Below are 72089 nucleotides of genomic sequence, written 5' to 3' on the forward strand. Positions count from 1 at the left end.
TGTGTATCATGCTTTGGCATAATTAATTAATTAATTAATTAAGGGTTTCTAGCGCGCTAGAATCGACTCCAGAAGGAGTATCTCTGCGCAATAGACCGCTGGGGAACCCGTCCTGGCTTTCCCTGTGAGATGGTCCCTACTGGATATCTCCAAGGTGAAACCAGGCATCCCCGGCGTATCTGGGTGCCGTTGTGGAGATGAGGCAAGCTAATGCCCAGAGTTGTTGTGTGTGATCCCTGGTTAGAGTACGATTCAGAAAAGGGGGTGGTGATGAACAGAGTGTCTGCTCATTGCACCATCAGGATTCAAGCAAGCCGGGCCGAAGACGGCTGAAATGCCAGAAACCGGTCCCCGGAAGCTTGTTTCTTTCCCAGTAAAAGAATTGGCTTGGTAGTTTGGTCTGCCCAGTTCCCATGATGCACTGGGCCAGGGTCAGACTAATTTGCATATAGCCAAGTTCTGAGCTGGGATGGTGCAGTGAGCTAAAAAACGGTGATGGATCAAGCCCTGATCTTTGGACTGGGTAAGAGTGGTCTGCTTAATTCAGACACTCTGTTCATCACCACCCCCTTTTCTGAATCCTTTTTGTCCACCCTAAGCGCGTGTCCACCCTAAGCGTGGAAGAGTAGGGTATACTCAGATGTGAGTCCCTTGCTCATTGCACCATCAGGATTCAAGCAAGCCGGGCCGAAGACGGCTGAAATGCCAGAAACCGGTCCCCGGAAGCTTGTTTCCTTCCCAGTAAAAGAATTGGCTTGGTAGTTTGGTCTGCCCTGTTCCCATGATGCACTGGGCCAGGGTCAGACTAATTTGCATATAGCCAAGTTCTGAGCTGGGATGGTGCAGTGAGCTAAAAAACGGTGATGGATCAAGCCCTGATCTTTGGACTGGGTAAGAGTGGTCTGCTTAATTCAGACACTCTGTTCATCACCATCCCCTTTTCTGAATCATTTTTGTCCACCCTAAGCGTGGAAGGGTATACTCAGATGTGAGTCCCTTGCTCATTGCACCATCAGGATTCAAGCAAGCCGGGCTGAAGACGGCTGAAATGCCAGAAACCGGTCCCCGGAAGCTTGTTTCCTTCCCAGTAAAAGAATTGGCTTGGTAGTTTGGTCTGCCCTGTTCCCATGATGCACTGGGCCAGGGTCAGACTAATTTGCATATAGCCAAGTTCTGAGCTGGGATGGCGCAGTGAGCTAAAAAACTTTGATGGATCAAGCCCTGATCTTTGGACTGGGTAAGAGTGGTCTGCTTAATTCAGACACTCTGTTCATCACCAACCCCTTTTCTGAATCATTTTTGTCCACCCTAAGCGTGGAAGGGTAGACTCAGATGTGAGTCCCTTGCTCATTGCACCATCAGGATTCAAGCAAGCTGGGCCGAAGACGGCTGAAATGCCAGAAACCGGTCCCCGGAAGCTTGTTTCCTTCCCAGTAAAAGAATTGGCTTGGTAGTTTGGTCTGCCCTGTTCCCATGATGCACTGGGCCAGGGTCAGACTAATTTGCATATAGCCAAGTTCTGAGCTGGGATGGTGCAGTGAGCTAAAAAACGATGATGGATCAAGCCCTGCTCTTTGGACTGGGTAAGAGTGGTCTGCTTAATTCAGACACTCTGTTCATCACCACCCCCTTTTCTGAATCAGTTTTGTCCACCCTAAGCGTGGAAGGGTATACTCAGATGTGAGTCCCTTGCTCATTGCACCATCAGGATTCAAGCAAGCCGGGCCGAAGACGGCTGAAATGCCAGAAACCGGTCCCCGGAAGCTTGTTTCCTTCCCAGTAAAAGAATTGGCTTGGTAGTTTGGTCCGCCCTGTTCCCATGATGCACTGGGCCAGGGTCAGACTAATTTGCATATAGCCAATTTCTGAGCTGGGATGGTGCAGTGAGCTAAAAAACGGTGATGGATCAAGCCCTGATCTTTGGACTGGGTAAGAGTGGTCTGCTTAATTCAGACACTCTGTTCATCACCACCCCCTTTTCTGAATCACCCTGGTTAGAGTAGGCACCGAGGTGAGAATTATCGAGTCCGCTGACCCTGGTCCACGAGCCTGCCGCGTCGGGAATTGAACCCTGGTCCCGGGCTGTCCTCTGCTCCCGGGTCTGCCGCCTATAAACAGTGAGCCACACCACTCCACATAGACCCTGGATTTTATTTTGTTTCTTCAGGATTGGCAAAGAAAATCTACCCAAGTATTTGTGAATCTATATACCTGAATATAAATCTACTAATGCAAAAGAAAGTTGTTTTTTTGCTTTGTTGTGAGAAAAATCTCTATTTTTGGAACCCCCATTCCCAACAACCTCCCTGGGGACACAGAATGCTCACCAAGCCAATATTATCTTCTCTATTAATTTTTTCAAGCTTCCTTGGTTTCTTCATCAAGTCTAATTTTTGGGAACTAGGATTACATAATAGGGAACATGGAATGTAATAGTCCCACTCAAGATGGACGCCCTTAAGATCATATGTTAGTATTCCATAGACTACATTCATGCATGGACGGACCGCGAAATGTAGTGCCCATTGGTTTGTTCAGATACCAAGGGAGTAGGTTAAAGTAGATTGAATAAAAATGGCACCAGATTGATTACAAACGAATCCAGTTTAGAGAAACTTCAATGGCATGACTTTGATGGGATCAGATGACAAAAATATGTTTATGGTGATACCTCCTTAAAAAATCACGCCTTGAAGAAATAAAAAATACATTTTGGAAGATAATAAGAAAAATAAGTGAAAAGTGATGCAAGTGATAGATAAAGGATATCAAAACAAGATCTGCCCAATGAACCATGCAGCTTTCTGTGCAACAGGAGAAAGAGGGTGCAATGGAGGGGGGGGGGTGAGGGAATGAGAGAATGTGAATATGCTTTCGGTTGAAGAAAATATGTTGTTTAATGAAAGCATTGAAGAAGTGGATGTATTCACTTTTGTTTGTGATGGCATACACACTCTGCTTTTCCTGTACTTCGTTGTAAATTGCATCATTTTCCTACTTTCAGAATCAAATACCCCTGAAGAAAGGCTTTTGCCCGAAATGCATTGGGCAGAATAATGTGGAGTGAAACAAATTATTACGTACTATGAACGCAATAGTATGAAACTCAAACATAATAAAATCAACATATTGACAAAATCATCTACAAGACTTCTATGAAACTTTATTGAAATTTCAATTAAGGTGTGCCGACTTGGGGACGTTACTCCCACTGGAAATAACGCTTGTTGTCACATACTCTACTCAATATCACATGAATACACCCCACATGAAACCCCTCTATGCCATATAGCAACAATCCACATATATACACTCTACACCATGCCACATAATTCCTATCAACATAATTTCACTTAACGCCACACAGTTTCACACCACACAATTCAACTACAGACATTTCCATTCCACAACACATAATTCAACAACAAACCACATAATTCAATTTAACAAAACAATTACACAACACACATCACACATTCAATCCACACCATAGAATTCCACATGCCACAAAATTCAACAGCACACCACATAATTAAACTCTATTACATCCCACTCCACAGCACATAATATTAATCCACATGAGTGCACTTCATGACACACAGTCCAACTCTGCATCACTTAAGTGGACTTACTACCACATGATTACTATCTACATAATTCCACTGCACATTATGTGACCATGGTCACCAGTAGGTAGTTATAGAACCATGTTTCCATAGGAAAAGTGTTTTTTGACTTTCCTATTTCTCTGACCTATAACGTAACGTTACATCTATAGGAAACAACTGAATTCTAAACGTTCATTCAGACCAAAAGGTCTGAATGAACATTTAGAATTCTGTTGTTTCCTATAGAGGTAACATCACTTTATTTGCATGACAGTGAGCCACATGGACATTTTGTTAATGAGTGCCATTTTTCGCTATTTTTTGGAATGTATACACCATTGCTTAGATACGTCTTCTAATCATCTCGTATATAGGTCACAGTGAATTGTTGCCTTTTTGTTAATGCTTTTGATGATTTAGTCAGTACTATTTTTCATTTTTTTTATTGTGTTTTGCGAAAGCATCCCGCTTTTTTATTGTCCGAATTATCGTTTGAAATATGTCCACCAGGTTACATGAACCCAAAAACAACTTCATTTAGCATTTCCAGATTGTGTTTTGGGAAAGTACTTGATTCATCATTGTTAAGAATCATTGTTTTAAATATGTATTTTCAGTCACACAATTTTTGAACACAACTTTATTGCACATTGGGTACTTTAAACACGGGTTTTCTACATTAGTCTTTTTTCCACTTTTCGTCTTCCCTCTTTTCTTCCACTTTTTTCCTGTTGATAACGGCCGCTACATACTGCAGTGTTTTTTCATTGTAATGATCACATGCCCGAAACTTTTGTAAGATTTTCCACATTGCGCGATATGGAATGCTAATGCATGAACACGGCCACCAATATTCGTGTTTAATTATCTGATGACGGTAAGCGAGCATGCAGTCATCCGCTCTTTTATCTCACACCACGCATTTGACATTACGGCAATGACCTTGTTTTTATTTGTAGGTGATCCTGTCAGTTTTTGACCCCGCACTTCACTTTGGTGAAGTCCGTAACTTTGCGCAACCTACAAGTCTTTATCAAAGGTCAGATATTTATTTTACTAACCTGCACGTATCGATTATTCCCTTTTTTCGTGATTTGAGCGCGTCACATTTGTGCACTTTTTTATTACAATTCACGGGCCAGTATCAAACGCAATGTTACCAAACCGCTGCATGTACCACATGAAGTAGCCGTTTCGGCACTGTTAGCATGTTACACTGATAATTCAACCGACCGTTTAATGGGCACAATACCAGCATATTACACATCCACGTGTGCACCAACTTCAGTGCATGTTCTGAGCTATGTAGAGTTACTTCAATTCACTCATGTCGTTGAACGTACAACCAACAAACATTAGTATCTGAGAAACTTTTTTCGTCGCATAACACAAGCAATCCATTTAGCATGATCTATGAAGGTCTCACCCGGATCTTTGTCCATTCACTTTGCTTTGTTTTGCTTTATTCACTTTTGTTTGTGATGGCATACACACGCTGTTGTTCCTGTACTTTGTTGTAAATTGCATCATTTTCATACTTTCAGAATCAAATAACCCTGAAGAAGGGCTTTTGCCCAAAATGCATTGGGCAGAATAATGTGGAGTGAAACTAATTATTACGTACTATGAACGCAATAGTATGAAACTCAAACAGAGTAAAATCAACATATTGACAAAATCATATACAAGCCTTCAATGAAACTTTATTGAAATTTCAATTAAGACGTGCCGACCCGGGGACGTTACTCCCATGGTAAATAACGCTTGTTGTTACGTACTGTACTCAATACCACATGAATGCACCCCACATAAAACCACTCTATGCCATATAGCAAGAATCCACATATATACACTCTATACCATGCCACATAATTCCAATCAACATATTTTCACTTAACGCAACACAGTTTCACACCACACAGTTCAACTACACACATTTCCATTCCACACCACATAATTCAAAACCAAACCACATAATTCAATTCAACAAAACAATTACACAACACACAACATACATCCAATCCACACCATAGAATTCCATATGCCACAAAATTCAACAGCACATCACATAACTAAACTCCATTACATACCACTCCACAGCACAAATTATTAATCCACATGAGTAAACTTCATGACACACAGTCCAACTCCACGTCACATAAGTGGACTTACTACCACATAATTACTATCCACTTAATTCCTCTGCACATTACGTGACCACAGTCACCAGTAGGTAGTTATAGTTAGGATCATGTTTCGATAGGAAATGTGTTTTTTTACTTTCCTATATCTTTGATGCCGGATAACAAATCTTCATAAAACTATACAAAATAAGTGCCCCTGTGATTCTTGCTGTACACAGAATGTTTCGGGATCATCCATCAAGAGGGAACCAAGAAAAAGGGGAGTAAAAAAAGTGTATTTCCAAAGCTAATTCCCAAAGAAATTTTAGTTTTGACTACAGCCGAAATTGATGGACAGAATTACACCAAATTTAGCAGAAAGCTCTTGGTTCAGAATGAACCCTTTTTGTTATTTGGTGTAAAGTCATTCAGTAGTTTTTGAGATATAAAAAAATTTTGTATGTATAGCGACACTGATCATTTGAGGATCCGACAGTCCCAAGTGCTGAAATCTGATTGGCTGCCAACACTTCAAACAGACATGCGGGCAGGGAAAGAGGTGAAACGGATTTCTCCTGCAGAGAGGGAGCTGCTTCTCCAGCAGCTCCCACCATGCAGCAAAAATGCCATCTCCGGCAGAGGTGAAAGAGCCGGCTAGGACCTCGGGAGCCTTGAGGCTTCCTCCATGATTTGTGGGGAATTGAGAAGAGGCAAAAAAAAGTCAGAAACAAGTAGATAGAGGCAGAATAAAGATCATAAATGAGCAGAAAGAGGCAGATTAGAGGTCAGCAAAGAGCAGAAATAGACAAGATAAAGGTGAGATACAAGCAGAAAGAGGCAATATAAGGGTCAGAAACAAGCAGAAAAGGGCAGAATAAAGCTCTGCAACGAGCAGAAAGAGACAAAATTAATGGTCAACAACAAGAAAACAGAGGCAAAACAAATGTCAGCAAGGAGCCAAATAAATGTGAGAAACGAGCAGAAAGAAGCAACATAACGATCAGCAATGAGCAGAGAGAGGCAGAATAAAGGTGAGAACAAGCAGGAAGAGGCAGATTAAACATCAGAAAGAAGCAGAAAGGGGCATCATGGTGGTCAGAAATGAGCAGAAAGAGGCAAAATAAAGGTAAAAATGAGAAGACAGAACCAGAGTAAAGATCAACAATGAGCAGAAAGAGGCAGAATAAAGGTCAGAAACTAACTGCCTGATCAGAGTAGCAATGCTTGAATAGCAATTACAATTACATGAGAACAGTTTTTTTTATTCAATAATTATAAAAATACAGTAATGGCTTTGAGGTCAAAAGTTTATAACACAAGTACAAGAATTCCCACTAAGGGGGCATGGCCAACTGCCGGGAGAAAGGGCTGCACACAAGCGCAGCTCCAGCATTGACTGGACTCATCCGCTACCTACCTTGCCACATATCCGGCATGCTGGATCACCCATCATGAGGGGAAGATGGCATGCACCGGGATACTGCATCCTGACGTTTTTGGGCAGCTCTGAACTGCTGATCAAGGGCGGAAAAGTTGGTGGCCGCCTACGCTTGGAAAGCAGCGGTGTTGCTTGTGCTGGTAACCCCGCCCGAGAGAGGCTGCGACGGGGGCAGCAGTAACGGAGAACCCAGATGTGTGGTTCTCCAGAAGAAGTTTGGCCTGGGGCAAACTTGAGACCCTGTAAAACAGTGTCATTGCAGGAGGTGGCTCACCCGAAGAGAATAGAGCTGTTCCATAGGGTTGAGCCATGGAAGGGTATGTGCTGTAAGCACAAACAGTGGAGAAGTGCAGTGACGCACTAACTTAATCCTAAGGTGGAGCACTGTGACATTTTGTCCTGCACCCCATAATCTCTTGCAGGCAGCATTGGTATTATTTTTGTGAACCAGCCTGCAGGGGAACTTTAAACACGCTGGGATTTTGCTGGTGGTGGAGGGAGCACAGACTCAGACTTTGGATGGCCGGGTCCGAGAGGCTTCAGCATTTGACCATTATGTAATGGTGGAGAGACACCGGTGTCGGGGTCCCCAGCCACTCTAGGCCCTACAATGAAGTAATGAATGCTGGCAAGGTGTCCCAGAGGGCAGTAGTGGTACGGAGCATGCACCAATTTCCCATGCGAGGGCCCAGCTGAATGTGTATTTCACCAGTGTCAAGTGTAAAAATTATTCTGCAGGACACGTGTGTTCCGGCGGACAGGTGAGACCAGCTGGGCCGCGCTTTCTTGCCACTTATCTGTGTCCTCCCATGTGCCGCCATAGGGACCCAATTCATGGTACTGGCTCTCTTTTGCGCCTGTTAAGTCTTTACTCGCTGATCTGTACAGACAGACACAGTGGAGTAAACCACCTTGGAGTCACAACCCATGCTTTGCGCCCTCAGAAATCCACATTGTTGGGGCATCAAACAGCAGCACATGGAGGCATGTCGCTTACTTGGCAAAGGGGGAAAACCGACAGGACAAGTGCAACAAATTGGGTGGGGAGCCGAGGAGCACCCTTCCACATTAAATTAAGTGGCCCCACCGAACAATGGCAGCTAATAAAGGGGGTCGTGGCTCACAGCAGCCGAAGATAGACAAGTATACCTGCCTCAAGTCACAAGAGGGTGAATCCTTGGGCACAAAAATTGATCAGAACAGCCGAGTGGGTCTGAAAGACTTGGAGCCCCCTACTTTGCAAGATATAATGGCAGCAATTAATGGAGTCTGCATCTCATTGGAAGACCTTATAGACTTGTAACCACTGATATCTCCCTTCTCCAAGCAGACCTGCGCAAAATGGACTCTAGAGCACAAGAGGTGGAAGACTGCACCAAAGGCCTGATGGCTGACACATCTGAGCTGAAAAAAAAACAAGTCTCAGACCTACAAAGCCGCACTCAATCACTTTCATTGCAACTTAATGATTATGAGGGGCGCTCAAGAACGAACATCATAATTGTCTGCAGACTTGCTACAGTGATCAAGGCCGCAATTTCAGAAACACGTTGGTGGAAGAGAAATGCTGATTAAATGTACTTTCAGCCTCGGATACCATGAGAGTGCAGCGTTATTTATTCTTGTGCAACTATGATTATGGGAACTTTGGTGACATTCTAACATTGGCAACAGCAGCTGAGCATGCCACGCTTTGACCATTTTTTCTGATATATATATTCATTTTATTTAATTTCCGTAAGGAGTGCATCTGTTCTTACCTGCACAATTGCGGTTGTTGGAGTCAGTGGGGATATATATATCTTGTTGTAATGTGGTCAAAAGGAGCAGCATGCTCAACAGCTGGTGCCATCGTGGGAGTCCGACTGAGTCCCCAATCTCCAATAGTATACAAATGTATGCTGCACTCCAGGAACTTCAGTTTCGAAAGTCTTTATTGCCAATGACAATTGCACCAACGCATTTCAACCCAACTTGTCTTTGTCACAGTTAGTGAATCTCTCATCAGTTTCAGCTTGTATAGTACAATCCCATGTTGCCCTAATGAGGCATTATGAGATGCATTGTTCCAAATCAATCATAATCAAAATATTCAATTAAAATGAAAACTTCTGAAGCAATGTACAATGCATGTGCTACATGATCAAATGTTTTGTCTGATAATTGATACATGCGTTGTTAAATGTAATCTACATTGTTGGTTGTATTATTAACATTCTGACTGATATGTCCATAGTACACAAAAATTTCTCTCTGCGAGGAATAACAGTGACGAGACATGCTATGATATTGGATATATGCATGACTGTTATTGTACAATGTTGTTGTTAACATCTAGTGTTACTAGTGTTAATTGAGGGTGTCATGGTGTAGTGGTAAAGTATTTAAACAATCTCACATGCACATCATTCCCTACATGGTGCCAAAGTGTGGTGGTGAGATATTTAGCAATCTATGTCTGATACATGCCCATCATTTCTTCATGGTAAGGCATATAAAGGACAAGTTTAGTATGTTGTGAGCAGTTCAATGTTGTGTTCATCATATTATATTCAGTTGTAAACTTTCACCAAAAAACACGATAAGGCATTATCTGAGGTCCAGTACTTGAATTATCCATATCAAGAGCACACCAGTCCCAATGTAGTTTATAAATGCACAAATAGTTCCTCATCATTATTGAGTCCGTAGGGAAATTTGGATTTCAGCCGGATAATATATTTAAATTCCAGTTGTCGCAAGGCTTATGTCAGGTTGCCACCTCACTCGTGAGAGGGTATCATGTCAATGCCATAGTATCATAGTGTCTTCCAATTATTGTCGTGGCACTGATCCAGATGTTTTACAATGGCATATGTCATGTCCTTGTTCTTTAATGTAGGAGAGACCTGGACACTCAGAGTAGCAACAGTGATGGGAGCAATTATGAGTTTCTACAAGGGAGGAGATGGGGAGGCCGAGGAGCACAAAGAGGCCCGCCCATTTTTTCCAGTTCCCTTTCAGGGCTAACCGAACAGGTGTGTGGCTGGCCAGGCATGGAATATCCTCATCAACAGGGATATCAGAATCCCCATTTTTCTACAATCCCAATTCCAACAGTCACACCCCCTTTTTTAGGCAGAGGCAAGGGAAAGGGCAGAGGAAAACAAAGAGATCAACAGAGGGTCACATGGGAGGACCTGGATCAATGCATAACGAGGAGTATGGCACAGCATCTAACACCAGGGATAAGCAGGGATATTCCCTAGTAGTTAACCTTTCTAAAGTCCCTCTGACACGCTCACAAGAAAATGTCTTGACTAGAGGGCTGGGTTTTGTCCAAACAAACTAACTTTCAAGTCTAGCAGGAACTAGATGCTTTGTTTAGGAACATTAGACTGAGGGTCTTCTTTGGAGGCAATGAAGAAAGAAATGATCAAGCAGGTGAAACATCTCTATGCCCAAAATATTATTTTAAATCTCTAACTGCAGCATTACCACTTAAAGTGGCTACCTTTGAACAGGCGGTCATCCATTATTTTGAAACTTTGCAAATACCAGAAACATGACCTTTCATGACCCTTAATAACACCCATAAAGAAGCATTACAACAACTGAAAGATAACAATTCTGTGGTTATCAAACCAGCGGACAAAGGGGGCTATATTGTCCTTCTAGACAAAAAAAATACACATATGAATGCCTACACCTCCTTTCTGACAAAAGGAACTATGGAGTCTTGAACAGAGACCCCACCACGGAAATTGCCAAGGACATAGCGTAGTTAATAATTGGATCTTGAAACAAGAAGCTGACTTTCTTATCAAAGACCTAGCCATCAAACCCTACTTCTACATACTTCCTAAAATTCAGAAGCATACACGTGCGCCCCCAGGGAGGCCTATCGTTCCAGGGATTGATTCCATTTTGGAATCCTTATCACAATTTGGTGATTTCTTTTTTGAACCCCTTCTACATAAGTTAAGGGCCTATCTAGACGACACACGTGATATTTTGAACCTTATCAAAGATGTTGAGTTTGACCACAACAATGAGTTCTTGCTGGGACTGGACATCGAGGCTCTATATGTAAATATTCCTCAACCCGAGACCCTGAGGGTTTTAGAAGACATCTTGTTTGAAGAAGAATGGCCATATCAAAGTCCAAGAGCCTTAATCTTCAGCCTGGCAGAGAATGTCCTCACCAGAAACGTCTTTGAATTTGAGGGCACCCTGTACCTAAAGACCCATCGTTCATCTATGGTGAGTACTTTCGCCCCCAGCCTGGTGGGTTTGTATGTAGGAGCATTCGAAAATATCAACATCTACAAAAAGGGAAACCCATTGTCTAGCAGCATAAAACAATGACGAAGATTTTTCGATCATGCTCTAGTGATTTGAAGAGACGATGAGGATTCGTTCTAGAGGTCCTTAGAGTGGTTTAACAGCAGCAATTCTCTACTACATTTTACATCTACAGCAACTAGAAAGGACCTGCCATTCCTGGACCTCCTAAAAGAACAAAAAGAAGGAACATTTCCTCAAGGGTCTACCATAAACCAAAAAACAACAATTCCCTCCTCTCTTTTGAGAGCTTTCACCCAGGCTCCGGCGCAAGTGCACGGACATAACCACCTTCAATCAAGAAGCTGACCTTCTGACAGAAAAATTACAGAATAGAGGTTTCCCTAAATGAGTAGTAAAGAAAGCCAAGAAGAGAGCTGTCAACACCAACAAAACAACCTATTGGAAAAAGTGGAAAAACAGACCATGAACAATTTGGTTGGTGTAACCACCTCTAGTACAGCCTCGCACCATGTTAAATGGCTCATAATAAGAAACTGGTGCATATTAAACTCTAACAGATTAGATATTGAAAAAAGTATTTTCTCATTCAAAAGAAGCGCACATTAACGAGATATCCTAGTCCATACCAGACCCCATGTCAAAAAACCGACCAATACTCAGCATCCGGCTGCACTACTCCCGGTCACGGGACATACGAGATGTGGCTCATGCGATGTATGTCACAAACACAAAAAGTATAGATGTGGGCCTACACTCCCCACGGGAACAGAGGATACATACAAACTGTAACTTGGAGCACGTCATATACTTAATCACATGCCCCTACAGGTAACAATAGATAGGCATGCAGAAGTTAAAAATACGCATGATGGAGCATAGAAGCACCATTAAATGTCAGAAAACAAATACTAAACTAACAAAACACTACTCCGAGAAACACCACACTGAAAATCACATAGCTTGGACCATATTGCATAAACCAAGATTTTATTTGAACGCAGGTGACAAAAACAGATCACTCATACTAAGAGAACAGAAATGGGTATATAGACTCAAAAGTCTATGTACAGAGAAAAAACAAATCACTGAGATCTGAAAGTTCCTGAGGAATTTCGGTGTGACTCAATATTGTTCGCACCAGATATACGGCAGAAACATGTCGACTATCATCACCATCCTTCAGATTTTTAAGCTCTAGCTGGTGGGTCCAGGAATAAATTGTTTAGCGGAGACACCACCGTACTAGTCTTAAACTTCACTGCACTTTTTCTTTCGGTGATCTCAGAAATATATAGGTATATTATTCTTTTCATGTTTGTATGTTCTTCCCCTCCCTTTTACTCCACCCCAGGCTTTCGCTGCGTGGGGGTGCACGAAAGCCCAATGATGAAGCATGTCACAATATTGTGAGTGAGGGCAGTATTTTTACACTGAGCACGTGCCACCATCCTAGATTCTACTCGCTACTACTCTTTTGTGTGTTACAATTCTTTTTTTGAGCATAATAATTGTAATTCCTATATAGTTTAGCCCACATGCACATTCAATTGCATATACAATGTATTGAGAGTTGCAAGTAATCCTGTGCTTTATCTTAATAGGCTGATTGCGTCGGCCTAGAACACTTTGTCAAAGGCAAAAATGACAAAAGATTTTGCAACTTTCTAGATTGGTGTAAAATCTGTGCCTAAAAAGTTTGCTAGGAAAACCGACATTTGAGGTGATCAGATTCAGAGAGTTGCTGGTGTTGTAGAGTGCTTTATATAGGAGCTGCTCCCCACCTCATCTTGGAAATTACTCAGAGTTCCTATGGTATTTGAAAAAAATCCTACGGTGCCAAAATCTCTGCATCTCGTATTGTATCTTCCCTTGTGCTTTCTTTTTTCATTTCCATTAAATCAAGCATCAGATTCATATCATCCACTGCCAGTTCACCTTGTTGTGCCGTGTTAATGAATGAATTAATGAAAAATGGTTTTGTATAGCACAACGTTCACTCCAAGGAGCATCTTGGCACTTATGCGGACAGGAAGAGAATGTTTTAACGGAGGGAAAGGAGACTAAGAAGGGAAATTAGTTTATATTAGTGACAGTGCTAGGTGGTCTACGGTGGCGAAAATCCATGTTTTGAGGGGCTTTCTGAAGGTGAGTTCATTGTGAGTATGCCTTAATTGAGTGGGCAGGGCGATAGTTGCTGTTTCAGGTTGTGTTGGTTTTTAGTATAGAAGAAAATGTTTTTTCAACTTTATCATTCTAGTAAATTTGAAGATATCAATTCTGGTTTGAACATAACGGACCCTCTCTCTTGTGGTTCATGAAGGCGATGCGCCCTTTGGTCAAGAGGCAGCGGGTTTCTAACGAGAGAAATACAGAGAAAGTTGTCAAACCGCCACCCCCCCCCTGAGTGCCGTTTGGACGTTGGAGTGGAGAAACAGATATCAGAGGGGCAACAGAGACAAGAAACTGAGAAAGTCTTGCTACATTATCGAGTTAGATTCAAAGACCTCGGGTGGCCTGAAGATGAAAGAAGATTTCCACACTCACTTGTAAATTTCTAATTGTCTGAGATTAGCTTCCTGTACCGCAAACAATAGATTTAATTTTTTATTTTAATCACATTTATTGCATTTTGCACCAGACAGACTCAGAAGATGTATAATATTAGGTAGAGTACTGAATGCCCGCTGGGGCTTAATTACAAAGAGGCACATGCGTGAATGAGTTTACAAAGCGTCCAAGTGTATAATGCATTAACCAGGTCCACTTCCCGATTAGGAACTTTAATGAATTATTTTGTTCCAAATTTGTGTTGCGAATAGATAAGAAATATAGATTATAAAATATTGGATGTCGCAATTACAATCATGACACAAAATATTCTGTCATTGAAAAAATTATTTTACTGAAAGGAATGCTTAAGTGTAAAATCAATTCTACAGTATGTATTTCTTATTGAAAAATGCATTCATGATGAACTAATCATTATAGCATTGTGCGTGTATATTACCTACTGGCGGTCGCCAGTAGGTAGTTATAGTTAGGACCTAGTTACCATAGGAAAATCGCAACATTCTATTCCCAATAACTTTGGCGCTGGTTGACGAATCTTCGCATAATTTTCAAAACTTGTGGTGCGCTCCGGTCTGCTCCTATCTTGAAAGTTTTGGGGTGATTTGGCAAGATGGGACCGAGAAAAAAGGGGGGTCCCAAAATGTGCTTTCTCGATGTTATTTTCCATAGGAAACTTTATACACGGCTACAGCTCGAACTGCTGAACGGAATTACACCAAATTTGGCAAAGAGGTAGCCCTTGTTTCAGAAAGAGTCCTTTTTGTTAAATGGTGTAAATCCGTTCAGTAGTTGCTGAGAAAAACAAAATTAAACAATATCGATATAAAGAGGCGTGCAGGATCTGCACCCTCACGATCACGAGCTTCATGCTAATTGGCTGTCAACACTCCAAACCGGGAAGTGTTGGCAGCCATCTTGTGCCTCGGTAGAACCGAGGCACAAGAAAACAGAAAAACTAAGGCGCAATACAAGAAAAGGGGGCAGGATAGAAACACCCTGACTCCCTAGGCCTGCTTAGGCGGTCCCACAAGGACACCCAGGGTCCCCCCAATTGTATTTTTTTTCTAAATCGCGGGATGCTCGGAGGATCCGCGGATCCTGCCGTGAGAATTAAAAAAAACAAAGCGCTGGCTCCCGCGCTTCGTTATTAATTAGCCCCCAAGTGGGCCAAGTCCCGGGGGCATCACCAAAAATATTTGCGGGGTCCCAGGGCTACCCCCACAGCCCTGGAGACCGCAACCCCGGGGATTCAAAGAAATATTTGCTGGGGCACACAGCCCCCCTGCAGCCCCGGGGACCATCAACCCCGGGGACTTCTTTCAAAAATATTTGTGGGGCCTCAAAAGCTCCTCGCTGCCCTGGGGACTGCACCCCTGGGGCTTCTTTTAAAATAAATAAATACCTGTGTGAGGGACTGGTGACCCCCCACACGCCCCAGGGACCACCACTTCCCCGTGGCACTAACTATAAACATTTGGAGGTCCATTACGGACTCCCATGCCCCGGGGACCACCACCTCCCTGGGGCTTTAACAATGTTGGGAGGGGGGCCGCGTGGCCCCCTCCTGGAGCCCTGTGATGGCCCTGGGGACCGCCACCACCCACAGCTGGCTCTTACAGTGTCCTGAGGTGCTCACCCCGGGACACTGCTGTTTGCTATGGCAGGGCAGGAGCCTACCGGCTCCCGCCCTGCCATAGGAAACTCTGCTTTGGTTTTTGGAAGAGAGAGCAGGTAAACCTACTTTCTTTTCCAAGAACCAAAGCAGATTGTTTTTCCACACGGTGAGCTGCATCTTAGAAGCTCCCCGTGTGGAAAGGCAATGGCGGCTCCTGCAGGACGCTGGGAGCCTGCAAGACAGTGGGGAGATTGAGGGCCCCCCCACGGTTCCCAAAGGATAGGGCCAGCCCCGGGGGATGGGGTCCCTGGGGCCATAAGTGGCCAGGGAGGGGGGCCACGCAGTCCTTCACCTCAATAATTAAAAAAACAAAAACAAAGGCCGGCCCCAGGTGATGGGGTCCCCGGGCCATAAATGGCCTGAGGAGGGGGTCAACGCAGCCCCCTCCAGATAAAAAAACAAAAAACAGACCATGCCCCGGGGGATGGAGTCCCGTGGGCCGATTATAGCCTTGGGAGGGGGGTCAGTGGGCCCCCTTCCAGTTTAAAAAAAAAATAATCTAGAGGTCAGGCCCTGGGGGATGGGGTCCCCAGTGCCAATAAAATCCCAAAAGAAGGGGTGCCACACAGTCCCCTTCTTCAAATTTGTTTTTTTTTAAAAGACCGGCATAGCGCATGAGGCCCGCCCCCTCCATGCAGCACTATGCAAACACACCCCTTGGCGGGCCTGAGGTGACGTGTGCACCAGTGCAAACGCGCCCTGTGGCGCGTTTTAAGAGGTAGTTTTAATCCCCCTGCCCTATTATGTACTAGGGTCTTACAGAGGAGGCCATGGTAATCACAGGGATACCCCAACGCATAGTGTTCCCTAGAGTATGTAGGTGTTTTCACTGTATTCTAAATGTCTTTTAGCATAGGACTGGTTAGCCAGAGTCAGTTACCACCAGTACCCATCTGAAAAAGTTGAGTGTACAGGATGATTTTGCAACAAGGCCTCTTTCTGCTCCTCTGTTTGTTCTTTCTGCACTTCTTGTTTTCTTCTAGCACTTTTCTTCGTCTTTTAGGACTTCTGTTGCTTCTTTCTGCATTTATTTTTCTTCTTTCTGTGCGTTTTTTCTTCTTTCTTCACATTCCTACCTCTGTAGGCATAGTTAGAAACTAGCATTTAACCACTAGGTTTGATGTGGGGGACATAAAAGGGCCCCGGCACTGGAAAAAAAAAATCGATTTTCGCGGGGGGAGCGACCGGTACGTACCCCAGTACGCGTACCGGGCAGCGTACCGTGGAGAAAAAAAGCATGACAGAGTTTCCAAAAAAAGTTGCTTTTTTTTATACATTAGAGGTAGTTCTCAAAAGAACTGTTGTTTTTATTCTTTTTGTTTTTTTATATTTTTTTATTGTTTTTTTGAACATTTTTTACTTTTTTTGACTTTTCTGAACAGTTTTATATTTTTTTGTATCTTTTAAGGGGAGAAACAAAAAACCGGGAATTCTAAAGGGCTCAACAGGAGCAAAAAAAAAGCGGAAAAAATTAATGTTTCCTTGCGCACTTGTGGTTATCCCAAGCACGGTTAATAAGTGTGATGCATTTCTCTCCATAGCATATTGTTTGTCCACAAAAAATACAAACCATTTTAAAATTGAAAAACTTTGTTTGTATGGTGGAGCACATCTCCCTAACTTCCGGTCCCGATGGGGTGGAAACATTAGTTTGGGAGGTGCTGGCAGAAGATTGGACAGGGTTTCTGGCCAGTTCCCTGACCTCTGCCCTAGCATAGTTATTTGGATGCTTCCATTGCATATGCCTGATCATGGTGTGGTTGCCAAAGGAGTATTTTTTGTTGGGATTCCCCCTTGACAGCTCCTGATGACATATTAAGCAGGTTGCCTTAGGCGCATTTACTTTTTTTTTGTCGTTGGGGATTGAAAAAACTGCCAGATGATGTGCTCTTTAGGTTTGTAGGTAATATTGTCCTCTGGGACGAATCTCCTCTCCTCCTCCTCCTCATCACCCTCCTCTTCTTGATCTTTACCACTGTGAAGTTGTGGTGGTCCTTGTGGTGGTGGTGGTGGTCCAGAAGATCCAGCAGCTGCAGCTAATATAGCCATTTTCTACTGAAATAACTGCAGGTCTACCTCTCTCAAAGCACAAAGGTAGAATGTGGAAAAAAGGTGGGGTCTTTCATCATTTGGAAAAAAAACTGTTCTGAACCAATGAAAAGTGTTATTTTTAGGTCACATGACCTGGCCTTACATCATTAGGAAACCAAAAGTGAAATGAACCAATAAAAAGTTTTATTTTCAGGTCACATGACCCGACGCGCTTACGCTACGCGCCGCGCCGTGGGTCGCGCCTGTAGTCGCGCCCGGGGGCGCGTAGCATAAGCACGTCAGGACGTTGCGCGATCGTATGCGCTCGCGTGCTCCCAGGTGCGCTTACGCAGTGCGTCACATGATGCATCACGCGGTTACGCAAAACGTCACAATGTTGTTTTCGTACGCGAGAATAGCGCTAACTGGACGCTCACCGGTACGCGCCACGGGGCGCGCCAAAGCACTGCGCTTACCCGTGCGTTCACCGGTACGCACTCCGGGAGCGCTCCGGGGAAAAAAAAATAAATAAAAAAAAATATATATTACATAATTATACAATATAAAATTCGTTATAATTTTTTTTACTTTTTATATCTATAGAGAAATGCTATTAAAAAAACATTGAAATTAACTGAAAAAACCATAGGTTTCACACTAGTTATAGTTAGGAATTAGCATTTAAAAAAACCTATTAAATTCACTGAAAAAAACATAGGTTTGACACCAGTTATAGTTAGCTGGAAATTTTACTGAGATAAAACCATTGAAATTCCCACGTTATAGTTAGTTGGACTCACTATAACTTGCGCGTGTAATGCACTGCTGATGACATCACATATTACATCACTCATGACATGGTCAGTGACATCACTGATGGCATCACTGATGACACCATCCTTGTGACAGAGTGACAGACCTCCTTTCACTGTAAAGTAACTCTTGAAACACATATTCAAAAATAAAAACTAACATTTTCAAAAAAGTGGAGATACCCATACCAGTTACAACAACCAATTCAGTAATTCCACCATTTATATACACATCCACTCATTCACCAACAGTTCTATATAGTCACTCATACATATACTCACTCATCATATGTAGTGATACACCTATACATCCTGTGACACACCGACAGTCTTCCAAAAGTTGCTCACACACATACTCACACATGCAAATAAACTATTGAACATCCATTTATTTGCATATACAGCTATACACACACTACCACCTTACTTCTAAGGAAACTTACATATACTTACTCTCTTAAACAATCACTTATAGAAACACATACTTATTTAAACAAGAACTCTTTCAATCTCTCACTCTCACATATACTCACTTATATACATCAATACTCACATATACTAGATTAAAACATATGTAGTTACTTATAAAGACACCAGTGAGACAGTCATTCACTTACTAACAAACACATATACACACCCATCCATCCATACAGTCCTGCACATATGCCGTCTTCCAAACACATACAAACAGTGAGTCAGTCATTGATGCATCTATGTACTAAGTAATACCCCCACCAAACCATACAGACACTTATACTGATACTAAAAAAATCTAATAACCCATATACACACACATGTAGCTACTCACCAACCCATGCAGCCACTTAGACATAAAGTGAAACACTGATACAAACATTTATATATTTAAACAATACTCGCTAATATATGTATTCACTAAAAAAGACTTAATAAGCCAGTTAACCAATCAATTTAAAAAAAAACATCCATTAAGACACTTATTTAAACATTTATTCTTCCATCGACCTTTACATATACATATATAAAACATATTTATTTTTCAGAAAGACACACATTCACTGGATGGTGTCATCAGTGATGTCATGAGTGATGTCACTGACCATGTCATGAGTGATGTAATATGTGATGTCATCAGCAGTGCATTACACGCGCAAGTTATAGTGAGTCCAACTAACTATAATGTGGGAATTTCAATGGTTTTATGTCAGTAAAATTTCCAGCTAACTATAACTGGTGTCAAACCTATGTTTTTTTCAGTGAATATATATATATAAATATATCTCTATCTATCTATCTATCTATCTATCTATCTATCTATCTATCTATCTATCTATCTATATATATATATATATATATATATATATATATATATATATATATATATATATATATATATAATCTCTGGAGTACTCCACCTGCCGAAGGCGCTTCTATCTGCTTGAAGAAAATGGAGCACGGACCACCAAGTGAGTGCTTGTCTTTATTCTGTAAAGAACATCACAGCTATTACGTGTTTCAGCTCTAGAGGGCCTTCATCACATGACGCGCATAACCAGTTAACACGTCATTTTATCTCATTTATTTCGCCCTCATTTAAGGTGATAAGTGATATGTACAAGTATATTGCATTTATAGACACCATTGTACGATTTCAACCATATCCTTTTATATTATTCAGGAGTGATTACTTTTGGCTTTGTCATTGTATTACCATCATGACTACATATATGTTGCACCATAATTACAATCAAGCATGTTCTCTCATTGCCAGATTTCCATTTTTTTTACAATAAAACTAATTTCATGGCAAATAAATATATACAGAATCGGTAATTAAAAATGTCTCTTGGTCATTATCTTATGTGCAAATGTAAGCTAAATTACAGTACTGGCTTTCATATATATAGTCACTGAAAAAACCATAGGTTCTTGGGACATTATAGTTAGTTGGACATTTCACTCGTACCAAACCAGAGAAATTCAGCTGTTATAGTTAGTAAAGCTAACTATAATTCACGCACACACAATGAACTGCTGATGATGTCACATAGTACATCACTCATGACATGCTCAGTGACATCACTGATGACATAATTGTTGTCATCTCAAAATACATCTCTAATGACATCATCCACGTGACTGAGTGTTTCTCGAAATGCCAAGAATGTTACATCTATATATGCCAAGGTATAGTGAAGAATGATTGGTTGTCTGAGAACCTGTATGGGTGCCTGAGTGTCTGTGTGGGTGGGGAGGGGTGTGACTCCGTGCATTGAAGTGTGAGTGAGTGATTCACTGGGTGTTTGTGTTTATGAGTACATGTTTTAGGGAGTGTATGGGCGAGTGAGTGAACATATAGCTGTGTTGGTGAGTGAATGGATGTGTTAGTGGTATATGTGTAAGTATCTACATATGTGAAAGGTAGTATTTGTGAGTGTTGGAGTATATAAGTGAGTATATGTGACAGTGAGTGATTGTGACAGTGGCTGCAGGAGTAAGTGTGTGCTTATGTCAGTAATTGTTGAAAACAGTAAGTATCTGTATGAATAAGTGACGTGTTGTATGTATAACTGTATAGGTGAGTAAATGGCAGTGTAATTAATTATTTGGGTGACTGACTAGGTTTTTGAGTAACTCTTAGGGTGAGTGGCAGTGTGTGAGTGTCTATATGGGTGTATGAGTAGATATATCAGTGGCTGTATTGATGAATGACTGCATGTATGAGTGACTGTATGGGTTAGTAGATGGATGTGTTGTAGAAAATAAGAAGTATTGATGTACATAAGCAACGTTCATTTCCCTTTTCCCACTCCCCTCCCTGCACGCACCATGAATATTGTAAAGCATTGACTGCATCCCTCCGCCCACAAAGGCCTGTACCCATGTGTACATGACAGCCATTTTAGGCACCTTGGCCTCTTGCCCACTCATTAGAATCACTGGCTTCCCTCCTGCGCGCATTTGAGCACCCCCTCCCCCTCTCACATGCATAGACCATGAAACCCAGCACTCTGCGCGACCCTGCTATGAAAGGCAACCATCCTGCTTGACCCAGGCACCCCCCCCATTTCCCTCTTGAAGAAGCATCCTTCGCCTCAGCTGACATAGCCCCCCCCCAGCTGTATCTGACTGCCCCTGTTCTCTCATGTACGGGTCATAAGACCTCTCTCTCTCTCTGTGCGACTCTGACCCTGCGCGCACCCTGACCCCCTCCTTCTCCCTCACATGGACAAGTCATAAACCTTCTCCTGCAAAACCCTGTCCTTGGGAGTCACGGCCGCGCCTGACCAGCACCTCCTTTCCTTCCATGAATGCCCCTCTGTTGACAAGCCTTCCCTCCACGCTCGATTGTCCACACTGCATGAATACCACCTCTTTGATGACCCCTTCCCCCGAGTCCGACTGACCACACATGTCCGAGGCCATCGCCTAAGCCAGGAGATACCATTTACTGACCCTTATTGTATGAAGTCACTCCTTTTCAAAGAACCCACTATTGATCCTGGCCACCCCACCCCCTGGGCTATGATCAGGCGCACACATTCTAAACAGTTGACGGAACACACAGCTGCGTGATTGCCCTCCCCTCTTATCAGCATGTCAAGGGTCCTTATTGTGAACACATGTGGGGTAGGATTTACACGAGGATTATGAGGATGTCTTTTCTTTGTTTTACAATGCTGTGACTGTAATGCCAAGTGTTCTGTAAAGTATAAAAGACAGAGACTCAGCTCACTTGTTAGAGCACCTCCCGATGGCACCTTGTTTCGTGTCTGACATGACAGGCTCTCCTCATGAGAATTAAACTCTGTTCTTGATTCCTGCTTCCAGCGCCCGTCTCTTTATTTGGTAATTATTCAACATGGGAACTAAGAGGCGGTTTGCGCCAGCGGCCTGGGCATCGATAGCAATGCGGGCTCATTTTCCACAATTGGCGTCCCAACGCGGGGTCCATCAGTGACATACGGTCCAGTAAGAGAGATCCAGACGATGAGGTGAACATCTAAAACGATCGGAGTATACCTGCCTTGAGAGGGCCCTCGTCCGGCTGCCGATTGAATGAACTTCACCTATTCTGAACGGACCTCTCTTGAGTGACCTACTGTCCTGACTGGAATCCCACAGGACTGCTGCGGTAAAATCATGGAGTAAGAGAACGATCGGGCGCTGGAAGGAGGAAGGCGAAGAACTGCCCACACGGTCCGGTCCGGGTAAGGTCGCGTAAATGCGACAAATTGTGAAATGATTGTTTATTGGATAATACTAGTATTACGCTTTGTTGAAACCCTCTGGAGATTCACCGTCTGCAAACGGAGAAAACAACAGGCTCTCTCTTTGCAAGCAGTGAAGGATAGGTAACGCAGACTTTTGTCCCCATTGTAATCCGTCGTGCCTATCTTCCTCCCCCACTGTTTCCCGAACTGTCGTTCGTGGATTATTGTCTGGAGATTCTTTGTCTGCAAACAGGGAAGAACAAGGTCTCGCTTTGCAGGTAGAGAAAGAGTGGGTAGCGATAACTTTTCGTGCCCACTTATTCTCCCCACTGAATTGTTTGATTGGCCGATTATTCGGTATTGGTTCGTTTGAGGTATTCACCGCCGCCAAACAACGGAGAATAGAAATATTCTGCCTAGTCTTTGCCCGCTGTGATAAGATAGGTAATGCAGACTTTTGTCCCCGTTGTAATCCGTCATGCCTATCTTCTCCCCACTGGTTGGTAGCCTGTTTTAGCCCGGACAGCTTATTAGAGTTGAACTATCCAGCTCCACTGGAGGGCACACCTAATAAGGACCTGTTCATTAAGTGTGGACTAGTCGCTATGGCTCATAATAGGTTATGGCATAAAAATACAAGAAAAGGAGTTGGGCGAAATCAGTAGGCCACTGAGGAGTTATCAACTTCGTTAAAAATAAAATAAAAAACGTTAGAAATAACTAGCAATAAGAAACATAAAAATGGCGAGGGAAGACAAGCCTGACACCAAGGCAGCCACGAGGTAGCTAGGTTCCGTCGCCTATTTCTGCCCTAAACATGTCTGCCTCATTGCCCACCACGCCCAAATAACGGTCACATGAAATAGAAACAATTCAATAGGTACCTACCCCCATTCCGGAAGCTCCCGAAGTGCAACAGGTTCGCGGTTACGCCCATCCGGAAGGCGAGGCCTCGAGGCACGAGGGGCTCGCCTGGCCACGGTCAGGAGGAGATGATGTTGGGCAGGCGGTCCAAAGAATGACAGAGACCTCTCCTTCTCTCCTCTTCTGCTGCCCTGCAGGCCACAGGGGGGGGGCTGTCTTGCCTCAGCCACCGACCCCCCCCTTCTGTCTCTCGCCTGGTCCGACCCACGAAGAAGGCCGAAGCCAAAAGCGAGAATGGCGGCGCTTGCAAGTAGTCCCGCCACATGTCAAATTCCTGGATAGTTACAGGTAGTGCCGCCACATGCCATCGCCTGCATAGTGACAAGTAGTCCCGCCACATGTCGACGCCTGGACAGTTCCAGGTAGTCCCGCCACACGTCAAGAGAAAAGGGGGGGCTGTCTTGCCTCAGCCGCCGACCACCCCCCCCATCTTCAATGGCTGGCACGGCCAATATCGAAGCGACGGAGCCGAGGAACGGCGCGGGGTCGCTGGAAGGTGGAGGCGGCGCGAACGAGCCTCCCCCACCTCCCTCCAGGTGGAGGCTTCCAGCGACACCCCAATGCTCTTACTTAAAGAGGGTCAACATCAAAAAGCGGTCTTCTGCCCAGGACGGGCACACGCTCCATGCCTTCTCTCCTCAACCTTGAAGATTCTATGAGAGCCGGGGGGGCACCCCGATCCCTCCTCATGGGTGCCCCCGCCCCCTCACTGGGAACCACGACATCGGTGCAACTCCTGCCGGCGCCAGCCTCGGATTAGAAATGGCTAAAATGCAGCCACGGCACAGACTTGTTCAGTTCCGGAGGAACACCAGGGTGACCCGGTAGGAAAATTGTTGCCGCCCTCCCCACTCTTTGACTAATGGTCCATATTGTTAGACTGTTACCACATTGCACAAAAACTTTTTGAACTGCCAACGGAAGGTTCTGGTCTAACCATGAGTCATTGGAGACATTCTGACTATACCGGAACCTGCCTAACCTCGCCCAAAATGGCGCCGATACACAAACGAAACTTTCGAACTCCCTGTTCACCCGGATTGCTCGAATATTGATGCTCTGAGATATGTATGCATTTTTGGACAATGAAAGTCGATAAGATGGATAGTGATTATGTGCTTAGAGAAGAAAAGCAATACCGATATTGATCATGTGTTTGGACAATGAACTGATTTAGGGTGGGTACCAATTATGAATGGGAACAATGAATTGGTGTAATTTAAACAGTGAACGAGCATCTGGATAATGAATTAATGAATTAATTGAAAAACTGAATTCTTGATATGCATCATGCCTGCTCTGTAGTAAAGTTCGATACGATTTTATTGCACTGCCGCACTTTATGCAATGAACTGCCATCAACTTCTTTTTCCTATGTACAGTTCCAATCTGCTCCGTGGCTGGTCCACTGGGTTGTAGGCCTGTATTTTATACATCAACACTTTTTATTAAAAGTATTTTGAAAAAGAAAGCATGGTTGTAGCAGTTGCATTAATGAGTTTTGGATGTTTTGCTACGATGAGCGAAGAATAAGTATGATGAAAGCTGAAGGTTAAAAAGGACCAGATATTTAGCAAACTGCATTATGTGTCACAGGCAGCTGGAAAAATGTTTTAGACGCACTTAAATCGACACCACAGAAATGCCACCTGACCGCCACCCTTGCACCCAACAAAAGGGGTTGCGACCAAGTAACTCATGTAGATACGCAGATCGTAAATGATTATATATCTGACATTACTGGTACCTCTGGGCTTAAACGCCGAGATGGTAAAGAAATGCACTACGTGGAAATAGGTCGAGTATGTGGTAGGTAAAAACATTTTCGGATTTATGCGCGCTGATGTGTTTTGAATGCTGCACCCCCCCCCCCTTTTTTCTTCTCCTCCCTCCTGCAGGTCCCGTCGGAACGTCGGCTGAAGTATGGAAAAGCGACGATCAAGCGACTGACAAAAGGAGAAAAAGGGGATCTGAGCATAGTACTTGTGCTAACAAACTTTGACAGACATAGACGTAGATATGACTGTTCCGCCGTTAGAGCCTGACGACTGGGAGGATGGACTGACATAGAAACTTGACGGGTACTGTATGACGGAAATTGACTCGAAATTAGCACGCTAGATAATGCGATTATGACGTTTTATTAGATAGGGAAGGACTAGGGAAAGTCCTGAGGTAAGGGTACCCAGGCACCACCCGTCTGGGAAGTTAAGAAATGTTGCTGATGTTCAAGATGCACTGCCCCCCTTTCTCACACTCTCATAGATATAGCCAAGCTGTCCGACTGTTCTCCCGATCAATACTTGCCGTTGCCTCAGCCTGGAGAACTTCCCACCAAAGGAAGAAACTGAAAAATGATTTAAGATCCAACCATGGGTAAATAGCGCGACCAGGTTAATTTCTGATCAACTAATCGAGGTGTAAGTATTGGCAAATGAGAAGGCTCGAAGAAATAACAAACGAAAAGGAAAATGAGAGGAAAAGGAGGAAAAGGTAAAAAGAGCTCAGCACGTAGATAAATAGGATACTAAAGATGCGCAGCATGCAGAAGTTCTGTTTGGCCAATAACTGTTTTATGTTTTGTCGTGAACTCTTTTGTATGTAACACATGTACTGTCTTCCCTTGTCTGAGTTTGTGTGTATGTAATGTACGGGTTTATGTCTTCCCTCTGTCTGCGTTTGCGTGTTACCTGACCTCTGTCGTTCTGCGTTGTGAGCACACTAAATGACCTATTTTTGTACACGTCTCTCTCTCTCTCTCTCTCTCACTCTCTCTCTCTCTCTCTCTCTCCCTCTCTCTACATGTCATACGTGTACCGAATGGCTCGTTTAGGTTGCAGACGACTCTCACTCCCTACGAGAGTCCCCCTGTCCCATCCTTTTTGTATGGTAATATTGTGCCTCGTCGGCACCAGTCTGATTGGATAACTTATTGAACGCGAAGGTGTTCAGCGAAATTGACCGAAACAAAAATGATTGTATCTCGCCATATTACTACCTCTCCTTTCTACAAAATGAATGAACCTGAAATTGGCTGAGAAGGAAAGGACAGGTAAGACGACTAAGGTCCCCCAATTTGGCCTTTTATAGGGGAACTATATGTCAATGGCATCCTAATTTTTATTGTTAGAGACAAGCGCCAAGGTCCAGATTGACCCCTAATGCCCAGATTGCCCCACCCCCTTTGCACCCAAGCGCGAATGCCCGAAGCGTCCCCGCCCCACTTGATCGACCCCAGCTACTGTCCCCGATATATATATATGATGACCATGAGTAACTGCCGCCCCTCGAGAAAAACCTGTTTGACCCTGTCTTTCAATGATTGCACCCCCGCTCTGTTTGAAAGAGTTAGCCAGCTCTAAAGGGAAATGTAAGACTGTTAAGGCTCGAATTAGAAGGACGAGTCTCCCCTGAATGTTGTCAATCTTGGGGTTTTTGTTGAAATACGCAGGTGATAAGAGTCCGACCTCTGTCCATATATGTCATGAACGAACGCCGATTAGACTTGGTGCGAACGCAGTAGAAATACCCACCTACTTACTTCATGGTAATAGACTTCTGACTATGACCAATGAGCATAACGCCAGGTGCTAGGATTGCGAGTGGAATTCAAATGTAAAAATCTCTTCTCCTGCCAGTTCTCTAAAATTTGTTTTTACCCATTTAAAGATACTCAATCACCGGAGGAGAAGGGCCGGACGTGACGCACAGCGTGGCTGCAGATCATGAGACACATGCGACCTCAACCAAAGGTCGAGCCGCAGCACAACAAGAAACGGGACGAGGCAGCACTCTCAAAGGCGGTAAAGGAAAGAATGAAGGGCTGTCCTGAAGCTCTCTGTCCGCCAACCCACGTGTGCCTGGAGCCTCCGTCCCTCTTTTCAAGCCTGATTGATGGGCCTGCTTGCTTGTTATCCATTGCTCCCTTGGTCCCTTTGGTGTGTCCCGGGAAATCTGCCCCCACTCCGCCCTCTCACTCCCATCGACTAACGAAACCGCACACCCTCTTTTCCATGCGACTCTCTGCTGAAAGGAAGAACAGCATCTAGATGGAAATGGGGTTACGCCACGGAAATATAGGTGCCAAGCTTAAGGCGCCACTCAAAGGATTGGTTAGGGAACAGGACTGTGGTCTAACAGCAGAGGACTGACCGCACCCTGCAACGCGTAAGGATAGAACCGAGCTGGACCTATAGCTCCACCGCCGGTGCTCAACAGCGCCAACGAAAGGACACGGACTAGAGCCTACCAGTGATGGCTCACTGATAAAAAGACACTGTGACGAAGAGATCTTGCGTATTGAACTGAATTCCTCCCTTAACTACTTGGTCAAAATGTTCATTGGTCACATTTTTAAGTCAGAAACATTTATGCTATGTAGTGATTTGAAATGATAGGAACTCGACAAATGCCATCCCCTATGTGCTGCGTTCTGCCAAACACATCAACTGTCCATGATTATATGCCATATGTTAGTATTGACAAATGCAAATTCTTCGATCGCACCTGTTTATATGTACCTTCATCGACTGCAAAAATGAACTTTGCTATGTAAAAAGGGGCGACTGTAGAAAATAAGAAGTATTGATGTACATAAGCAACGTTCATTTCCCTTTTCCCACTCCCCTCCCTGCACGCACCATGAATATTGTAAAGCATTGACTGCATCCCTCCGCCCGCAAAGGCCTGTACCCATGTGTACATGACAGCCATTTTAGGCACCTTGGCCTCTTGCCCACTTATTAGAATCACTGGCTTCCCTCCTGCGCGCATTTGAGCACCCCCCTCCCCCTCTCACATGCATAGACCATGAAACCCAGCACTCTGCGCGACCCTGCTATGAAAGGCAACCATCCTGCTTGACCCAGGCACCCCCCCATTTCCCTCTTGAAGAAACATCCTTCGCCTCAGCTGACATAGCCCCCCCCCAGCTGTATCTGACTGCCCCTGTTCTCTCATGTACGGGTCATAAGACCTCTCTCTCTCTCTGTGCGACTCTGACCCTGCGCGCACCCTGACCCCCTCCTTCTCCCTCACATGGACAAGTCATAAACCTTCTCCTTCTGCAAAACCCTGTCCTTGGGAGTCACGGCCGCGCCTGACCAGCACCTCCTTTCCTTCCATGAATGCCCCTCTGTTGACAAGCCTTCCCTCCACGCTCGATTGTCCACACTGCATGAATACCACCTCTTTGATGACCCCTTCCCCCGAGTCCGACTGACCACACATGTCCGAGGCCATCGCCTAAGCCAGGAGATACTATTTACTGACCCTTATTGTATGAAGTCACTCCTTTTCAAAGAACCCACTATTGATCCTGGCCACCCCACCCCCTGGGCTATGATCAGGCGCACACATTCTAAACAGTTGACGGAACACACAGCTGCGTGATTGCCCTCCCCTCTTATCAGCAGGTCAAGGGTCCTTATTGTGAACACATGTGGGGTAGGATTTACACGAGGATTATGAGGATGTCTTTTCTTTGTTTTACAATGCTGTGACTGTAATGCCAAGTGTTCTGTAAAGTATAAAAGACAGAGACTCAGCTCACTTGTTAGAGCACCTCCCGATGGCACCTTGTTTCGTGTCTGACATGACAGGCTCTCCTCATGAGAATTAAACTCTGTTCTTGATTCCTGCTTCCAGCGCCCGTCTCTTTATTTGGTAATTATTCAACATGGGAACTAAGAGGCGGTTTGCGCCAGCGGCCTGGGCATCGATAGCAATGCGGGCTCATTTTCCACAGTGTGAGTAGACGTATGAATCACTGAGCGGGTATATACTAACTGCTATTGGTGTGTCTATGATTTTGATATTGATAGTCTATATTTTAGAGTGGGTGTATGAAAGGTTTTATTAGGGTGTGAGGAGGTGCTTCACGTGGATGATGTCATCAGTGATGTCATCAGTGATGAAATTTGAGATGTCATCAGTGATGTCACTGAGCATGTCATGAGTGACGTAATATGTGATGTCACCAGTAGCGCATTGCGGGGGCGCAAGTTATAGTTAGTTCTACAAACTATAACAGCCGAATTTCTCTGGCTTTGTACAAGTGAAATGTCCAACTAACTGTAACATCCCTAAAACCTATTGTTTTTCAGTGAATTTCTAAGGTTTTTTAAATGCTCATTTCTGACTATAACGTCCCTGAAACCTATGGTTTTTCAGTGAATTTCTAAAGTTTTTAAATGCTAATTTCTAACTATAACATAGCAGTTGTGTTTGCAGATTTTTGGATAAAGGTGAGCGTGGCCTCCAAACACCTCTTAGCAATCCCAGTGTGTGAGTTCTACTGGAGGTAACAGGAGGGGTAGTTAGCCCCCAACATCAACCTTGGGGGTCAACTGCCCCTCCTATTACCTCCAGTAAGTCCCACACAGCAGGACTGCTAACTTCTCATACCAGGCCAAGCCCCTTTCTCCACCACTCTGCAGATGCACCTCCTGGCGTGTTCTGGGTTGGGAGATTTAGTCCCCTTGAATACTGAGGGTCCCTGGGGGCCAAATAGCCCACCAGGTACCTCCAGTAAGTGCCACAGAGCTGGATTGCAAAGAGGTGGTCTGAGGCCCCGCCCGCTTAATAGAACGTTCCGCACTGGCACGGAACATTCAAAGCAGCAAACGGGTTAAAAACAGGGCGTGTACTTACACGCTGTATTTTTAAACTTGCGGTACTCTTGTAAGTAAAGCACAGTGTGGGGCACATTGTGTGCCTTTGTCTAAGTATTCATGTTAATCACAGCTCGTGAGGGGCTGGGATTAACGTGAATACTTAAACTAAAGCGCACAATATGCATAACTGCCAAGGTTCCACATTGCTATGTCTGAAATTTTCATAATTTCAATCTAAATATGAGTGACATTTCAACAACTATGAGTGACATTTTCTTGCTAGGAAAAAAAAAATCAAGCAATGAAAATGAGGTAAACATAAAAAAATCAGAAACAAGGCCCAAAATGCTTGTCAGTCAGGAAGGCAAAAAGAAACACTTCACTTACTCTGTGTCAGCGCCACGCCGACTCATAATTCATGGTGCAGGAGTGACGATTGCCGTGGCACCAAAGTCCCCGGCAGCACCGCGGCCCAGTCTGGATTAGACACTCCTCAGTCTCCGACCAACTGGACTGCAGGCAGTAGCTGAGGCAGTAGTCATGCTTGAGCACCACCACCAGCACGGTTGAATCAATCATTATGCCGGCCGAGCCAGGCGGCCGCATTTTGAGAGGTGCAGCAGCAGACCCAAAGCCTGCTGGATGCGAAAAAACTGAAACTATGCGACACAGCTGCGCCGGCTCATGGCACCTATGGTGATTTGGGCAAATTTAATCATGGGACATTCGCGCAGCCGCACCCGCCCATGGCGCCTATGGTGATTGGACAAATGTAACCATGTGACTGAATTGAGACGTTACCTCAGTAAATGCGCAGTATCAGGTAAAACATTACAATGTAGCCAGCTGCGCGCTGAGCCAGCCCCCAAGCTAAGACCTCTGGCTGAGCTGAGGCAAATGCGTGACAATGCATTTCCGTGCGGTGAAGCGGATCACCACACTGAAATGCGTTAGTATCACACCTGATGCGTGATACTTGGCAGGGCTGAATATGCCCCGCACCGCGGTTTTATACCAAGAGTACAGCAAGTTTAAAAACACAGCGTGTACATGTTTTTAAACTTGCGGTACTCTTTTGAGTAAAGGACTATGTTCAAAAAAGGAGGCAAGTTTAAGGTTGGGGTACCCATAGCTGTCAAATTTTCAGCTCGCTATGTGTGACATTTTTATAATTTTAGTGAAATGATGACTGATATTTTATGACTATGAGTGACACTTTCTTTGCAAGCAAAGCCAAGCAATGAAAACGCGGGAAACATAAATATCAGAAACAATACCCATTTGAGCAACGTCACTGTGACACCAAAAGCAATATTATAGCATAGCAAGTCAGTGCAACAGTAGGAGATCAGGACGTACACCATAGCAAACACTGTTTCAGGGAGCCCTAATAGCTCTGTACATGTTTTGCATGTCAGATTCCGTCCATTTAAGCTTACTGCGGGTTTCTTTTTCTTCAGAAAAATTCGCAGTCCGTCCAGTCCTAGCTCGATAAGCCCACAAACAGACAAAAACCTGACCTGACCTGCCACCTCAAGATCGGAAAGCACTGGTGGCAGAACAGCAATGAAAGAGATAGCTGCAACCTCATCTGAGGGGGCAAATCGCCACGGTCTCAGCTCTACCCTTTGTGCTATGACAAAAAGCTTGAGGATAGTCTAGGCTTCATTGAAGCTCCAGGCAGCCCACCCGTCCTGCGCCAAGTTAGCTATTGATTCTCTCATTGTGGCCGGTCCAGGCAAGACCCCTTCCACCCTCCAGGGCACAGGCTTACTCACTGTGCAGTTCTGGGGTCAAGAGGAGTGATCTGCTGCACTCAGTGCTTGAATGTCTGCTGCAATTGTGTAGTGCAGGACATTGTGGTGAGAGTGGTCACCGGGCGGCACCCGCTAGCAACTTCAGTTTAAGCGGAGCCTAGGGCAGTGAGGGAATAGCGTGGCCCTCAGGCCGTCTCAGGTCGCATCCTCTGGTTGTGCACACTGTACCACAGCCATGTCAGAAGTCTTCTGCAGTGTTTCCAGTCAGAAGTAGGCTAAACTTCACACGCTGCTGCATTAGACCAGGGGGCAGGGAGATTCACATGTGCGAGCCTGCAGGGTGGTGGGGGCGCAATAGAAATGTAGCCATGCCAAAAGGTTTGCTACTATTAGTAAGAAATTAGATGGGAATAAATACTTTATTGCCTGCATGGACGGCATTCTATCTTGTTTCATTCAGCATAGAAGCGCTACAGCTTAACTACAAAGCCAAGCGCCATACCTAAAATGTGTGACTTTCCATTTCAGTGAGGCGATGTGGATCACCACATTGAAATGAGTTAGTCCCACACCTGATGCGTGGCACTTGGCAGGCATGCATACAAATGATGCTGTTAATGTCGGTATCTATCACACTGAGATCAACTGCTGAGCCTATTGGTTTCTCCTTAGCGCTGCAAAGTGCCTATGGATCTATGTTTAAAGTAATGCTCCTGTTAGGGAGATTTTCGTGTAACCTCCAGCGCGATGTGTTTTTAAACTTGCTGTACTCTTTTGAGTAAAGAGCAGTGCTGGGCACATTGTGTACTTTAGTTTAAGTATTCATGTTAATCACAGCCCCTTCACGAGCTGTGATATACATGAATACCTAAATAAAAGCACACAATCTGCCTGGCACCGGGCTTTACTCAAAAGAGTATAGCAAGTTTAAAAACACAGAGTGTGCTTTCAATTTATTTTGAAAGTACACGCTGTGTTTTTAACTTGCTGTACTTGTTTATTTTGTTAGTAAGCGCAGTGTGGGACACATTGTGTGCTTTTTTCTAAATATTCATGTTAATCACAGCTCATGAAGGGGCTGTGATTAACATGAAGTCAGCAGTGAATAATCAGGGTTATGGCAAAACGGAGCAGAGAAAGGTGGCGTTTTTTACTTAGTAAAATCTTATGATGGTACTACTGTTGGCGTCTTGTGCTTTTGTAAACCTGAAGTGTACATGTCTGTGTAACCAATTCATGTCATGGCGTGTTTATCCAATTTGCAAACCTGCTTTAAGACCCTTAATGTGGTGCTGTATGTGTGGAAATGCAACATCTTTTCACTTTATTAGGTAAACGTTTAGTGACATTTGGCGCTGCACACACGTGCGGTCTAGTTCCTGGCGCACATAGCCATGGTTGCAGCGCACACAGACCCTCCACTGCTGCACACAGAGGAAAAAAATTAGAGGGAACATTGCCCCCTAACTTATAATCATAAAGCCCGGGGAGGTGGCGGTCCCCAGGCTGTGGGGGCCCCCATGGGCCACAGCTACACAATTAAGGAATATCTTCGGGACCTCGTCCTACCGGGGGCTTTAAAAAAAAAAAGCGCGGGAGCCTGAGCCTCGGTTTTTTTCCTTTTCAACAGGGTTTGCGCACCGAGCACGACCCGGCTGAAAATGTCAAAACAAATATGCTCTTTTGGGCCTGGAGGTCCCTGTGGGATCCCCTGAGCAGGCCTGGGGGGTCAGGGTGTATCTACCCTGCCCCCTTTTCTTGTTTTTTAGGGTTTCTCTTACCTTTTTTCCCTCTCACGTGGTCCTAGGCACAAGATTCCTGCCAACACTTCCTGGTTTGAAGTGTTGGCAGCCAATCAGAGCGAAGCTTGTGCTCGGAGGGCTCAGCCAATCAGATCTCACAATTCTAAAATATATATATATCTGTAAATCTTCAAATAACTCAAAAACTACTGAACGGATTTACACCATTTAAGAAAAGCGTGCCTTCTGGACCAAGAGCTATCTCTGTGCCAAATTTGATGTAATTCCGTTCAGCAGTTCAGGCTCTAGCCTTGTCTGAAGTTTCTGATGGAGAAAACAGATTTTGGTACCCTCCCTTTTTTCTTGGCTCCCCTTTGATGAATCACCCTGAAACTTTCAAGACAGGAACTGACCTGAGTGAACAATTAGTTTTGGAAATGTTGTCAAGATACGTCAAACGGAGCCAAAGTTACCTTAGGGCACAGGTTATAGTTACTTTAAATACCTCTAACTATATCAGCTGAATTTCTATGGTTTTGTGCGTGTAAATTCAGAACCTAACTATAATATTCCTGTAACCTTAGTTTTTTTCATTGAATTTCTGAGGTTTTTTTAACCCAGCAGTGGGATAGCTGCAGGGCTTGGCCTGTGGCCAGGCCATGCACCCAAGCCCCCACATGCTGCCAAACCCACACAATGCATGACCTTTGGTGGCCATGCGCACCGGAGGGAGTTGTTTGTTGGGCCGTGCCAGAGGCCAGGCATGATGTCACCCCACCCAGGGTTGGTTTAGTGATTGTGTGTAATTGTTTAATTTTTATTCAGCTTTGCATCCACATATCTGTTGCAGATTTACAATGAGGATCACGCTGAGCCCCACGGTGGATCTGTTGGATCACTTTTTTGCTTATGTGGGGTCCCTCAAGGACCCCTCCATCTGTCCATGTGGTCAAGATACCTATATCCTGACCCCTTAGTTTAATTTTCACTTTTATTCCCCCACATCAAAAAAACAAAGGTTATGGGGAGGTTTTAGTGAGGTTCATGTCTAAAATTGAAATGGGCGAAAGTGAGAGTCAATATTTGGCAGAAACCTTCATGTCCAAGATAGTGCCCTGGGGTTTGCACTTACCGATACATACAGGATACGACAAAACAAAGCAGCAAAAAGGTTATGGGGACGTTCTTTTAAGTTCATGTCTGAAACTGAAATAAGTGAATGTGTAAGTCAATGTCTGGCAGAAACCTTCATGTCCAAGCTAGTGCACTGGGATTGCACTTACCCATTCATACAGGATAAAACAAAACAAAGCAGCAAAAAGTCTCACAGAATGAGGCTTGTCGGATTGGTTGTGTAAAACAACAGTGTATCTTTTACTCATTACATTTCAGCATAGTATGAAGCGGATTAAAGATCAGGATCAATGGTTATCTATTATAAATTTGTAAAGGCAATAAGTGATCCACAGGAATTTACAGTGTGGGAACATTATTTCTGATGTTGTATCAAAAATATACAGCATACATGGTTAAAGATAATTAATTCCAGTACATTATCAATGCTTTTAACATGAATCATCGTGTGATTCACTGTTCTGGTACTACAGAGTGCATTTGTTATATCATACATCAGTGAGCAAAACAATACTCATAGTGTATGTACAGTATCTTATAATGCAAAGATCAGGTCTAAAGTTCTCAACTTGACACATTATATGGAATCCACCCATTGCTTAACACTGCTGCCAGTCAAGAGATCCTTGAAATTGTTTGGATCCTTATTGACTGTGTCACGTGTGTGTTGGGCATTATTTTTTCTGGGATCCACCATCACATGTTTTCTACTTGATGTTTTACTGTGTGAAAGAACTCAACCAGTGGTGCCCCTTGCACAGCACTATGCATCCTGCTACATTTCTGTAGGATTCTTGCCTTCACTTTTTGTCTTGTCTGGCCTACATACAGCTTATTCCATGTACATAGGATCATCTAAAACACATCCTGCTGCTGCAATTAGTATGATGTTTCATGGTATACTTGTGATTCATATGTGTGAAGTCCTTACTCTTAAGTGTAAGTTCACAGGCCTTACACCTCCCACATCTGTAGTGTTGTGCCAATGGAGGTACTTCCATTGTGATGTAGGAGGAGGGGCTCATGGTCTTTTTAGTAGGAAACTGACTACATGGTCCTTCAAGTTTCTCCCTCTCTTGAAGGCATAACGTAGTTTTCCTTCAGTGTCCAATTCAACAGACACTAGGTCCCAATACCTACTGATTACCTTTTTGATGTCATTACTGTGTGCGCAGAATGTAGAGATGCAAATGAATCTGTTCCTGGTAGTGCCTGACTTATCCCACACTTGGCCGCCATCTTGGGTAGGGTTGGGCTTCCTGATGCGATTTGCAGCGTCATAAAAGGGACGAGAGGGCTAGTGCAGGTAATTTCTGACTCTGCACGCTTTTCCCCCTCCTGAGGCGGAAGCCGGGAGGTCTCTTGCCTTTCCCCTTTATTGTACTCGATTTTAAAACTGTTACTCGCTTTTTTGCACTTCGTTTTAATTGTGCTTTAAAGGTGGTTTTATCACTGTGTTATTTCTGTGCTGTGACCCCCCTGCGCTTGTAGCGCTTCAGCCCCCTTCTCACCCTCTCCCTTCTAGCACCGGACCTGCTCTCGGCTGAGTGTTGACGCCGAGGGCAGGCTCCGGTTTTTGGCCGCCATCTTGGGTAGGGTTGGGCTTCCTGACGCGATTTGCAGCGTCATAAAAGGGACGAGAGGGCGAGTGCAGGTAATTTCTGACTCTGCACGCTTTTCCCCCTCCTGAGGCGGAGGCCGGGAGGTCTCTTGCCTTTCCCCTTTATTGTACTCGATTTTAAAACTGTTACTCGCTTTTTTGCACTTCGTTTTAATTGTGCTTTAAAGGTGGTTTTATCACTGTGTTATTTCTGTGCTGTGACCCCCCTGCGCTTGTAGCGCTTCAGCCCCCTTCTCACCCTCTCCCTTCTAGCACCGGACCTGCTCTCGGCTGAGTGTTGACGCCGAGGGCAGGCTCCGGTTTTTGGCCGCCATCTTGGGTAGGGTTGGGCTTCCTGACGCGATTTGCAGCGTCATAAAAACAGGCATGGATGACTCTGCTCAGCGGACGCGATCAGCGGGCGCGCCGGATCTGCACCGGAGTCGTGCCAGAGTCCTGCCCGTCTGCGCCCGTCCGCGTCACGGCAGCGGACGGCGCGGCGGCAGGCTCTGGCCATAGGCTCACTTACTCTGCAGTGGATCTAATATCATTTAAACACAATACAGCCTCCTGTCGGTATGTCTTCCCTGGCCGATTCAAGGGTAAAAGTTGCTGCCCAGGCTATGGTTGGTTCCCTAACATTTACCGGGCCTCTGAGAGTTTCCGTCCACTTCCGCCTAAACAGTTTAAGTGTTTACTGCTTAATACTCGTTCTCTACATAGGCACGCTTTAGACATCTTCGAGTTACTTACCTCTGAGAAACCTCTCTGTCTCTTTCTCACGGAAACTTGGCTCTGCGAGTCGTCGAATCCTGACATCGCGGCAGCTTTTCCGCCAGATTATATCGTCTATAGACAGGATAGGACAGTGGGAAAAGGTGGTGGTGTTGCTCTTGCAGTTTTAAGATCTTTTGCCTGCACAATTATTCCATCCTTGCCTATATCTGGCTGCGAATCCCTCGCCTTTTCCATTGCACTCTCCCCGCATCAATCCTTTTCTGGGCTTCTTGTCTATAGACCTCCGGGTCTGCGGGGTTCTTTCTTTGATGACCTTCAATCTGCTATCACTGCTTTTTGCCTGAAGGTGGAAAACTGTATAGTGTTAGGAGATTTTAACATCCATATGGACGTTGAGTCGGACAGTGAAACAATTAAAATCAAGGACATCACTGTTCCTCTCGGTCTAACTCCTTACATCTCAAGCGCGACTCATGATAAGGGTCACACGCTTGATCAAGTGTTCTCCACTTTTCCTCTTATTATGTCCCAGTCCACCCCTGTTCTCTGGTCTGACCACTCTCTGATCAGTTTTTTAATTCAGGGTAAAAGTAAATCATCTTATACTAACTCAGACCACCTTAGGCATCCTAGAAGATCTTTGCATAAAATTACCCCAGAGAATCTTGCTCAAGCGTATCAGGACTATCCCTGTACACTATCTGGCCATCTGGAGAGGGATCTTGAAGCCTTCCAGGAATGGCTAACTGAAAGGCTTGATGATCTTGCTCCTCTTTCAATCCCCCCTTCATCTGTTAAGCGCTGCTCGGCTCCTTGGTTTTCGAAGTCACTTGCCTTGGCACGCCGTAATTGTAAGTTAGCCGAAAGACTCTGGTGGAAGCATTATGACCAAGAAGCTAAGTCTGCCTATAAATTATCCATTAAATCTTACCATTCGGACATTCTTGAGGCCAAAAAGAACTATTTTGCAGATAGAATTGAGTCTGCATCAAATTCCAGTAAAGAAATCTTTACCATTGTTAAAGAGTTTATCTCTCCCAAATCCAGCATAGCTCAGCATAAGTTCTCAGAACCTTGGGTAAAGGAGCTGGCCATCTTTTTCAATACAAAAATCAAATTAATTCAAGAATCTTTTCCCCCAGCTACCCCTAATGCATCATTGCACGATTCCAATCTGACGTCTTTATCTCCTGATTCTAGCCCCACTCTATCGGAGTTTCCTCCTTTATTGGAATCTAATTCCCTGGATCTTTTACTCAGGATTAAATCGGGCTCCCCGCTTGACCCGTGTCCGGCGAGCTTTTTAGCCAGGAACGCCAAAATTTTGAATTCCTTAATCTCCCCGATCCTGAATCTTTCTTTGTCCTGTGGCATGGTTCCACCAGCCTGGAAGAAGGCTATGGTTGTCCCCCTTCTAAAAAAAACAGGCCTCGATCCTGAGATACATGCAAACTACAGGCCCATATCTCTCCTGCCCAGTCTGGCTAAGATCGTCGAGAAGCACGTTCATTCTGTGCTTTCTTCCTTTCTTGAAGACCATGGGTTACTCCATTCTACCCAATCTGGCTTCCGCTCCAACTTGAGCACTGAGACTGCTCTTTTGGAAGTTAACGAAGCCATTAAGGAAGTGCGCGACGCAGGTGGAAGAGCAATGCTGGTGTTGTTGGATTTGTCGGCGGCCTTCAACACCGTCCCGCATGAGGCCCTCTTGAGAAGACTTCACGAGATCGGTCTCAGAGGGACGGTGTTGAGCTGGCTGAGATCTTACCTAGCGGGTCGTCGACAAGTGGTCTGGGCCCCCCCGTACTCTGCCGAGGTGCCACCTATGGATGTCGGAGTCCCACAGGGTCGGTGCTGAGCCCGACCCTTTTTAACATCTTCATGACTCCTTTGGCGGTACTGGTGGAGTCAATGGGTGCCCAGATCATATCTTACGCTGACGACACCCAGCTCCTCTTCACCTGCAAGAAGGGCATGGAGTTCGACGGGGAGAGCATCCGTGGTTGCCTTGGGGCTGTCTTCAACTGGTTTCAGGGAAGCAGCCTCAAGTGCAACCCAGATAAATCTGAGGTGCTCTTCTTCGGCTGTCAGGCAGAACCACCTTGGCAGGAATGGTGGCCGGTTTGCATGTCCCCCCCTTCCTCCTCATCCTTGGTCGCTAAAAACCTCGGGGTTAAAATTGATAACACCCTTGCCTTGAAAACACAGATCACAGGCCTCACGGGCACCTGTTTTGGTCTATTAAAAATGATGCGCAAATTCCTTCCTATGCTCCCTTTGGCCCACAGGAAGCTGACAGTTCAAGCTTTGATCTGTTCCAGGCTTGACTATTCAAATATCCTCTACTTCGGATTGCCAGACCATCTCTTGCACAAACTCCAGGTTGTCCAAAATTCTGCGGCAAGAGCCATCTTCGGCCTACCCCGGCATGCCAGATCATCTGAGTTGCTTTCCTCCCTGCACTGGCTTCCTATTAAGAAGCGTATCATATTCAAAGCACTTACTCTGGCCCATAAGGCACTCCATCAGGTAGGGGCCTCATACATTCAGAAACGGATTTCTTTCTACAAGCCCACCAGATCTCTCCGGTCGGAAAATCTTGGCCTGGCAATTGTACCTCCTATTAAGAAAGTCAGAATAGGTGGACGTTCTTTTAAATATCTCGCCCCCACATTATGGAACTCCCTTCCCGTTGATCTCCGCCATACTCCCAATTTGTTTGCCTTCAGAAAGGCCTTGAAAACCTGGCTTTTTCATTAGTAACTCTGCTTTCTTTCTGTTGTCCTTCTCCTTTCTTTCAGTAATGGGTCAGAAAGCGCCGGGACACTCCTTGGAGTAGCCGTGCGCTATATAAGTCACCCATTAACATAACATAACAATCCTGCGGTCACTACCATGATCTTTTCCTTGCCCTTTTGAGCAGGCCCTTGGGATAGCCCATTTCCACCAACCTCTCAAGCAATAAGTCAGTCTCCTTGAAGAAATCAACCCTACAGTTCTTACGTATTCTAAAGAATAGTTCAAAGGGTACATTATCCTGAACATTCCTCGGGAGATGGCTTGGATTCCTAAGCAATGTGTTGCATTCACTGGGCTTTCTATAGAGGGTGGTATACAATTTACTGTCTTCCACTTTAATCCTTAAATCAAGAAAATTGATATGGAAGCAGAATATTTATGATATACTGATGATATGGATTCAGTATTCACTAATCGGTAATTGCTATGTAGGAAAAAAAATCTGTAAAAATACCGAATCGGTAAATATACCGATTCTGTAATTTTCTAGCCCCCTACATTACAGACAAAATCCTAACTTAAGTTAAACTTAAGTTATGATTTTATTTTAAGACCAAAACTTAAGACAAACTTAAGACAAAATCCTAACTTTACTACTCCTAAATGGCTTTTGTGAATACCAATAGTCGTAAAGTTAGGATTTTGTCTCAGATTACTTTTGTGAATCAAGCCCCCCATTAGTCTAGGCAATTGAAAGCAAAAAGGTTAGAACTGGGAGTGGTGTTAGCACCATTTTTGTGGTGAACAGTTATCCCTATCAATGTATTCAGAGGGGGTACAAAATTACTGTATGTAATCGTTAGTGCCAATCAAAATGTATTAGAAACATCATCTAATTACAAATCTGTGTTTTGGGTGAAAAAGCTATATAAAGTTAAGTTTTTCTGTAAAGAATCCTTTTGGAACATTCATGATGGAGGGAACGTTTTAATGTAATTAGATTGACTGACTAACTCCAAGTTGCTTTGTTACATCAAGAATGTTACATTAAGACTGTTATTTTGTGTGAATTCACTTATTTGATTTCAGCCCTGATGAAACGGTACAGTGCGCAGTGAAACACATGTTGGCTAAAAGTTGTGCAGACGGTGGAAAACCGTAGGAGTTGAAGATACCTATTCGATAGTTTGATCATCCTATGTAACATTTTGCTACAATAAGAGTGGTATGAAACTTGTGTTTTTTAAAGATATTTGAAATATATTTGGAGATTTATGTCTTATTTGAATACTTATGTTTGAATAAACAAAGAGATGAATTTAGCGCCTACCAAATATACATTTTGTATTATTTGTCTGTTAATATGTTGCATCATTGACAAAGCCAATAGACTTGCCTTAGATATTAATGTGATGATCTTTGACAAAGCTAATAGGCTTGTCAGCTATGTTGTTGTGGTGATCCCTTGACCAAGACAATAGGCTTGTCTTATTTAAAGTGATACCTCTATTGTTATGTTCAATCTGGTAGAGGGGAGGGGGTACCGTGTTTTGGGGGGTCATGCCCCATAGGCGTAAAATTTGAGTTTAGAGTGTCACCAAGATAGGGCAAGATAGTTCAATATGCCTGATGTATATATTTGTAAATTAATGTATTGTATTAAGTAGTGTGTGTATAATAAGTTGACTTTTTGTTTTTCTGAACAAAGAGCACTGGCTCGACAAATATTTATTGAGAGTTATTATTTCATGCCAGTGAATAGTGATACTAGCCCACATCACCTCCCCTAAGTAGGCCTTGAATTGATCTGCTTCACTACCCTTAGAGAGTCAAGTGCTACAATAGGATGCTTGGTTTCCGGTAAGGGCAAATTGTGGATCTATATCTTGTGCATGCATCCCATCTTGCTCAATGAATAAGTTATAAGATATTTCTATTTGCCTACTTACATATACAATAGTACATGAATAGTATTTTAGACCAACTGTGTCAGTTAGTTATTTAAGCTTTTGATCAGGTTCAGGCCTTTACAATGCATACTTTAAAAGCTCTGCTGAATAAGGGCCATGCTATGTCTTGCCCTCTTCAGTATTTATATGCCACCCCTCATGACCTACATGACCTACATAGCACCTGACAATCTGCAATGTCAATCAAACACAGATAATAATTTGCTCCTTTTTAAGATCAGTAGGCCTAAGACAAACATAAAATTGCATGAATTTTTCCCAAGATATTGCAACTGAATGGTGACAAAACTGAATTAATATTTTTTGGTAGTGAGAAACATAATGAGTTTCGTACATCCTTTCATCTGAGGGTCTTTTGTGTCACATTCCATCATTTAAAGCTAAGGTAAACAATCTCAAGTTCATCCCGGATCAAAGTCTTGCTATTAAAATTCCAATAACCCATGCAGTACGCAATATTATATTCCAGCTCTTTAGAAGATAACTAATTGTGTTTCTCTAGGGTTTTTGTCAATTCTGATTGGCCCTCTCACCAACTCCTGTTTGAACTATTGTAGTGATTTACAAATGGGATTTCTAAGAGGAGGTTCATGGGGGGCGTGTCTAAGATGGCGGCATGATCGGACGCAGGTTTCCGAGGCTCCCTGCCCGATCCCGCCTAAACGCACATATAACCATTATAAAAATGGGGTAACCCAAAAACGGTTGTTGGACCTGGGTAATCGGAATTATTAGCAAAAACAATGGCCCAACCCGGAATAGATTATTGGCTCAATGAATCAGTACTCACAGTTGATCATTTTTGTCACTGAATGAGTGTTAGAATTAATCACCTCTTATAGATTTAATCCAAAAGTGTTCATTCCACTTAAAAAGCATCCACCTCGAGAAAGCTAATTTATTAAAAAAACAGGAGTTTTAATGAATTGCTCCAACACAGCGAGAAAATTTCATATATACATTAATAAAAAATTTTCAAAGAACAAACGGTATCAAAGAGAGCAGCGTGCTTCTACAAGGGTGCCGGAAAAAAAGAAAGAAAAGTGATTTTGAAAGAAAGGGTGTAAGCCTCAACAGAATAGTGACATAGGGTTTTGGTAAAGTTGAAAGAACAGTGCTGTACAAAATTCAGCAAAATATGTAATAAGGCCACTGATTGCTTATTTCTCTTTTAGCATTTATACATTCTTTAACTGGCATGTATAATGTCTGAAAAGACAGTGGTCCTATTTATTGGAGAAGAGCGTCGACGTTTCGACCCGTCTGGTGGTACAGGGGTAGCTGGGGACCTCGACCTGCGGGTCTTCCTCAGGACGTGTATGACACAAACTTCGTACCGTGGTTAAAAAAGCTGTGGGCCCAAAGTTTCTTTATATGGGATGATCAAGATCCTCCTACATCTGGATGGTCTTAACAGACTGATTGGTCACAGTCCCACTCCTACAGTTCCGAGTTAATGGTCGTTGGCCTTCCACATAGTTATTCCGTTGAAGATGTCGAAGGTAACATATAGGACTTAATCCGTTACTTTCAGTGTTCATATACAGACTTCATACGAGAATATAGGTGAAGCTCAGTCTCTGCGCCAAAAATTTCTTTTTGGACTCACAGAATGGCCGCCCTCACTTGGGAATGTTCGCGAAAGTCGACATTGTCCAACCCGAAAAATAAGGGCGCGGGTGTGTTTGTATGCTGGCGGCGACTGTTCAAGTCCAGGGGTCTCGTACTGATTCATTGAGCCAATAATCTATTCCGGGTTGGGCCATTGTTTTTGCTAATAATAAACGCACATATATGCACAGGCTGATCTCCCTACGGCACGGGAAACCATGGCGGAGGATAACGAAAAGTGGCTGTGACCCTAAAGCTCGACGGCCCGGTCCGCGGGCTGCTTGGGGGGCTCCGGAGGCTAAGGGCGCCTGATCGCGCCCGGGTGCTGATGGCCGCTGCGAGGCTGCGGTTGACCGAGCGCTTGCCCGCTACTCCTGCCTTCTCCGGCGGTCAGACGAACGGAGCATCTGGGAGCCTACCGAGAGAGGCCCCCGCCGACAATGCCAGAGCTTGGCCCAGACCGGCGCACATTCCTGCTGCCGCGACCCGGCCGGTGCTGAGGCTGGGACCGGCCGGGAGTCGCAAAAATCGAGGCCCCGGCTTCGGGCCTTCTACACTATTGATCGCGGCCTTTGGCGTGGCCCTGCTGACGTGCCCCCTCAGCGCTGGGACGAAGCCCACCTTCCAGCAGTGCAGTGCCCCTGTGACCCCACGGATCCGGGGGGGACCTTGGGTGGGAGCTGCACGGAGCCGAGGGGCCGAAGCCTGCTACGGAGAGCCACGGAGAGCTGCCCCCAAGCCAGACACACGAGGAAGGTGAGGAGAGTGGTGGAGGGACTGACCGAGGGCCTGAAGGTCGGACCGCATTAACGCCTGGGGAGGCGGGATGGCGCGGTCTCCTGCGGGGCCTACTGGAGCCTGAACTAGCTTGCCGTCGCCGACTGGTGCGGACTGAGGGTCGCTCTCGGTGCACGCCTGGCTGCGGTGGCTGCCTTATCTGATCATCACTGGTGCGGCTGCCCCTGCTGCTTCGCTGTTGGCCAACCTGCGATACCCGCCCTGTGACCATTACTCGCCGTGGTGTGCCCTGGCAGATACGTGAAGAAGGTAGGCCCTTGCCCACCGCCACGACCCCGGGCGAGGTGGCCGGTGTGCTGCTGACGCAGAGACCCATCGCTCATCGGGGAGCTGACCACAACATGGCGGGGCAGAGAGGAAAGAAAGGGCCACAAACACTCCCTGAACTTTTGGCCAAGACACAGCCCAAACCCAGCAAAGACCCACCATCTCCAGTGACCACGAAGATGTCGCTGGGGTCGGGGGATGACCAGGCGTCCGTCACCAGGTCGTTCTTGGAGACGTTGTTTAACTCCCTCAGAGAAGACTTTAAGTCCCTGAAGCAGGACGTAGCGGGCGACGTCCGAGAGCTCCGGCGTGATGTGGAAGGCCTTGGGGAACGTGTGGTGGCCGTTGAAGAGGCGGACCAGGTCAGAAGCGACGAAATCACACAGCTCCAACAGGAGGTCCTAAGGCTCACAGACCAGCAGCTGGACCTTCAGGCCCATGCAGAGGATCTTGAAAACCGCTCTCGTCGAAACAACATACGGGTCCGGGGGGGTCCCTCAGAAAGCGGAAGGGACCGATGTCACGGGGTACTTGCAATCCCTTTTCAGGAAAATTCTGGGAGAGCCAGCAGACTTTACTATCCGGATTGACAGGGCACATAGGGTTGGGCTACCCAGGCGGGCCTCTGCTCCGCCACCAGACATCCTGGCCTTCCTCCCTGATTTCCAGCTAAAAGAGCGAATTCTACGGGAGGCCCGACAAGCACAACCCATCCAATTTCAAGGTAACCCAATAGCCTTATATCAAGACCTGTCGGCCATAACTTTACAAAAGCGAAAGGAATTTAAGAAAGCAACGGACTTCCTGCGGCAACACAAAACCCCCTACTCCTGGGGCTACCCGTTCAGACTAATATTTAAATGGAACGGAAAGTTACATCAATTGCGCTCACTGAAAGACACTTGCACCCTCCTGGGGCTTAACCAAGAGGATGACGAGCCCATGCCGAGCGCCTCACAGGGACCACCCTGGGGGGCTGGCAGATGGTGGGCCGTAGACGACCCCCCTCACACCGCTTGAAACCAGACGCCTCTGTCATCACAAAGGAACGAGCAACGGCTGTGGCAGAGGTGGCCAAAGAGACCTCTTCCCCTGAGTGAATGCTGTTCCTGATGGGGGGATCACTTAATGCTCACATCATATCCATGTGATGGGGGGACTCGGGTGGGGGGCCAAAGTGACAGCCACTGGAGATGACTTGTGTAAGAAACATTACCACAGCCCTGCGTGGATTAACAGGACTGGGACTATACCTTTTATTGGTTTGGGGTTGGGGTACCGGGGTACCGGGGGGGCGGGAGGGGGGTACGTTCACGTAAGATTGAGACAATGGAATTTGAACTTGCACGAAGAGTTTGACTGTTGGGGTGTTTTGAGGGAGAATTTGGGGTGGGATGTGGGGTGGGAACCAGTGTGCCGGGGGGAATTGCTACCAGTGGAATTGCTATGCCTTATACTTGTTGTTCATTGCTGTGCCTCGCCCCTCGGGTGTTTCTGAATGTGCACACACTCACACGGAGAATCACATATACACTTTCTATGCGGTCTACGGCTTCAAGGGTTCATCTTACTCTGATTAGTTCGATCCCCATTTGTCGATCTGGGGCACACCGCTATACACTACGCTGCCCAGCTCACTCTTTTTATCATGGCTAATCCCAATTTGAAAATACTGACTCTCAATGTTAAGGGGCTGAACTACATCTATCAAGAGGAGGGCAATATTTTCCTATTAAGAGAATTCCGGGGCTGACATCTGTTTATTACAGGAAACTCATCTTCTGCCCAAAGACTGGCACAGTATGCGCTCACGCGCCTTCCCCCAACAGTTCTTTTCCTCCCTTCCTACAAAGAAAGCAGGGGTAGCCATTTTAGTGTCCAATCACTTCCGCGGAAAGGTGAGGGATAGAGCGGGAGAGGTTAAGGGTCGCCTTTTGGCATACACCTTCCAGATTGGAGACATGAACCTCACGATAGGGTCCATCTATACCTCAAACACAGGGCAGGAAACCTTTCTGAAGTGTGCCCTCTCTGAGTCCCTTCAGCCATCCAACACGCTTCTACTTATCGAGGGGGACCTTAACTTAGTCATGGGTACAAATAAAGATAGATCAGAGCCCCGTTATGAGGACGCGGGCGCTATCACAGAGGCAGGCGTAGAGTGGTTGCGAGAGAGGGGCCTAGTGGATCTTTGGAGGACCGCTCATTCGAATGCAACACAGTTCACCTTCTACTCCCACATCCACCATTCCTATGCCAGGCTAGATCACTTCATAGGATCGTCTGAATTGTTCTCTAACCTAGATGAGATCGACATAGTACCTGCAGCGCTCTCAGATCATGATGCTGTAGAGCTAACGATTGCCACCCCTACGCCCTCCCATCCTCGGGGCTCATGGCGCCTCCGCGAGACCCTACTACAACGGCCGGAAGTCCACAAACGACTACACAAATGCATTGTTGACTACTTGGCTATTAACGACACACCGGAGGTGTCGGTGTCGGCCCTGTGGGGGGCCTTGAAATCAGTGGTCCGTGGGGATCTGATAGCCATTGCCGCTGCAGAAGGCTAAGGACGGGAGAGCAAAAAGGGATGATCTCACAGCTCAAGTTGCTGAACTAGAGAGGGTTTGGAGACAATTGAAAACTGCCAGGGCTCAACTGGCTAGCTTGGACACTGATAGAGCAGAATTTGCTGCGCTCCGCCTTCGACACACATACTATGTTGGGGGCAACAGAACTGGCCGTTTATTGGCCAGCGCCTTAAAAGCTAAAACTCAATGCATGAAAATCTCTGGCCTCACGGATGATTCTGGAAACACCCTCACTGAGGAAACCCAGATCTCAGACGCATTCCGAAGATATTATGCCTCACTATACGGACGGAGATAACACCTTCCCGGGGCATTGATGCCTATTTGGCCAAGGCGGCTATAACAGAACTATCCCGAGCTAGCGCGGACACGCTGGACGACCCCATCTGTTTGGAGGAGGTGATGGCGGCTATCTCCAGTCTTCCCCCGCTTAAATCTCCCGAGCCGGATGGCTTTTCGGCTGGGATTTATAAATCATTTGGCCAGTGGCTAGCCCCCGTCCTCACCCGGCTCTTTAATTCTTTTGAGGGGCCGGGCTCCATTCCCCCTGATATGCTTGCGGCTGAAGTGATCGTGCTGCCTAAGCCAGGCAAGAAACCTAGGCAATGCTCGCCATTCCGACCAATCTCTTTGCTGAACCTGGATCTAAAACTTTTTACCGGAGTCCTGGCAGCGCGCTTGGGCCCGCTCTTACACGGGATCTTGGAGCCTGACCAATCAGGCTTTGTGCCCAATCGCCAATGCAGCGACAACACCAAAAGGATGCTGCACTTGATAGATAAGGCAAACTTCCAGAATTCCAATTCTGTACTGGTAACTATCGACGCGGAGAAAGCGTTTGACCGCGTCGATTGGATATACCTACAACGTGTCCTGATGCGCTTTGGACTGGGCGACCGTTTCCGTTCCTGGATCGCCAGCTGTTATCACCGCCCCCAGGCTCGGGTCCGTCTAGGCGGTCTGCATTCAGACCCATTCGGCATCCAGCGGGGAACGAGACAGGGCTGCCCCGTGTCTCCCCTTTTGTTTGCCCTCTATATAGAGCCCCTGGCACAGAAGGTCCACGATAACCCTGACATCAGTGGTGTCACTTTCGGCCGGGAACCACATACAATTAGCCTCTACGCAGACAACATCATTGTCGCTCTTGACCGGCCAGACCATTCTGTGCCCGCCTTTTTGAAAGAAATGGACTCCTTCGGAACCATCTCAGGCTTTCGAATCAATAGAGGGAAATCCCTGATATTACCATTGGGCGAAAATGCCCACCCTAATAAGCCTGCTTCTACATATGGGAGTGACCTTCAAATAGCCACAAAGCTTCCATACTTGGGGATCACCCTCACTTCCTCAACGGAGTCAACAGTGGCTCTCAATTATAAATCCCTTACCACTCAGATTCGTGCAGACTTGAGGCGTTGGTCCAAACAACCCCTGTCCCTTTTGGGGAGAGTTGCTGCTGTGAAAATGTCGATCCTACCTAAAATTCTGTATGTCTTACAGACCCTCCCGGTGACACCCCCGAAAGGCGCCATCTCGGAACTACAAACGGCACTTCATCACTTCATCCGCTTACATAAACAGATGATACACAGGAGCATGGATGAGGGGAGCCTCGGAGTTTCAAACCTAATACAATACTTCCAAGCTGCTCAACTCCGATATCTAGTGGAATGGTATAGGCCCAAATCAGAAAAGAGATGGCTCTTTCAGGACAGGGCCATGGCTCAAAGGCCCCTCTGGGGAATTCCTTTTTTATCCAGAAAACACCGACCGACTTACATCACAAATTCGCCTATCACGCGCACTGTCATGAGAGTCTGGGATGCGATAGCTGTTAAGAGAGGCCTTACTACCTTCCCTTCCCCATTTACCCCCATTTTAGACAATCCAGACTTCCCGCCAGGCAACGACTCCCACGCCTTCGCACAGTGGCGTGGCACTGCATGCAAATGCGCAGGAGACCTCTTTGACACACATGGCTTTCTCACCCTTTCAGACATCAAGCTAGGCTACGAGATTACAGACCCTCACCTTTTTCAATATTTCCAACTCCGACATTGGCTTACCAACCCTGCCATTACTTCCCTGGTGGGTCGCCCACTAATTGCCTTTGAGAAGTGGCTGTTGGCGAAAGAGACTGATCGGCATCTTATATCAGACATATATAAAATGCTTACACCCCCCTTGGCCTTAGGCAAAACAGCAGGTCAGAAACAGTGGGAAGCTGAATTGAGCAGAACATTGACCTCTACAGAGTAGAATCAGGTGTACTACAGGGCCTCACATACCACGCGCAACACAATGGGTAGAGAAGCAGCCGTGAAATTAGCAATATATTGGCACCTTACACCAGTCCGGCTTCATAGAGGAAATCCAACCCGGAGTGACCTGTGTTGGAGAGGGTGCGGGGAACGGGGCACACTGACGCATATCCTTTGGGACTGCCGCGAGGTCCAGGGTTACTGGGATGTGGTCCTGAATGACATAGACTCCACCTTCAACACCGAAATCCCAAGATTTCCTGCCTGCGCCATCTACCCTAACGCACACTACTGACACGTTCCAAAAAGTCTGGCAGCCGTTGATATCCCTTTTGTCCAAGGAGTTTAAAGAAATAACTTGCCCTAAATATCTCCGATTGCTGCGCCTTACTGAAACCGCCACTGTAACTCAAGAACCTCAAGATTGATCACACTACCTCTTATCTGACTAGTGAAAGATTGGTTTTCCGCATACGGCACACTGGTGGGGAGGGGGGGAGGAAGGGAGGGATGGGGGGAGGAGGGGTTTTTGGATTTGTTCTTCCAATTTTGTTTTCCTATATTGCCTACCATTTGCATTTTTTGTATCGAAACGCTATTACGAGGTACCCACTTCATTTTCTTTCTTGCACAGCATACAGAAGACGTGCCTGTCTGTCTCGTTCGCTTGGTTCACCTGATACAATTACATTGCAATGTGATGCCTTTCTTTGCTTTCCGGCTCAATAAAATACATTTAAAGCTAAAAGGAGGTTCATATAGCTCTAGAGGGATCAAAATGATGGAGATACGGGAGCTAGTTCTTTAAAATTAAAAGACCATGTTGTAGCAACGAGGGAGAAGAAAGAAAGAAAGTAAGAAACAAACAAAGAGACACTTTAGCGAGAAAGAAACAAAGAAAGAAAGAAAGGGAAGCGTGAGCGAAAAAAAAGGAAGAAACAAAGGGAATCATGAGCAGGAAAGAAAGAAAGAAAGAAAGAAGGAAAGAAAGAAAGAAAGAAAGAAAGTAAGAAAGAAAGAAAGAAAGAAAGAAAGAAAGAAAAAAAGAAAGAAAAGGAAAGAGAGAGAGAGAACAGCATGAGGAAGAAACAAAGAAAGAACGAAGGAAAGAAGATGGAGATGAAGTATGAACAAAAAAGAATGATATGAAAGAGACACTGGAAGAAAAAAGAAGAAAAGAACAAACAAATGAGGGAAGGTAAAGAATGAAAGGAGTTACAGCTGCTAGTTGGCATGCTGCACTGCCACTATTGCCATTCTAGTAATACTTATTTTAGGATGTGTTATTTCTAATATGTCTGTTCTACTGAAATCACATTGATTGTAAAACAGCTAAAGCAGAAATGCAGATTATTTCAGGACAACAAATGCTATATGTACTGTTATAGAAACAAAGGTGTCTGTAACTGTAAGTATAACATTACTAAGCATTAAACAGGGTCAGACTAGAACAGAAAATAGGTCCAGGTACCAGATTCAAGGTTGCCCCATTAGCAAATAAGATAACTAAAAAAGTGTACCATATTCTGCAAATAGGGGCAGTTTTGAACATGTAAATATAAGCTGTTTAGGTGTTTTGCAGTATAATTACAATGGTGTAACCCGTTGTCCCTCAGAACCTGGGTATGTTTTAGAAAAAGCTACAATGGCTCCGTCGGGGGAAGGAGAGAAATATTTTGCAATGCAGAATTAATCAACATTGGTTCCTTACTGCAAACAAAAATATGGCAATCATTCAGATTGCAACTACCAACTACAAAGTAGCAAAGGGTTAAAAAGGAGAAAATGCTGTATGTCTGTTGATCAGTGTTCTCAACTGTGGAAGTTGAATAGCAAAATCTATCCCAGGGTACTCTCTTAGTGCATAGGGAAATTCCCATCAGATTCCCAACCTGTACTGCCCTACATCATTTGGGAGCCTTCACATTGCAGGTAGAAAATCGTACCCTTTGGAAGATTTGGCCAGGTTCAGCCGAATCTACCCGGTATGTCCCAATGTTGGTATGATCTTAACTAGAAATCAGGAGGTAACTGAGTAGCAGTGCTAACTAGTGTAAATCACAAGTGATTAAAGTGCAAAGTATAAAATTGAGTGATAAGGAGGAAAAGGTGTTTTAATGAGCACCTCCTTATTCTGAATGCTAAAAAACAGTGCAAAGAGTAGTGTTAACAAATAACTACTAGAATGGAAATTTGGTCGACATGTTTCTGCAGTTTTACCCGGGCCCATAGGTCTCCTACTGCTTCATCAGGACCTTATATGCTACTGCTAAATGTTGTGAAAAGAAATATGTGAAATAACAATATTATTGTCACCTATAATTCTCCTATTTTCAAGATCCCGAAAGTATCCAGGAGTTCAAGACAATAGACGGACAGACACACACACAGAGAAGAGAAATGTATACATATCATTAGTGATGTCTTCTTATCACTATATTCCTACTAGTTTAGTTTAACAAGTCAGGACTGTACACTGCAGAATGTCATGGTGCTTAAAAGTAATATGCCATGAAAACAATACCTATGGAGTATTTCTTCAAGTAAGAATTGCCACTCACCTAATTTGTAGGAGAATGTAACCCCACCTCACCTGGCCACAGCGCAGGTAAAACGGAGCACCGCTCTATTTAGGCAAAACAGAAGATAGAAGTCAGAGGAAGCACTCTGATGCTACATAACAGAAAATCACTTAACGCCTGTAATAGGTTAACTGTGTTAAAAATAAATTAATTTCCTTGAGCAGGTATTCTGAGTGGAGCGTCCTCAACCACCATCCTCTAACAAACCTGTAGAGTAGTGATAGGGTTCATCAGGACGCTTTGTCAGCATAGGTAACGCTGCGTGTAATTGGTTGTGCTGTTATTGTGGGTATAATGTTGGCGCATATAACGGTCAATCACATTATCCTAGCATCTTGCCAAGATTGTAGTAGGAGTAGTAATGAGCCGTTCGTGCCAGGTAAAGACCTCGTGTTTACCCTGGATTTTAACCCTAGCGCTTTGTAATCTCAATGAATTGCCAAGAAAACCGTCCCTTCGTGTTTAACCCTCGTGTATTTCAGAATGTTAGCCCTTTCATTCTTCAAATGCAGCGAGTACGTATTCACACACACAAGGCTCTCAGTCCTGCTTACCTGTCTGTCGGTACCCCGGACGTCCTCCTGGGCGGTCTGTGGGAGGTACCGACCGGACAGGCAGCGGTCAATTTACCGAGTCGTGGCATTGGCCCGTGCGTGTGCGGAGTAACGTCATCTCGCAGCGCCTCTGGGGAGGTTGGGAATTGTAGTCTGATGCACTTCGTAGCAGTTAGTGTGTATACTCGCTACTGAGCTGCAAACAACGTGTGCAGAGTGACGTCATCTCGCGGCGCCTATGGGGAGTGCTGGGAAATGTGGTCTAATGCACTCCGTAGCTGATAGTGTGTATAATCGCTATTACACTTCTGATAGCACATTAGTGTGCCGTGTTATTGAGTGGCTTTTAATAAAAAAGTATCGTTGGGTATTCACGCTCAACTATGAGTTGGAATTATCTTCAAAGCTACCAACGGTCGGCATAATCATGTTTACAAATATTGTCATGGGCAACCACTGTTAGGTGTGGCATCATCCTGCTTGTTATAACAATGCTGTGTCACCTTCCAAGTTTTTCAGAGGGGAAGTTGGGAGTTGTAGTCCAAAAAGAGTGGTGTTAGTTATGCTCTATTTCCTAGATATTATCATACTATTCTTAATAGTGAAAGGAAATAATTTCAATCCAAGGGACCTTAGTTGCCCGTTATAGTATAGCATATGCGCCCAACGACCATTATGTGGTTAAACTTATGACCTGGCACGTTTCATAGTAGTCATAGACATTAGTTATGTCACAGGGTACCGGTTATAGTGACATCCAGGGAATGTCCTCGTTCAGTCCATTCTTGTCCGTCTGGAGCCTGTATACCCATTTCTGCTCCCGTCTAAATAGGAAGGCAGTCACATCTGTAATGTGTGTAGGTATCAGTGGCTGCTCGAGTACCGTCCAGTATAGATATGTGGGAGTGTGTTTGGCTTTTATGAAATGGTTTGTCATTCTGGTCGACTGTTTCGAGCATCTAATTGAGCTATTATGCTCTGAAATCCGCACTTTGACTGTGCGTGTTGTCATCCCTACATATTTTTTATTGCAGGGACACGTGATCAAATACACAAGATTGGTACTGTTACAGTTGGTGAACCTCCGTTGTTGCCACGGTCGGTCCGTACCAATGTCAATTGTCAGTGATTTCGAAGTCTGTGGACAAGCCGCACAGTTGCCACACGGATGATGCCCTGTGGCTCCTGGCATATCCCACAGAGTCCCTATTGCTTGTGGGATCTCGCATTTGGGTCTTGTGTGGACCAATTTGTCCCTGAGATTCTGTCCTCTCTTAAATGCGAATAGTGGGAGAGGTATGGTATCTGTGCCTGTGTTTAAAATGCTCCAATGTTTCCTCACTATCTTTTGGATCTGGTTTGACTGTGTACAGAATGTATTAACACAGGTTATTCGATCCTGTTTCGGCTTAGGAGGTAAGATTTCTAACAGACTCTCCCTGTTGTTATTGAATGCTCTTTTCTTGGATTTCTGAATTAGCCACCCTTATCCGCGGGTTGAATAACCACGGATTTGTTATTAGCGAAAGGTCTGCCTACAAAAGTGCTTACTTTCGAGGAAGCTGTGGATCATGATCTGAGAGAATTATTTCGCCAGGATCAAAGACCTTTTAACAACTTATCAAGAAAGGAACAAGAAGCAATCAAAGATTTGGCTAATAACCAACCCATGGTTATTAAACCCGCGGATAAGGGTGGTGCTATAGTGCTACTTGATTCAGACACCTATCGGAATGAATGCCTGCGCCAACTGAATGACACTAGGGCCTATCGGAAACTAACCATAGACCCCACAGAGAGACTCACCATGGAGATCAGCCACATAGTTGAGGAAGCCCTCAGTGAGGGGTGGCTCACAGACAAGAAAGGACAATATCTGTGCACTACGAATCCTAGAACACCTTATTTTTACCAGCTCCCCAAGGTGCATAAGACACAACGCCCGCCCCCAGGACGCCCAATTATTTCAGGGATAGGTTCCTTATTAGAACCTTTATCAACTTTTGTCGATTTTTTTCTTAAGCCCATGGTGAGAGAGATGCCCACCTACTTAAAGGACACGAAAGATGTTCTTAGGCTTTTGCCTAAGATAGAATATGACAGAGAAGTAGACCTCTTGGTGTCTTTTGATGTCGAGAGCTTATACACTTCGATACCCCAGGTTGAGACTCTCAAGGTTGTAGAGGCTCTTTTAGCTGAGAGAGAGCTTAACACCATCACTCCAGTCAGGTTGATAATGACTCTGGCAACCTTGGCTATGACTGAGAACTTCTTTCAGTATGAGGATTCTCTCTACTTGCAGATTAACGGGACTAGTATGGGCAGCATTTTTGCCCCTAGTCTCGCTAATCTGTATGTTCACAGATTTGAGCAAGACCACATCTTTGCTGACACCAACACTTTCACAAGCAGCTTGCGCTTGTGGAAGCGCTATATCGATGATGTTCTAGTAGTGTGGCGAGGCACTGAGCAGGAACTTAAGAACTTCCACATATGGCTGAATGAAAGAAATCGTTTTCTCAAATTCACGATGGAACACAGTAGACTACAACTGGCATTTCTAGATCTTCTGATTACACCCACCACCACTGGCCTTGAATCAGAACTATATCGCAAACCCATGGCGAGAAATTTTTTACTTAGCTATCAAAGCTGCCACCCCAAAGCACTGCGGGACAATTTGCCTTATGGGCAATTCCTGCGAATACAAAGGAATTGTTCCACGAAACCCGTGTTTGAGTTCCATGCCAAGAGCTTAGAAACAGATTTATTAATCAAACATTATCCCAAACGGCTAATTCAGAAATCCAAGAAAAGAGCATTCAATAACAACAGGGAGAGTCTGTTAGAAATCTTACCTCTTAAGCCAAAACAGGATCAAATAACCTGTGTTAATACATTCTGTACATAGTCAAACCAGATCCAAAAGATAGTGAGGAAACACTGGAGCATTTTAAACACAGGCACAGATACCATACCTGTCCCACTATTTGCATTTAAGAGAGGACAGAATCTCAGGGACAAATTGGTCCACACAAGACCCAAATGCGAGATCCCACGAGCAATAGGGACTCTGTGGGATATGCCGGCAGCCACAGGGCATCATCCGTGTGGCAACTGTGCGGCTTGTCCACAGACTTCGAAATTACTGACAATTGACATTGGTACGGACCGACCGTGGCAACAACGGAGGTTCACCAACTGTAACAGTACCAATCTTGTGTATTTGATCACGTGTCTCTGCAATAAAAAATATGTAGGGATGACAACACGCAGAGTCAAAGTGCGGATTTCAGAGCATAAAAGCTCAATTAGATGCTCGAAACAGTTGACCAGAATGACAAACCATTTCATAGAAGCCAAACACACTCCCATAGATCTATACTGGACGGTACTCGAGCAGCCACTGATACCTACACACATTACAGATGTGAGTGCCTTCCTATTTAGACAGGAGCAGAAATGGGTATACATGCTCCAGACGGACAAGAATGGACTGAACGAGGACATTCCCTGGATGTCACTATAACCGATACCCTGTGACATAAATAATGTCTATGACTACTATGAAACGTGCCAGGTCATAAGTGTAACCACATAATGGTCGTTGGGCGCATATGCTATACTATAACGTTCAACTAAGGCCCCTTGGATTGAAACTATTTCCTTTCACTATTAAGAATAGTATGATAATTCCTAGGAAATAGAGCATAACTAACACCACTCTTTTTGGACTACAACTCCCAACTTCCCCTCTGAAAAACTTGGAAGCTGACACAGCATTGTTATAACAAGCAGGATGACGCCACACCTAACAGTGGTTGCCCATGACAATGTTTGTAAAGATGATTATGCCGACCGTTGGTAGCTTTGAAGATAATTCCAACTCGTAGTTGAGCGTGAATACCCAACGATACTTTTTATTAAAAGCCACTCAATAACACGGCACACTAATGTGCTATCAGAAGTGTAATAGCGATTATACACACTATCAGCTACGGAGTGCATTAGACCACATTTCCTAGCACTCCCCATAGGTGCAGCGAGATGACGTCACTCTGCACACGTTTGCAGCCCAGTAGCGAGTATACACACTAACTGCTACAAAGTGCATTAGACTACAATTCCCAACCTCCCCAGAGGCGCTGCGAGATGACGTTACTCCGCACACGCACGGGCCAATCCCACGACTCGGTAAATTGACCGCTGCATGTCCGGTTGGTAACTCCCACAGACAGCCTAGAAGGACGTCCGGGGTACTGACGGACAAGTAAGCGGGACTAAGAGCCTTGTGTGTGTGAATACGTACTCAGTGCATTTGGAGAATGAAAGGGCTAACATTCTGAAATACACGAGGGTTAAACACTAACGGACGGTTTTCTTGGCAATTCGTTGAGATTACAAAGCGTTAGGGTTAAAATCCAGGGTAAACACGAGGTGTTTACCTTGCACGAATGGCTCATTACTACTCCTACTACAATCTTGGCAAGATGCTAGGATAATGTGATTGACCGTTATATGCGCCAACATGATACCCACAATAACTGCACACGCCAATTACTCGCGGCGTTACCGATACTGACAAAGCGTCCTGACGAACCCTATCACTACTCTAGGGGTTTGTTAGAGGATGGAGGTTGAGGACGCTGCACTCAGAATACCTGTACTAGGAAATGAATTTATTTTTAACACAGTTAACCTATTAAAGGTGTTAAGTGATTTTCTGTTATGTAGCATCAGAGTGCTTCCTCTGACTTCTTTCTTCTGTTTTGCCTAAATAGAGCGGTGCTCTGTTTTGCCTGCGCTGTGGCCAGGTGAGGTGGGGCTACATTCTCCTATAAATTAGGTGAGTGGCAATTCTTACTTACAGAAATACTCCATAGGTATTGTTTTCATGGCATATTACTTATAAGCACCATGACATTCTGCAGTGTACAGTTCTGGCTTGTTAAACTAAACTAGTAGGAATATAGTGATAAGAAGACATCACTAATGATATGTATTCATTTCTCTTCTCTGTGTTTGAGTCTGTCCGTCTATTGTCTTGAACTCCTGGATACTTTCGGGATCTTGAAAATAGGAGAATTACAGGTGACAATAATATTGTTATTTCACATATTTTTTTTCACAACATTAAGCAGTAGCATATAAGGTCCTGATGAAGCAGTAGGAGACCAATGGGCCCGGGTTAAAACTGCAGAAACATGTCGACCAAATTTCCATTCTAGTAGTTATTTGTTAACACTACTCTTTGCACTGTTTTTTAGCGTTGGGAATAAGGAGGTGCTCATTAAAATACCTTTTCCTTCTTATCACTCAAGTTTATACTTTGCACTTTAATCACTTATGATTTACACTAGTTAGCCCTGCTACTCAGTTACCTCCTGATACCTAGTTAAGATCATATCAACATTGGGACATACCGGGTAGATTTCGCTGAACCTGGCCAAATCTTCCAAAGGGTACGATTTTCTACCTGCAATGTGAAGGCTCCCAAATGATGTAGGGCGGTACAAGTTGGGAATCTGATGGGAATTTCTCTATTCACTAAGAGAGTACCCTGGGATCGATTTCGTTGTTCAACTTCCACAGGTGAGATCACTGATCGACAGACATACAGCATTTTTTCCTTTTTGACCCTTTGCTACTTTGTAGTTGGTAGTTGCATATGTATAAGGGCTGTAGGGTTGAATGATACGTCTCCCCTTCAACTAAAAAGATATCCCATTAAAGACTCCAAACCATGGATCAATGACAGACGTAATGCTGACAGGCGCAGTCTTATACTAGCTGAACGCAAGTGGAGATTCTCTCCCTCCACAGATCTACTAAAGTCTCTTAGATCACAAAGAAGTAGATACAACAAACTCATAAGATCTATGAAATCCAACTTCTTTAAACATCAACTGGACAATGCCAAAAACCGCCCGAAACGACTTTTTGAGCTCATCAAATCTCAATCCAATAACACTGCTACCCAATCTGAGCTCACAGCTCGCACACAACCAAACTGTTATGTGATGGCTGAATTCTTCCTGGACTAACAAAATCAAATCAGACCTACGGTCTGCTGTGCTCACTCTCGCGTCCCCTCCTGACGACCCAGTCTCCACTCTCCTGTCCCCCTATCAGGTCCTCTCACTTAAGAACAATGCCTAATGGAGTCATTTCACTCCCCTCAATGACATTTCCATCCACAACATTCTCTCCACCTTTAAACCTTCAAACCACTTCAATGAAACCCTCGTCCCCAACTTCTTTAAAGAAATGATAGCTTCACTTGCGCCACTCTGGTCCAAAATAATCAATGCCTCACTTCTTCAAGGTAAGATCCCGGACTGCTTAAAGGTTGGCCTGGTACTCCCTATTCTTAAAAAACCCTCTGCTGACCCGGATGACCGGAACAACTGCTGTCCAATCACAAACATTCTGACCCTGCCGAAACTTCTGGAGAAATGTGTTCATGAACAACTACGCAACATATTGAGCTTCTTGACTTATTCCAATCAGGTTTTCGCAGTGCCCACAGTACCGAAACGGCCATCACTCACATCGTAGATGACGCCCTCACTTTAATTGACCAAAATGAAACCTGCCTGTTAATTCTGCTCAATCTCTCATCTGCTTTTGACACTGTCAAACATGGCAATCTTCTTTACCTATTGGAACGCAGAATGGGACTCTCTGGCACGGTCCTTAAATGGTTTGCATCTTTCCTCGACAACAGAACCCAGAGAGTTGAATCCAACCAATCTCTCTCCAACCCGAGTCCCTGCACACTTGGCGTGCCCATCAAGGATCCTCACTTTCCCCCACCCTCTTCAACCTCTTCCTGGAACCTCTGACTGTAATTCTTGAAACCTCCAACATACAATGTCACATGTATGCTGAAGACACCAAACTTTATATGAAAATCTCTTACCCCGAGGACATCCTATCGTTCAATGGAACCCTTCTCAAAACCCTCAACTGGCTTACTTCCAACCACCTCAAAGTAAAAGCCCTCAAGAAGGAATTTCTCCTCATTGCACCCTCTAAACAATACCCTACTGTGCTGCAATCTCTTTGTAACATTACCGCCCTCAACTGCACTCCTCACATTGTTGACTCCACTAAATCTCTCGGAGTTGTGCTAGACAAAAACCTAAACATGCAAGTCCACATCAGATCTTCGACCAAAGGAATGAACTTTCAACTCTGCATCCTAAGAAAACTCAAACCATTCCTTCCACATGATGACTTTAAAGCGGCTGTACAAGCATTGGTCATCTCCAGGCTAGAATACGGCAGTGCCACTCTTTGCGTTTTGCCGAAAATCAGTCTAGTTCCAATCAGAGCCTCTTTTAATTCTGCTACCAGACTCATCATGGCTCTAAGAAGACCAATCACATTTCACCGGACCTGAAATCGCTCACTTGGCTTACCTTTGAAGCTAGGATACAATTAAAGATTGCATGTATGACCCATAGAGCACTACACTTCAACACCCCACTTTACATGACTAACAAGCTTGAGCTGTCTGGTGGTTCCAGGTCAACAAGGAGCTCAGGCTCTCTACTGCTCAAGCCCAAGAAATGTAATAAGCTTAAAACCTACAATCACTCATTCTCTGGCATCGCACCGAGAATCTGGAACTCCCTTCCAGGGGAAACAAGACTGATTCCTTCTATCCTTGCCTTCAAAAAGGAAGTCAAATCTCTACTACTGAACAAACTCCTCTAATGAACAATGTGCTGATCTTGATGCTATGCTCCGACTGCCTACAAATAACTGTTTAAAAAAATATATATATATTTATATTTATTTTTATTTTATTTTATTTTATTTTATCTGATTTTCTCTTGATGTATATTGCCCTAATTGTCTTGTTTGCTACCTAATCCTATGTGAAGCGCTCTGATACCCACCTGGGTCATGTTCGAGCTATACAAAACTTGAAATAAATAAATAAATAAGATAAGAACAAGATTTAAAGACCTGTATACAGATAGGGAGTTTGTGGAAGAATACAGTAAACAAGGTATGGGCCAAGGGAGGGATGAACTAAATCTGGACAACCTAAAGCAAATAAAGCCAGCAAATAGAAAGCAAGCTACTGTGGGTTACAAATCACAAAGCCAATGGTAAGCAATGGGCGGAATGCATTCTTAGGTTAGCTTTCAGAATGCCCACAAGAAGCCGGTAACAACCAGATAGGTGCGCCGTCCAGTAGGCTTCGACCTAAAAACCGGTTCACCAGACCACAAAACTGGCTCCCATACAGCAAAAACTGGATAAACTTTGACCTGTCAGACTAGTCCTTCTGACACTGCACATTGGCGTATAGGCCATCAGCCCCGGTCATAGTAACATCAAGACTATTTTGAGAAAGAAAGGAACACTCGCCAATTCAATTTATCACGTTTTCCTCTTTCTGTCTCTTCACTCCTCTCCCTGCCAAGCAGACTCGATCAGAGAATGCTGCGTAAACGAGCGGTATTCTGCCCTAGAGTAGAAAAAAAATCACACAACATCCCTTTAAATATCTCGCAACTCTACATTTTTACTGTTCATGCAGTATTTGCAGAACCACCTGTGCAAAACCTCAAAAACTGTTAAACCAAAAAAATGATCTTTTGCCAACACATGACATGATACTGGTTGCTTAATTACTCACTAGGGGGAAACAAACTCGTTGTTGCAAGGTTCCTTCCTGAGATTGTGGTAAAAGATTCTAATCAAAATACATTTTACACCAAATGTTTAACATCTAGGGCCCTGGGTTTCAGAAAAAAAAGTACAGTAAGAGGAACAACAGACCATCACGGGTGAGAATGAGCGTCTTCCCTGCCGATTCGATTGGGGTTAGCAGTTCAGGGCGGCGAGCCATCTAAGTCTTTCCCCTTGGGGGATAACTGAGGCCTCTGCACCTGTGCAGGCGGATGCTTTCGCTCAGAATTTCCGCTTATATTTCAGTTTGAAGACAGCAATGACTTGGCTGTTAGTCACAGACAGGTCACACTCTAAGGACATCATACATGCATTTACATAAGACCAAATTGGATAAAACTGGAAACAAATACCTGGGACTTTTTGTTCATGCATGTATTCAATATAGGGCACTCGTGTTATGAGACATCATTCATTAGCTCTGAACTCGAGCCCACTCAGTAGTTGCTCAATAGTTGTGCAGTATGTCGCCGTGGAGTATTAGAGCTTCGGAGGCCTGCTCTAGTGTAGTCCACTGTCCTTTGCTGTCATGTCAAAATGGACCTCAGAGGGCCTGATTCCTAACATTCATGCAAAGCAACGCTGCATGAAAATCACCCGCACTGCGCGAATGGGAAGAAATTGTGTAGTGGCATACACTCAATGATGTACCGATGATGGCAAACAGGCAAGCTCGCATTTAAAAAAGCGTGCCTTGTGAGCTCTACACCCTTCACTACAACATACTACATGAGGACAACTTTCAAAAACTAAGCTGTGTTAAAGGTGTAATTTCGCAGTAATTACACACTTTACTGATAGGAACAACCCACAATATTCTGCTCGCCCCTTGCTTGCGCCTGATTTCAATTGGCATTAGGGTTTCACACAGGCTGTTCAGGATGTTGTAGGAGACCTGTTTTTTTGTGAAATGCGAAGGCGCTTTGCAATGTTCCTGCCCTGTTGCACCCCTTGTGCCCCTCGCGTAAAGTCACACATAGACGGCTCTTCCACTAGGGCGGGGGAGCATCACCCCACTGCTTTCTCTGTAATTACTACCATTTTATGTTTCTGCTTCTCGCACTGTGAGAAAGCAGAAGGGTTTGAGCAGGGCTGGGCAGGGTGCGAGCAGGGCTGGGCAGGGGAGGAGTGATGTGCGCACTCTGCCATTCTTCATGCAGACTGCAATGCAGCCTCCATGGAGAACATGGCTGGACCATTAGCCCCTGGCTGGGTGGCATTCCACCCAATCACCACGCCGCTTGCAGCATTGGGATTGGCTTAGGGGTGGGAGCCTGGCTGCCTGCTTCCTGTTCCTGCCGGAGGAAAGAGAGTAGGAGCAGAGACGACGCGAGACCTAGCCGGCAGAAAGGTTACTTTAATTTTTGTTATTATTACATTAACCCTCCCCCCATGTGCACCCCTCCACCCCCCCACCCCTGAGTCATGCTGGCCACGACTGCGTAAAGACACAGTGCTGAGTATTGTGCTCCTCTGGCCCTTCGCTCTGTGAGCAACTGGTACAGTTACTTTTCCTAAAAGGCACTTTCAAGGTTGCTATGCCACATACGTCCTCAGCATGCACACATATAGCATAATTAAAATCAAGATGAACTATGAATGTTGGTGATTTAAAATAAATATGTGGAATCTTGCCCAATGCCGTATATAGTCACTCTGATAAGAAGGCTTTTACATCACCTGCCTCTTGACTCACTCCTCTGTCCCCTTCCCTGAACAGGATTCGTCACAAGTCATTGTGTTTATTATTGTTATTCTTTGTGTTCGATTGCATCACGATAAATGTTGTAAAACGCTCTGATACATTCTGGTCGGGCCAATGCTATATAAAATTCCTAGATAATAAATAAATCAATAAACTCACATTTTTAAAAAACATCTATTTTGAAATAGCAGGAACAAAGATTGCAATGTCAGGACGGGACCTTTTGAAACTCAATTTTTGCTGCAAGAAGAGGGGAATGGGATCTGCTTTAGTGATCCCGCAGCAAAAAAACAAGCAAGTAATCAAGAAGGTTGGTGGAGAGACTTCTTTGGGATGTACAAGATTTTAGTACTTTTGAAGACGTTTAAATGTTTATTATTTGCTTTTTGTGTACAGAGCAGGTTTGCTCTACCACACATCTAAATCTGAGTTAAAATGTAATGATGGGCCTACAGCCATTTGGTATCTGTAAATAATGTTAGCAGGCAGCTCTTTAAACTCTTATTTATGAGATTCCCTATCAGCTCAGATCAGCGAGATTGGAAAGGCGGGGCCGACATCGGCCCCGCCGCACTTATAGCGGGGCGCACCGGCCCCCACTCGCCCCTGGGTTCCCTGGTGACCCGGAAGTGATTGAGTCACTTCCGGGCCAAAAAGGGAACAAAGGCCAGCCCTGTTAGATCCGGCTTGGCCTGCAAGGGGTTAAAAGGCTGTGCAGCGCGGGAGTCGGCCTCTTTGACTCCTGCGCGCCACGGCCTGCCCCTTCCAGCCTCTAGGAGGCTGTAATTAATTTCCCCCCCCACCATCCCCTAAAGCAGATGATTGTTATTGTGTGTTATGAAGGTTTTCGTAATTTGGTTACAAGTGTTTATGTAAGACAAAGTGTCTGATTAATACGTTTTGTTCCTTAGAACTTTCTCCCGTTTTCAGGTCATCCATCATCGTATTTATTATTATGCCTTGGTCAGGTGGTAAGGTCATGATTGGTGAGCAGTTAATTTAAGGTGCTTAGGGGGACGGCGCCATTCTCGAATGGGGTCGCCCAAAGGGAGAGACAAGTGGTCTCCAGGGGCAGGTACAGCCTGTAGTGTACATGGGTGCGGGGGGGACAGTCACTCTTTCTCTAGGCTCTTTGGCCACCCCGCACGTGCACAATGACGCCAGTAAACGGCGCAGAGATGCAAGGGCCCCCTTTAATGGAGCGTACGGGGTAACCGGGGGACCAAAGTACCCTCACGGTAAGCGGGCCCTCTGCGCATGCGCACTTCGACAGAAGGACGTGGTTTAATAGGGCGTACGGGGGTAACCGGGGAGGGGATGTGCCCCCACGGTAAAAGGGCCCTCCTGCACACACGCAGACACTCCAACAAGAGGGCGTGGTTAAATAAGGCATTCGGGGGTAACCGGGTAGGGGATGTGCCCCCACAGTAAACGGGCCCTCCTGCGCACGTGCACTCCGACAGGAAGACGTGGTTAAAAAGGGCGTTCGGGGGTAACCGGGGAGGGGATGTGCCCCCACGGTAAACGGGCCCTCCTGCGCATGCGCACTCCTTCAGAAGCTCATGGTTTAGTGATAAGGATCTGACACCAGTTATTGACCTTGCCGTAGGCCCAAATAGGTACGCAGAAAATTAACTATTGTATAATATGAATTGGTATGTTAGTTTTAGATAGGAAATACCTTGTACTAGAAATATGTTAAGGTTAGCCATCTGAATACCTGTATATATCAACTAGCAGCCCGTCCCAACGTTGTCCGGGAGCAATTAGGCTTCAGGGCCCCCGCACGCCCCGACGTTGTCCGTGGGTCCCCCGGAGCCTTCCTCCATATATTGCAGTATTATACCTCTATGTTTACTTTGTACACTTTTGTAACCTGCACACGTAACTTTTTCCTCCTGTAATGCACTGTTTGGCTCACTTTTTTAATGCTCCGTTTGCTTCCTCTTGCTACCTGCACACGTCACTTTTCCTCCTATACCTCTATGTTTACTTTCTACTCTTTTGTAACCTGCACACGTAACTTTTTCCCCCTGTAATGCACCGTCTGGGTCAATTTTTTATTGCTCCGTTTGCTTCCTCTTGCTACCTGCGCACGTCACTTTTTCCTCCTATACCTCTATGTTTACTTTCTACGCTTTTGTAACCTGCATATGTAACTTTTTCCTCCTGTAATGCACCGTTTGGCTCACTTTTGTAATGCTCCGTTTGCTTCCTCTTGCTCACGATTTTCACTTTTGCTTCATTTTCCCGCCACTCACCGCTCCTAAATAAATAAATAAATAAATAACCTACCTCATCCGCCGCTCACCGCTCCTCCCCGCCTGTCCGTCGCTCCTCCCCACCTGTCCGCCGCTCCTCACCGCTTCTTCCCGCGCCATGTCTGCCGGTCCTCCTCGCGCTCCTGGTCGCCGCTCCTCCCCGTGCTCCTCACGTCGGGCACGCACGTCGCGGCCGGCGCTTCTTCCAAGGGACTACTTTTTTTTCCGGTAAATTTTTTAAATAACGTATATTTATTACGTTTATATAGCCTATGTCCATCTGCACACCCTGACGATTACAACAATGTATCGGGTGTGTGGATTGGCACTGTGGTTCCTGAGTTTACCCGCCTCAAAGGTTCAAAGTTCTTCCTTTATAATAGTAGTATAGATTGTAACATTTTCTACGTAATTGTATAAATATTCTTTATTTCAATTTTTGATTTATTTTGTATATTTTAATAAATACGGGCAGGGGTTCGAAAGATCCCCTGCCTTCCAAAGAAAGCCCTCTCACGTCCTGTTAATAATGTCATGTTGGTTAACGGAAGGGTGGGGGTCCTCCGGCAGTGCCTGGCCATAAGCACACATTGGCGCTAGGATGCTCGCAAGACCTGCAAAGGCCACCTTTCATCATAGCCTACGGAACACAACCTCAACTAGATTTTCTGACTTCGGCCTCACACCACAGTCATTATAATCTAAACCTGTGACCTGACAACATTACTAAATAAAGGGGCTCAAGTACAGACGAAAAGTCACAGATACTTAAGTAAAAATATCAAAGAGACATCTGACTCATCTGGTCCTTTTGACTTGGTGATGTTATTTCACCTACATTAGTGCCTTCGGAGGTATTATCTTGGTATCCTTGGTTGCGAGCCACCAAGTACTTTGTGATCAGCTACATCAGACAAAGACACAATGGGCAGCCTTTCGGTTAAATATTGAGAAAAAAATTCTTCTCTTCCAATTACTTTTTTAATAACACCAGGGCCTGTACGAGACCACCACTATCCCAGGCACTTAGAATTTTTTTCTCTATTAAAATCCTCTCCAAACTGGTACTTTGATGTTGCCCAGGAAGACTCGGTTCTTTACTTTTTAAGGGTCCCATAGAATACTTATGGATGATGTTGGATTGTGGCTTCCTCGGGTGTGGGGTGAAATCAGGGATTAGAATCCAGGGAATTAGAATGTAAAGGGGGCTTCCAATGCAGCAGTTGCTGCCGAGGTATCGGTGTCACTGGAAATAAAAAGATATTGCTCTCTACATTGTAATTGTTCTTCTTTTTATGTGGCGATGATCGCAAGCACCAGTGCCAGCAGCACCAGCGCCAGCGGCACCGAGTCCAGTTCTGCTGGAGTTGATCCATCTGTGCAGACGCTCCGCACACACAAAAATGCTTGGTGACGCGCTCCAAAGCTGACAGGGCTGTCACAGCCTGAGCCAAGGGCTGGTGATCGACCGTGTGTGCCTCACCGAGGATTCTTTGTAGGACCTTTCTTAGGGTGCTGGTCTTCGCTGGAGGATCTTCGTTGGTTCACCATCCGGGTGAACAGATATGGATCTGCGGCAGTGAATGGCCATATTGAGCAAGAACTGGCTATTGCTGCCGCTTACTCGATGACCATCTTAGGTGTGTTCTAACTTTAAGGATAATAGAAGCCCTATTTCATCAAAAAAGAGTTACAGAAACTGGCCACCATCTTGAGAAGGGGTATTGAGCTGGCTGGCCTGCTGGGCAAACAGTACAAGTTTGTATACAGCAAAACATCTATATTAGCATCAATCCTGATCTTCTACTTGTATTAACTGTGATTGGCACACTGTTTTCCACAGAAAGCTCTCCATTTTTTAGAGTGCAGCAAGTCACCCAAGTTATTTATTACAATTTAGGTGAACTATGGATAAAATTGCAGCACCTCCACCTTTCTTAGCTGCTCCAGGTACCCCTCCTATGTTTTGGGAGTAATGGAAGGAGACGTTTGAAGCATATTTGGAGGCAATTGATGGGGATATTTTCACGTAAGAAAGAGAAAACCTCCTTGTGAGGTGTTGGTGAAAATAAGAGAGTGACTGTGATGGCTGATTATGGGTCCCCTTATACCCATCTCTATATGAATGGTTTTAAGCAAATTCCGAATGCTTTGTTAGAACCTTACAAAATAAAGATGTTTTGCCTATGGGGGAAAGAAGGTGGAGACTTTAAGTACATTTTGTGCTAATATAGAATTTGAGCACATCTCCACCCAGGGAAACATTTATGTAACAGACAATTATGTAAATGTTATGGGAAGGGATGAGCAAGGTGAGCTCAATATCGTGCTTGACCCAAATCATCCAGAGCAAGTAATTTCTAAGGCCAGGTTGCTTGAAGATAGTGAGGTAAATGTATGACATAAAGTGTTGTCGCTGGATAACTGTGCATGGGCTACGCAGTACTACAGTGTTTTTTCCGAAAGAATAGGCCAAACTTAAAGGGTTCCAACATCATATTGTGTTGAAAGTTGATGCATGTCCTGTGGTGCACAGGATACGTAAACTACCTTTGGCCTTAAGGAAACAGTTAAAACGGAATTTGAGAAACTATGTGGGTGGACAGACAGCCCCTCCCGAATATTAAGAAAATGCTAACCACTCTTGATGGGGGCGGAGATTTTTACCTCTTTGGACATTAGAGTCAACATGATTTGAGGTAGAATGAGGTTTTACGAAAACTGTAGAGTGGTTTGAAATTAAGGAGGGACAAGTTTGGGATTAGTTAGCATGGTGTGGATTATCTGGGACACCATATATCTGGTAGTGGAATTGAGCCTAAAGTGAATATACTGAGGACTATTGAGGATGCGCATGCACCTACAGATAAGGATCGATTTAAATCATTCTTAGGGCTCATTGAGTATTATTCGAAATTTGTTAAGAATTTTGCTGCAAAAACAGCATGTTTAGGCGTACTTTAAAAAACAAATGCTGAGTTCTTGTGGGATAATGAATGAATGAATAAATGAATGAATGAATGAATATAAAACTTTTAAAGCCCGAACTTAGCCCGAAGGCATCAAGGCGCTGCAGACAGGGTCAGTATGTCAAAGTTCACAAATTACTAAAACTCAGGGTTTAAGGGATATGAGGACTGGAGCAAGAGAACAGCCAGGTCTTCAAAGATTTCCTAAAGGCAGGATGCAATTCCAAATTATAGATTGAGAGAGGAAGCAGATTCCACAAATTCACGCCCACCATCGAAAAAGCCCTCCCTCCCCATCTGGCTTTCCTGAACCTAGCAACTGTTACCCAATTCCTAGCAGCAGATCTTAGATTCCTGCTCGGAGTGTAATAGTGAAACAATTTATTAATGCCTTCTGCACCCTTGTTGTGCAAGGCCTTGTGTACCATACACAGTGCTTTAAAAGCAATTCTCCTCCCCAGCGGGAGCCAGTGAAGGCTCTTAATGGTGTATGAGATAGCATGAAATTTGGGAGACCCATCACCAGCCTAGCAACTGCATTCTGCACAAGTTGGAGTCAGTGCAAAAGTCCCCCATTTATTCCTAAATAAAGGAGATTGCAATAATCCAACCTAGATACCACAAGGGCAACCACTGCCGGTTTCCGAGCTGAGAGGGAGAGAAAAGGAAAGATCTTCCTAAGAGTCCATAGCATCCCAAAGCAGGTTGCAACAGTTCTATTTATTTGTGACTTTAATGACAGGGAGAAGTCTACAAAAATGCCTAGATTCTTGGCACTTAGGTAGGGAACAGGGCAGGCTCCTAGAGCCTGCCCTGATGAATGAATGTGACTTGACCTTCCTTCCTATCAAAAATGAAAGAATTGCAACAAAGCCTTTGAAGCCATTTAACACCAATGATGTCTCCATTATTGCAACAGATTCTAGGAAGTGTGGTTTGGGGGTAGTCCTTATGCAAAAACGGAGTAATGATGCAGAAGAGATTACTGCTTTTGCTTCAAGGGCATTACGGTGCACTGAGCATACTTATTGTACCATAGAAAAATAAGCTTTGGCAATGTTGAGGGGTGTTCAATACTTCAAGAATTTAATTTGGGATAATGAGTTTCGCTTAAGAACTGACCACAGACCATTGGTAGATACCAAATGTGGTGGAAGAGCAACTCCATGTATTGCCAAATGGCAATATTGATAACAGGAGTTCAGGTACAGGTTACAGTATGTTCTTGGCATGTGGAATTTTTCTCGCTGATTGTTTGTCCAGGCTACCCCTGAAAGACCTTGTTGATAAATGTGTTCAGGACTTTGAGGATATTGAATTTGTATGTGCAACTGATGTAGCATTGAAGAGTGCACTTTCGCAGGACAAGTGGAAGCGAATGTGCTCGGAAGATGAGGTGATGAAAGAGGAAGACAAATATTTGTCAAGTTTATAGATCCACAGGAAAGGAATATGTGAAGCATTAGTTCCTTTTTGGAGAGTGGTAGAAGAGTTGTCTATTGTAAATGGTGTAATGCATAGGTGTGAGCTGTTGGTTGTGCCATGTGGTCTTCGTGGTCTTGTTCATGAAGGCCGTTTAGGCATACGAGCTATCAAACATAGGGCAAGAGAAGACTATTTATGTCAGGGTTCACCGTTAAATCCTCAGAGTTGTGCTGGTGCTCAGAGGGGTCCACCGCTCGACTGCCCCAAGTCTGAAATAATAATATTAACACAGACTGGTGAGATGGTCAAGCGGGGGAAGGAAAGGATAGGAACTGCAGGGAGGAAGATCTGAGAATGATAAGGAAGAGCAGTAAGCAATATTAGGAACATTTACATAGCAATAACAACTTCTAAAGAAATATAGGAGACTCAACCTCACCTACCCATTCTAAGTGTTGGAAGGGCTCTATAATGCAAAAGCAGGAGTCTTCCCGGAGAAAGACCACAGCTTAATATCTCTTCTTTGAAATTAATTCTGTATCAAAGAGATTTCAAAGTCTTGTCATGATCATAGTAACATGTTGAAGGAATACCGCAAGATAATCCAAATGAAAGCAACTTTGAATATGACTGAGAGTTTTGCCACTCCGCTCCCTTGTGGTCATTAGAATGTACAAAGAGTATTGGGCAATATACGTACTCCAAGCCCAGTGAGCTCTTGTGTAATACTCACTACCATCCAATACGAAAAACTCAATACCCATAAGAATATTCCTGATGGCCAAACAACTAGTAAGTTCTCCGAATGAGTCTTTCATCTAAGACTTGTCAATGGAAATGAATCAACACCGCCACCTCCCCCCACTCTTTCACTTACGAGACCCCAATGAAGAATCGACAAAGGAATTGTCGCTTCGATCTTTCCTGCATGAGAACGCCGAAAATGCAAGTCTCGCCTACAGGGAGGAATCAAACAAAACAGGCTGCTGCTGTCCCACTCACAATCCTAGTGGGGGAAAACAAATGTTAGTGCTAAGAGCACCCTTACCGTTACTTGTCCGTAGCTAGGGTATCCGTAGCCGAACCTAATCCACAAAATAATCGGCAGCTTCCACAAGCACCTCCCTCTATATCCTCTATTCCTGACGTTACGTCTGGATCACATGACATGTCAAAACCAGGAAGGATGACGGGAGTTGGCGTCTTTGCAGCCCCAAGCTCCTTTCTTAATGAGCTGCTGGCTGTCAGTGTACGCTGGGCTGGTGCGCCTGACAATTTGTGGTCAGGTGGATGTTAGTGGAAGTTAAACATCATGTCAGAGAATGCTATCCATGTTTTGAGTGACAAAACACAAGTAACTGTACCTTCTCATGTCACCCCCATGCTGAGTGACAATGTACCTTGGGGCAAGTTGGCGTTGGACATTGCTGGACCTTTGGCTATTCGTAATGCTGCTCCTAATGTGTTTTGGTCCTGATAGATTATACGTCTAAGTGGCCTGACTTGAAGTTTGTGGAAACTATGAATGCCACAACAGTGATCTAATTCTTATGTGAAGTATTTGTCAGAGAAATTTATCCTGAACGGTTGGTAACTGACAATTGAACTCAAATTGTATTGAGGGAAATGCTGGAATTCTTGGAGTCGGTAGGAATTAAGCACATTAAATCTCCTTTACATTAGACCCGCAGCAATGGATTGGTAGAGCAATTTATTTGCACCATTAAAGGTCACTTACAGTTAGCATTGGTTAAGGGGATCGACTGGAAGGAATGTATTTGAGATATGCTTTGGGCAGTTAGAACGATGCTTCACATAAGTACAGGAGTTTCTCCTTTTTCATTGTTGATGGGGGAGGATTGCTGGTTCCAGATTGGACAAGGAGTGGCTGGGTAGGAAGGTCATGGACTCAGGTAAGTTGGAAAGGGTGATTGATGTTAGAAGTGCGCTTCAGAAAAAGTATGTGGCTGGGTCCAAACTGAAGTGGTGTGGTGAGCAAAAGAATGATGGATTTAACCCAGATCCTTGTGTCTGGGGGTGAATGTTTGTACTGTCTAGCATTCCATCCATCAATTGTTTCTTTTGCATATGTCGCCCTAAGTGGGAAGGGTATGCCCAGATGTGGGTCCCGTGCTCACCACACCACTGGATTCAAGCTAGACTGGCTGATGAAAGGTGATGCTCTGAAACTAGTCCCAGGAGGCTTGTTTCAGTTCCAGCAAGGACCTGGCTTGCCAGTTTGGGCGGGACTGTTCCCACAAGGAACAGGGTCAAGACTGATTTGCATATGGCTGGGCCCAAACTGGTGTGGTGTGGTGAGCAAAAGAATGATGGATTCAACCCAGATCCTTGTGACTGGGGGTGAATGTTTGCATTGTCTAGCTTTCCGTCCAT

This window comes from Lissotriton vulgaris, chromosome 1_1 (genome assembly GCF_964263255.1).
Source record: "Lissotriton vulgaris chromosome 1_1, aLisVul1.2, whole genome shotgun sequence".
NCBI lineage: Eukaryota > Metazoa > Chordata > Amphibia > Caudata > Salamandridae > Lissotriton > Lissotriton vulgaris.